The sequence below is a fragment of the Lepus europaeus genome, chromosome 8 (assembly GCF_033115175.1).
Source record: "Lepus europaeus isolate LE1 chromosome 8, mLepTim1.pri, whole genome shotgun sequence".
NCBI lineage: Eukaryota > Metazoa > Chordata > Mammalia > Lagomorpha > Leporidae > Lepus > Lepus europaeus.
The window spans coordinates 90,231,626-90,298,608 of record NC_084834.1 but is presented as its reverse complement, the minus strand read 5'-3'; the positions used below and the strand labels follow the sequence as shown (position 1 = coordinate 90,298,608).

At 42.2% G+C, this 66,983-nt stretch overlaps 1 protein-coding gene across 2 annotated transcripts; it reads left to right on the top strand.

The window, feature by feature from the left end:
• Nucleotides 1–29,850: 29,850 nt before the first annotated feature.
• NUDT9 (nudix hydrolase 9) lies at nucleotides 29,851–64,924 on the top strand. 2 transcript variants are annotated; one of them, XM_062199890.1, is made up of 8 exons: nucleotides 29,851–29,937; nucleotides 32,144–32,383; nucleotides 35,382–35,477; nucleotides 39,063–39,149; nucleotides 45,240–45,351; nucleotides 48,155–48,301; nucleotides 50,561–50,645; nucleotides 64,580–64,924. In XM_062199890.1, exons 2-8 carry the CDS (start codon nucleotides 32,187–32,189, stop codon nucleotides 64,756–64,758), a joined length of 903 nt encoding a protein of 300 aa, XP_062055874.1. In that variant the 5' UTR covers nucleotides 29,851–29,937; nucleotides 32,144–32,186; the 3' UTR covers nucleotides 64,759–64,924. The 2 variants fall into 2 exon arrangements, with proteins under 2 accessions (XP_062055874.1, XP_062055873.1); XM_062199889.1 differs by lacking the exon at nucleotides 29,851–29,937 and adding an exon at nucleotides 29,962–30,263.
• Nucleotides 64,925–66,983: the final 2,059 nt, after the last annotated feature.

The following is a 66,983-nucleotide window of genomic DNA, read 5'->3' as shown; positions in this document are numbered from 1 at the left end:
TTTTTCCGTTGGCTCACCCCACAATGGCTGCTGCAGCCGGTGTGCTGCTGCCGGCGCACTGTGTACATCCGAAGCCAGGTGCTTCCTCCTGGTCTCCCATGCTGGTGCAGGGCCCAAGGACCTGGGCCATCCTCCACTGCACTCCTGGGCCACAGCAGCAAGCTGGACTGGAAGAGGAGCAACTGGGACAGAATCTGGCGCCACAACCAGGACTAGAACCCGGGGTGCCCGCGCCGCAGGTGGAGGATTAGCCTAGTGAGCCGTGGCGCCAGCCAGCTCAACTCTTAACTCATTTAGCTGCCTCCTGCAGAGTGGACTCCCTGACTCTGGAGAACATTTACAGAGTTAATTCCTGGTTAGTTGTAGACATTATGAACTGATTTTCCTCCTATCACATTTGAGAATATAGCTCACTTATTTCTGTTCTAGCTCCCTTCTCCATATCTCTCAATGTAGATATGCCAGGATCTTTAGTATTTCTTTCTCATTTTATTTTTAAACTTAGGAAACATGTGTACACCTTTTATGCCTACTTCCAGCAACTGTAGGCTGCAACTTTTGGCTTCCTATTTTGTAAGAAGAGGTGATGTCCTATTCTTTGCTCAGATGGACATTTCTACCTCCCAACATAAATTATGTGTTTAACCTTGGATTAACACATAATTCTTGAAGGAGAGGTATTCAAAAAGTTCATGCAAAATGTGTGCTATGGAAAAACTAGTCATGGATTTTTGTACCAAAATAAATTTATCTTTTAATTCCATTTTCCCATGAACATTTTGAAGCAACCTCAGAATATTTTACTGTGTGCATTTTTATGGGGTACAATGTGATATTTCAGCCCAAGTATACGATGGGAGCCGGCCAGATCAGATGACCAGCATTTCCAGTTCCTCATGATTGCTTAATGTTGGAGTCTTTGAGCTTCTCACTTTGAGTTCTTCATAAAATATATTGTATGACATTGTGAACTATCGTCACTGAACAGTAATGTGGAACAATAGAACTCACTCCTCTCTGTGTTTTGAGACTTTTACCTCCCAATTTCTATTATTTGTATGATTACTTTCATGTTGTAAGCATTTATTTGCTATTCTGTAGCTACCTCATTATCTGTGCTTTTCTGTTAGCTGATCCTGAAAGCTAAAGGCAATGATCAATGTTTACTTTATTGTGTGTAAATAGTGGCCTTCCTCAGCATGAGCCTGCATATTGGACTGACCTGGCAATCATGGCCAACTGGGGAATAAAAAAGCAGATGAAGAGCTCCCTCTCCCTGTCTCTCCCTCCCTCCCTCTCTGTGGCTCTGCCTTCCAAATAAATAGATTTTTTTAAAAAGATATTAATACTCATCCTACAGAGTTGTCCAAAGTATTGAGAGTATTTACAGGGGCAGACATTTAGTCCAGCAGTTAAGATGCTGGTTAAGAGGCCGGTGTTCCATGTCAGAGTGTTTAGGTTTGATTCCTCACTCTGGATCCTGATTCCAACTTTCTGCTAAGGCGGACCAGGGGAGGAAGCAGTGATGACTCAAGTGATTGGGTCCCTGCCACCCACGAGACAGAGCCAGGTTGAGTTCTGGGCTCCTGGCTTTAGCCTGGCCCAGCCTAGAGTACTGTGGGCATTGGGGAGTGAGCTGGCAAATGGAAACTTTCTGTTTTAGTCTATCTCTCTCTCTCTCTCTCTTTCAGTCTATCTTTCTCTGTGCCTCTCAAATAAATAAATTTGGGGGAAAATTTAAAATTTATGAAGAGTTTTAAATAATGTCTGGTAAATTCATTGTAAATGCTATATTAAATTTGAAAATAAAAGTTCCTTGGGAAAAATGAAGAAATATGAGAAAAAATTTTAGAAGCACTATTATACTCATTTTGTCCTCTATGGGACTGTTTCATTATTCTAGGTAACAAAAGTTTTGGTTTCTCTCTTGGTAATAGAAAAACTCACCTTTAGCAAATACTATGGCTTTGGCCTAAGTAATCCTCAATTTCAACCTTCCTTGAAGAGTTGCATAGATGTGCTAAAATCCTAGGGCATATTTTTTTCTCTTTCAAGATTTATTTATTGATTTTGAAAGAGTTACAGAAGGAGCAAGCGAGAGAGAGAGAGAATATGTTCTATCCACTGGTTCACTCCCAGATGGCTCTAATGGCCAGCACTGGGCCAGGCTGAAGCCGAGCCAGGAGCTTCATTTGGGTCTTCCTCATGGGTGCAGAGTCCAAACACTTGGGCCATATTCCGCTGCTTTTCTCAGGCCTTTAGCAGAGAGCTAGATCAGAAGTGGAGTAGCCAAGACTTGAACCAGCACCCAAGTGGTGGCTTCATCCGCTACTCCACAATGCTGGCCCTGAGGTAATATTTATAAAATGCTCAGAAAGTGCTTGCTACCTGGTAAGTTATGCATATGTGACCAAGGATTTCAAGCAAAAAATGTTCTAATCATTGTTCTAGTCATATCTGAATTTATCTCCAATGCTTCAGAATTTAAAGGAAGGATTTGATAATTTATTAATAATAATTTTCAGTCAAAGGAATAGTCTGTGATATATGTTTGACTTTTTAGTACCTCTTTGAGAAGTGTCAAATGAAGAGTCTTCAAAAAGTCTATGAAAAAATGGGTAGGAAGGCTCCAAGATGGCGGAATATGACAGTGTACACTGATAGTCCAGGAAAAGATAGTTTAATAAAAGTGGAGATACTGTAGTTTCAGGGAAAAAACTGCAGAGGAAACTCTTCCAGAACTAGTGGGACATGGTGGACCAACGTGCAGGGCAGTGGCGCCCACAGCGTGGGACCCCAGTCATGGAGTCTACACACCAGTGCTGGAAAGGGAGGTGAGGTGAAACCTCAATAGCTTGAGACATCGGCAGGGAAATGGTAGGAAGAGCCTAGAGGGAATGAGGCTTAAAGCCCCATGGGGGAAAGTTCACCAGGCTAACTAGAAGAGAGAAAAAAATAAATAAATAAAAGGGACCAGCACAGACATGGGTCTCTCTCTCCGCTCACCTTATGAAGGCAAGCAAGACAAAGAACAGTCGCCATTTTGGACATATGTAAAAGCTGCGCCCGCCGTCAGCCAAACAGAAAAACCTGACTCTGGTGGGGAGAAATAACAGGAAGTTAGGACCTAGTAAATGTGTGGAGCTAATGAACTGAGACTGTGAAAATCTGAGGGTTGTGGGAGAGAACTCACGGAGTACCCAAGATGTGAGTACCCGAGATGTGAGTACTCTCAGGAGAATACACAAACCTTGGAAACCCGGTAGGAGACTGCAGAGGAATTTGAGCTTACACTGAGTTCTGCACAGATCTTTTGTGTGGTCCTTGGGACAGAGCAGATGAATATTATACCCACAGTGGCCAGATTTCAGACATTGACTACCTTCAATTCTGCTCAGCTGTGCGGAATTACTTCTCTTCTGAATCAAAAAAAAAAAAAAAAGAGAGAGAGAGAGAGAGAGAGAGAGAGAGAGAGAAGATTTACCACTCCTAACCTGGGTGTGTCACCTTTAGCACACCCTTAACCCTGAAGAACCAAACAGAGCTCTCTGGCCATACTCATCACAAGCCTCTAAGGATCCGTCAAAAGCAGACACTCCACTTAATCTGGAGTCACAGTATAACGAGAAAAACCACTACAGTGAAGAAACTAAAGAATATCGCCACAATGCCAAGCAACAAACGCAGAAACCAAGGAAACAAGAACAAGGAAGACATTATGATGCCCCCAAATGAACAAGACACCCCAATTCAAGATTATGAAGATGATGAGATAGAAGAAATGCAAGATACAGATCTCAAAAAATTTATAAGAACATTAAGAAGTTCTCAAAAACAAAATTCGTGAAAAACAGAAATCCTTACTGGACAGGATAGAAAATCTCTCGTGCGAAAATGAAATCTTAAGGAGGAATCAAAATGAAATGAAGCAACTAGTAGAACAAGAAACTGTGATGCTGATGAGAAATCATAATGAAATGAAGAATTCAATAGATCAAATGACAAACACATTAGAGAGTCTTAAAAACAGAATGTGTGAAGCAGAAGAGAGAATATCGGACTTAGAAGACACAGCACAGGAAAGTATACAATCAAACCAAAGAAAAGGTGAGGAAATTAGAAATCTAAAAAATATTGTCAGGAATCTACAGGATACTATTAAAAAACCCAACATTTGGGTTCTAGGAGTTCCTGAAGGCATGGAGAGAAAGAAAGGATTAGAAGGCCTTTTTAGTGAGATACTTACAGAAAACTTCCCAGGTTTGGAGGACAGAGACATCCTAGTACAAGAAGCTCATAGAACCCCTAATAAACATGACCAAAAGAGATCCTCACCACAACATGTTGTAATCAAACTCACCACAGTGAAACATAAAGAAAAGATCCTAAAATGTGCAAGAGAGAAACGTCTGATTACTCTCAGAGGATCTCCAATTAGACTCACAACAGAATTCTCATTAGAAACCCTACAGGCTAGAAGGGAATGGCAAGATATAGCCGAGGTACTAAGAGAGAAAAACTGCCAGCCCAGAATATTATATCCTGCAAAGCTCTCATTTGTGAATGAAGGTGAAATAAAGACCATTCATAGCAAACAGAAAATAAAAGAATTTGTCACCACTTGTCCAGCCCTGCAAAAGATGCTTAAAGATGTGTTACACACAGAAACACAGAAACACGGTCATCAATATGAAAGAAGGTAAAGGAAGAAAAGCTCCCAGTAAAAGATTACAGGAAGTTCAAAGCATATATTAGAAAATATTTTTGGGAAAATGGCAGGGCAAAGTCACTACTTCTCAATAGTCACATTGAACATTAACGGCCTCAACTCTCCAGTTAAAAGGCACAGATTGGCTGATTGGGTTAAGGAACAAAACCCATCTATTTGCTGCCTAGAAGAAACACATCTTTCCAACAAAGATGCTTGCAGACAGAAAGTGAAAGGCTGGAAAAATATATTCCATGCCAACAGAACCAAAAAAAAGCAGGTGTAGCCATCTTAATATCAGACAAAATAAACTTTAACACAAAAATTGTTAAGTGAGACAAAGAGGGACACTATATAATGATTAAGGGTTCAATTCAACAGGAAAATGTAACTATTATAAATGTATATGCACCTAATTACAGGGCACTGGTTTATTTAAAAGATATGTTAAGGGACTTAAAGAGAGACTTAGATTCCAATACAATAGTACTGGGGGACTTCAATACTCCACTCTCAGAAATGGACAGATCAACCAGACAGAAGATCAACAAGGAAAAAGCAGATTTAATGGACACTATAGCCCAAGTGGATCTAAAAGATATCTACAGAACTTTCAATCCTACATTTAAAGAATTTACATTATTCTCAACAGTGCATGGAACCTACTGTAGGATTGACCACATACTAGGTCATAAAGCAAGTCTCAGCAAATTCAAAAGAATTAGAATCATGGCCGGCGCCGTGGCTCAACAGGATAATCCTCCGCCTAGTGGTGCCGGCACACCAGATTCTAGTCCTGGTCGGGGTGCCGGATTCTGTCCCGATTGCCCCTCTTCCAGGCAAGCTCTCTGCTATGGCCCAGGAGTGCAGTGGAGGATGGCCCAGGTCCTTGGGCCCTGCACCCGCATGGGAGACCAGGAAGAAGCACCTGGCTCCTGCCTTCGGAACCATACGGTGCGCCGGCTGTGGCGGCCATTGGAGGGTGAACCAACGGCAAAGGAAGACTTTTCTCTCTGTCTCTCTCTCTCACTGTCCACTCTGCCTGTCAAAAAAAAAGAAAAAAAAGAAAGAAAGAAAGAAAGAAAGAATTAGAATCATACCATGCCGCTTCTCAGACCACAGTGGAATGAAGGTGGAAATTAGCAACTCATGAATCCCTAGAGAGTATGCAAGCACATGGAGACTGAACAACATGTTCCTCAATGAACATTGGGTCATAGAAGAAATCAAAAGAGAAATCAAAAAATTTCTGGAAGTAAATGAAGATAACAACACAACATTATCAAAACTTAGGGGATACGGCAAAAGCAGTGTTGAGAGGAAAGTTTATAGCAATAGGTGCCTACATCAAGAAATTGGAAAGGCACCAAATAAATGAGCTTTTAATGCATATCAAGGATCTAGAAAAACTGCAGCAAACCAGACCCAAATCTAGTAAGAGAAGAGAAATAATTAAAATCAGAGAAGAAATCAAAAGGATTGAATAAAAAAAAATTACAAAAAATCAGCCAAACGAAGAGCTGCTTTTTGACAAAATAAATAAAATTGACACACCATTGGCACAACTAACTAAAAAAAGAAAAAACCCAAATCAAATAAATCAGAGATGAAAAGGAAATGTAACAACAGACACCACAGAAATAAAAAGAATCATCAGAAATTACTATGAAGAGATGTATGCCAGCAGGGAAATCTATCAGAAATGGACAGATTCCTGGAAACATGCAATCTACCTAATTGAACCATGAAGACATAGAAAACCTAAATAGACCCATAACTGAGACAGAAATGAAGGCCCTCCCAACAAAGAAAAGTCCAGGACCAGACAGATTCACTGATGAATTCTACCAGACATTTAAAGAAGAACTAACTCCAATTCTTCTCAAACTGTTCTGAACAATTGAAAAAGAGGGAATCCTCCCAAATTCTTTCTATGGAGCCAGCATCACCTTAATCCCTAAGCCGGAGAAAGATGCAGCATTGAAAGAAAACTACAGACCAATATCCTTGATGAACATAGACGCAAAAATCCTCGATAAAATTCTCACCAATAGAATACAACAACACGTCAGAAAAATCATCCACCCAGACCAGGTGGGATTTATCCCTGGTATGCAGGGATGGTTCAGTGTTTGCAAATCAATCAATGTGATACACCACATTAACAGACTGCAGAAGAAAAACCATATGATTATCTCAATAGATGCAGAGAAAGCATTCGATAAAATTCAACGCCCTTTCATGATGAAAACTCTAAGCAAATTGGGTATAGAAGGAATACAATATTATATATAATATATATTGTATAATATATAATACAATATTATATATAATACAATATTATATATAATATATAATCCTCAATACAATCAAAACAATTTATGAAAAACCCATGGCCAGCATCCTATTGAATGGGAAAAGTTAGAAGCATTTCCACTGAGATCTGGTACCAGACAGGGATGCCTGTTCTCACCTCTGCTATTCAATATAGTTCTGGAAGTTTTAGCCAGAGACATCAGGCAAGAAAAAGAAATTAAAGGAATACAAATTGGGAAGGAAGAAGTCCAATTATCCCTCTTTGCAGATGATATGTCTTTATTTAGGGGATCCAAAGAACTCTACTAAGAAACTATTGGAACTCATAGAAGAGTTTGGCAAAGTAGCAGGTTATAAAATCAATGCACAAAAGTCAACAGCCTTTGTATACACAGGCAATGCCACGGCTGAGGAAGAACTGCTAAGATCAAACCCATTCACAATAGCTACAAAAACAAAATACCTTGGAATAAACTTAACCAAGGACGTTAAAGATCTCTATGATGAGAATTACAAAACCTTAAAGAAAGAAATAGAAGAGGATACCAAAAAATGGATAAACCTCCCATGCTCATGGATTGGAAGAATCAACATCATCAAAATGTCCATTCTCCCAAAAGCCATTTATAGATTCAATGTGATACCAATCAAAATACCAAAGACATTCTTCTCAGATCTGGAAAAAATGATGCTGAAATTCATGGAGACACAGGAGACCTCGAATAGCTAAAGCAATCTTGTACAACAAAAACAAAGTTGGAGGCATCACAATACCAGATTTCAGGACATACTACAGGGCAGTTGTAATAAAAAAAGCGTGGTACTGGCACAGAAACAGATAGATAGACCAATGGAACAGAATAGAAACACCAGAAATTAACCCAAACATCTACAGCCAACTTATATTTGATCAAGGATCTAACACCAATTCCTGGAGCAAGGACAGTCTATTCAATAAATGGTGCTGGGAAAACTGGATCTCCACATACAGAAGCATGAAGCTAGACCCCTACCTTACACCTTACACAAAAATCCACTCAACATGGATTAAAGACCTAAATCTATGACCCAAAGGAAATTAAATTGACAAACAAAAAAGCTGTCTGCACCTTAATGTTTATTGCAGTTCAATTCACAATAGCTAAGACCTGGAATCAACCTAAATGCATATTAACAGTAGACCGGATAAAGAAATTATTGGATATGTACTCTATAGAATACTATACAGTGGTTAAAAAATAAAACAACAACAACAATGAAATCCGGTCATTTGCAACAAAATGGAGGAACCTGGAAAACATCATGCTGAGTGAAATAAGCCAGTCCCAAAGGGACAGATATCAGGTGTTCTCTCTGATCGGTGACAACTAACTGAGCACCAAAAAGGAAACCTGTTGAAGTGAAATGAGCACTTTGAGAAACAGTGACTTGATCAGCCCTTGTCCTGACTGTTGATGAACAACAATACTTTATCCCTTTTAGTATTTTTTTTGTTCTACTTAATACTATTGGTTGAACTCTGTAATTAATACACAATTTTTCTTTCTTTCTTTCTTTCTTTGACAGGCATAGTGGACAATGAGAGCGAGAGACAGAGAGAAATGGCTTCCTTTACTGTGGGTTCACCCTCCAATGGCCGCTGCGGCTGGCACGCTGCGGCCAGTGCACCGCGCTGATCCGAAGCCAGGAGCCAGGTGCTTCTCCTGGTCTCCCATGCGGGTGCAGGGCCCAAGGATTTGGGCCATCCTCCACTGCCTTCCTGGGCCTCAGCAGAGAGCTCGACTGGAGGACGAGCAACCGGGACAGAATCCAGCGCCCTGACAGGGACTAGACCCGGGATGCCGGCGCCGCAGGTGGAGGATTAGCCTAGTGAGCCACGGCGCTGGCCACAATTATTCTTAAGTGTTGAAATTTAACTGAAAAGTGATTCCTGTTAAACATAAGAGTGGGAAAAAGAGAGGGAGGAGATGTACAATTTGGGACATGCTCAATCGGACTTGCCCCTAATAGTAGAGTTAGAGATGTGCCAGGGGATTCCAATTCAATCCCATCAAGGTGGCATGTACCAATGCCATCTCACTAGTCCAAGTGATCAATTTCTGTTCACAATTTATCATAATGATAGGACTGGGAGTCAAAGGGATCACGTAAACAAGACTAGTGTCTGCTAATACTAACTGATAAAATAAAAAGGGGAGAGAACAATCCAACATGGGAAGCCGGATGCACAGCAGACTCATAGAGTGGCGGATGTCCTAAACAGTACTCTGGCCTCAGAATTAGCCCTTAAGGCATTCAGATATGGCTGAAGAGCCCATGAGAGTATTTTAGGCATGGAAAGCCAAGACACTCTGGGGAAAAAAAAAAAAAAAAAGAAGAAGACCTAAATGAAAGATCTCTGTGAGTGAGATCCCAGTAGCAAGAATGGGCCATCAAAGAAGGAGCTACCTTTCTCTGAAGGGAGGACAGAACTTCCACTTTGACTATGACCTTGTCTAAATAAGATCAGAGTTGGCGAACTCAAGAGGCCTCCATAGCCTTGGAAACTCATGACTAGAGCCTAGGGAGATTTCTGACACCATAAACAAGAGTGTCAATTTGTTAAGTCAACAACAGGAGTCACTGTGCACTTACTCCTCATGTAGGATCTCTGTCCTAAATGTGCTGTACATTGTGAATTAATGCTTTCACTAGTACTCAAACAGTATTTTACACTTTGTGTTTCTGTGTGGGTGCAAACTGTTGAAAGCTTTACTTAATATGTGCTAAATTGATATTCTGTATATAAAGAGAATTGAAAATGAATCTTGATGTGAATGGAAGGGGAGAGGGAGTGGGATAGGGGAGGGTTGTGGGTGGGAGGGAAGTAATGGGGGGGGGAAGCCATTGTAATCCATAAGCTGTACTTTGGAAATTTATATTCATTAAATAAAAGTTTAAAAAAAAGTCTGTAGGGCTGGCGCCGTGGCTTAACAGGCTAATCCTCAGCCTTGCGGCGCCAGCACACCGGGTTCTAGTCCTGGTTGGGGCACCGGATTCTCCCAGTTGCCCCTCTTCCAGGCCAGCTCTCTTATGGCCCAGGAGTGCAGTGGAGGATGGCCCAAGTCCTTGTGCCCTGCACCCGCATGGGAGACCAGGAGAAGCACCTGGCTCCTGGCTTCGGATCAGCGAGATGCGCCGGCCGCAGCGGCCATTGGAGGGTGAACCAGCGGCAAAAACGAAGACCTTTCTCTCTGTCTCTCACTATCCACTCTGCCTGTTTTTTTATTTATTTATTTATTTATTTATTTTTTTAAAGTCTGTGAAAAAAATGGACTTAAAAGTTTAAGTTTATTTTGGTGTGAAAGTAATATTGAAATCCAGGCATTTTTTTTATAATGTGCATTTTCTTGAACTTTTTGAAGCCCCTCCATATGTATAAATATTACAAAATGACAGAAGAAAGATATCTCTGATGGGAAGGAAATAAGACCCTCAATTTTCAAAGGAGGGGCAGCACAGGGATGTGAAGTAGCCTGGCCCAGGGGATGCAGACAGCAAACAGGATGGCTGGGATTTAGATCCATGACTTCCTATTTCAACAGCTTTACTGTGATAAAGTTCATACTTCATAAAATTGCTTGAGTAAGGAGCACAATTCAATGATTCTTAGACTATTCTCAAAATATACTGTATCCTCAAGCTACATTGAATATGTTCTCTTTATAGTAATCAAAAAGTGAAGGGGCTGGTGCTGTGTGTGGCAGGTGAAGCTTCAGTTGGTGGCACCAGCATCCATGTGGGCCCTGGTTGAGTGTCGACTGCTCCACTTCCCATCCAACAATCTGCTATGGCTTGGGAAAGCAGTGGAAATTGGCCCCAGTCCCTGGGTCCCTGCACCCACGTGGTAGACCTGGAAAAATCTCCTGGCTTTGATCTAGTCCAGCCCTGGCCTTTGCAGCCTGTTGGGGAGAGAACCAGAGGATGGAAGATTTCTTCTCTCTGTCTCTCCCTTCTCTCTCTCTATAACTCTGACTTTCAAACAAATAAATAAATCTTTTAAAAAAGGTGAAAAAAGGAAATATCTCCGAGCTGTTTGACCTTCACCACAAATCAATTTCAGAATGTTTTCGTCATCTTAAAAAGGAATTTCTTATACATTCACAGTCATTCCCCATTCTCTCCCTTAGCCTAAGGCATCCACTAGGTCACTTCTTGTCTCCATAGATTTGCCTGCTGTGGACATTTCATATAAAAGCTATCATACAATATGTGGTCTTTTGTGACTGGCTTCTTTCAGATAGCATAAGTTTTATCTGTGTCATAGTGTGTTTTGTTTTGTTTTATTAAGTCAGAGAGACAGACAAATGGAGATCAATCTCTCTTCTGTTTATTCAGTCCCTAAATGCTCAGAACAGCCAGGTCACAGCCAGACTGAAGCCAGGCACCAGGAACTCAATCCTAGACTCCAATCTGGGTGGCAGGGATCCAACCACCTGAGCCATTACCTGCTGCCTCCCAGTGTGAACAGTAGAAAGATGCTGGAATTACAAGGAAAGCCGGGACTCAAACCCACGTACTCTGTGGTAGACATGTCCCTTGCAACATCTTAACTGCCACACAAAATTCTCACCCCTCAATTTCTTTTGTTACCAGATATTACCAGCTTCAGAGCTGAGACTCCAACTGCACTTACGAGATGCTTGCATCACAAGCAGTGGCTTAATCCATTGTGCAGACGCCAGCCCTTTTTTTATATACAGTGGGGGTAGGATCCAAATGGATTCTTTTGCATGGGGATTCATTCAGTTGTCCCCCAGCACTAAAATACACTTATCTCTCTTTTTTAAAGTTTATTTATTTATTTTGAAGGCAGAGTTACAGAGAGGAAGAGGTAGAAAGAGAGGTCTTCCATCCACTAGTTTACTCCCCAAATGCACTGGTTCACTCCCCAAATGGCGGCAATGGTCGGAATTGGGCTGATCTGAAGCAAGGAGCCAGGAGCTTCTTTCAGTCTCCCATGTGGGTGCTGGGACCCAAGTACTTGGACCATCTACTGCTTTCTCAGGCCATAGCAGAGAGCTGGATCGGAAGAGGAGCAGCCAGGACACAATCCAGCACCCATATCGGATGCCGGCACCACAGGCGGAGGCTTAACTCACTATGCCACAGCAATGGCCCCAATCAACTTATCTTTTAATTTCATTTTCTAAGAGCTTTTGGAAGTACTCTCATATGTCAATATCTCTTCTTCAGATACTTTACCTAAGCCCATAGCTTCAATTTCCACCTCTCTATGAACGAATCACAGGTGCATTGCCCTGGTTTTGCCCTTTCACCTAAACTTGATAACTTTTATCCAACTTCCCATTGCACATTTACACCCTAAGTTTTCTTACAACCACTAACTCAGTATATCTAATCGCTCTCTTTATCTTTTCCCCAAAGCTTGCCCTTTGCCCAAGATATCTCTGTTTCTGTTCTTTGTTCCCATACTAGCTCTTTATTACTATGTGGCTTTGGGCAAATTCCTTGACCACACTGTGACTCAGCTCTTTCAACTCTTGAGACAGGATAATTAATTTATGTATATTATTTAATTCTCAAAGCAATCTTTTGAAGTAGGAAGGTATTACTATTGTTAAATAGAATCTTGGGAGGTTACTGGTTTGGACTGAGCTCCTCACTAAGTCCAATGGATCAAACCAAATGGAATCACTGAAGCTAAAATTCCATACACCACTAAGCCAGATTAAAGTTAATTTGCTTAACTCTGTTCCCCTTTCCTACTACTGAGTATATTTCATCATGAGGTGAAACCTATTCCCCGCCCCCCGCCCTCGTTTTTTTTAGATTTCTTTTTTTTTTTTTTTTATTTTTTTATTTTTTATTTTTTTGACAGGCAGAGTGGACAGTGAGAGAGAGAGACAGAGAGAAAGGTCTTCCCTTTGCCGTTGGTTCACCCTCCAATGGCCGCCGCGGTAGCGCGCTGCGGCCGGCGCACCGCGCTGTTCCGATGGCAGGAGCCAGGTGCTTCTCCTGGTCTCCCATGGGGTGCAGAGCCCAAACACTTGGGCTATCCTCCACTGCACTCCCTGGCCACAGCAGAGAGCTGGCCTGGAAGAGGGGCAACCGGGACAGCATCGGTGCCCCGACCGGGACTAGAACCCGGTGTGCCGGCGCCGCAAGGCGGAGGATTAGCCTGTTGAGCCACGGCGCCGGCCTTTTTTAGATTTCTTTATTTACCTGAGAGGCAGAGTTACAGAGAGAGGGTGAGATGGAAAGACAGGTCTTTCATTGGCTGCTTCACTCCACAAATGGCTGCAATGGCTAGAGCTGGGCAGATCCGAAGCCAGGAGCCAGGAACTTTTTTTGAGTCTCCCATGCAGGTGCAGAGTTCCAAGCACTTGGTGCCTCTTCTGCTTTCCCAGGCCATCAGCAGGAAGTTGGGTTGGAAGTGGAACAGCCATGACTCAAACTGGCGCTCATATGGGATACTGGCGCTGCAGGCAGATGCTTAACCTACTAGGCCACAACACCAGCCTTCCACCTATTCTTTTTTGCTAACTTTATTTTCAGGTTTTCAAGCCATTAAGGGGTTTTAATCCTTGATTTCCCTAGAACTATATGAGGCTGCCAGAACCCTTGGTTTTATGATCTCTCCTTGTGAATTATTGTTCTATGTATTGTGTATTAACTATGTATCTGCCAGTAATAACTTTTGGGAGTCCACTGCTTTTTCATAAATGTCGAAGCTAAGTCCTCTGACAATTGTTCAATTGACTATTGTGCAATGGTAAAAAAGTTACTTGTTGAACACCATTTTGCAGAGAGAGAGATTAGATTGGTTAAGAAATGATAGACCCAGTTCTATCAGTTTTCTCAGTTCTCTTTATCACCTATTTCTGTGGTTGTATCATATGATTTCTCCTGCTGGTACATTGCATCCTAATCTCAGCTTGGAGCCACCCCCTCTCTCACTACCACCCTTGGCTTCTAGTTCACCCACTTGAGTGAGCCTAGAGCATTTGCTTGACTGGTGTTCTCCAATTAACTACTTCTGTGGTAGAGGGCTTTGTCTTTTAATTGAACTTGTTTCTAATATGATTAAAGTTATGATAGAGGCCTTCCCAAGGTCAGAAGAAGAAAAAAGGGAGGAACCTGTGCTGGGAAGGAAATGTAGTTGTTATCTGCTTGCCTGTGAAGTTACTATCTGTTTGGATTTCTGCTTGTTAACCAAGGGATGGTGTTAACCCTTGCTAGACAGTTTACAGCTCGGTATGTGTGTGGAAAAAAAAAAAACACCAGTAACTATGTACGCATGTGCAATATTGTATGAATTCCTATGGTGCCATGTAACATTAGAATATCCAATCAAACATATGCATGTAGCCATATAAGGGAGACAAAGAAGCTAAAGCGATATATAAGGTAATACCCCTCTTTGTTCAGGGCTTGGGCTTTTGAATAAAATCCACCTGGGTCTTATGCCAGCATAAAGATAATAAGACTACTTCCTGTTAAAGTTCTTGGTGTCTTGTCTCTACACAAATGCCTCTGCACTTCCTCTCCTTACCCAGTTTAGATGCCATGGCTCTTCATTACAGTCATTGCCCTGATGCTCACCTGGCAAAGATCCATCCCTAGTTGATCTCCACTGTCTTTTACTTTGTGTTTGCACCAAGAAGCAGAACACTCCTGAATCAAACAACCTCAACCACATGAACCAAATTTACATACACAAAGTTCAAATGGGTACGAAATACTAAACGGGAGGAAATTTCCTCTCTGACTCTTTGAAAGAGGCTTCTATCGCACTTTGCCCTATGTCCTCAATCTGCCTACCACTCCCTTTCCCAGCCATACTCTCAGCTGATGACCTTGGGTCCGCTGGCAAAATAGAAGGAATGTCCTCATTGTCCAAGCAGCAGATGGGTCAAACTCTCTGAATCGGATTCCATCTTTTCTTCCTGTGGATGAGCTCTGCCCACAGGACAACCTCCCCACTGGGCGCATCCTCTCCACCCCTCCAGCCTCCTGCACCTGGAGGAGCTGATTTTTTTTAGGCTGATTTTGATTTATTTATTTGAAAATTAGAGTTGGGGAGGGAGAGAGAGAGAGAGAGAGAGCGAGAGAGAGAAATCTTTTATCTGGTGGTTCACTCCCCTGGTGGTTGCAACAGCCGGGCTAAATCCAGGAGCAAGGAGCTTCTTCCGGGTCTCTCACAGGAGTGGCAGGGGCCCAAGCACTTGGGCCATCTCCCACTGCTTTTCCTAGCCCATTAGCAAGGAGCTGGATTAGAAGTGGAGCTGCCAGCACACGAACCAGCACCCATATGGCTTTACCCTCTATGCCACAACATTGGCCCTGGAGAGCTGATTTTTTTTTTTTTTTTTGACAGGCAGAGTGGACAGTGAGAGAGAGACAGAGAGAAAAGTCTTCCTTTTGCCGTTGGTTCACCCTCCAATGGCCGCCGCGGTAGGCACGCTGAGGCCGGCACACCGTGCTGATCCGATGGCAGGAGCCAGGTGCTTCTCCTGGTCTCCCATGGGGTGCAGGGCCCAAGCACTTGGGCCATCCTCCACTGCACTCCCTGGCCACAGCAGAGAGCTGGCCTGGAAGAGGGGCAACCGGGACAGAATCCGGCGCCCCGACCGGGACTAGAACTGGGTGTGCCGGTGCCGCAAGGCGGAGGATTAGCCTAGTGAGCCGCGGCACTGGCCTGGAGAGCTGATTTTTAAATAGCAGGTAATTCTCTGTAGGAAAGCTAGTCCTCCTTCAGAGCCAAGGTGCCAGTGATCCCTGTACTGTTTGTTGGTTTGTTTTTTCAAAGATTGATTCCTTTATCTGAAAGACAAAGTTACAGAGGAGGGAGAGACAGGAAGGAGAGACACCTGCTGTTCACTTTTCAAATGGCTATAGCAGTCAGGGTTGGGCCTGGAAGAAGCCAGGAGCCTGGAACTCCATCTGGGTCTCCCATGTGGCTGGCAGGAGCCCAAGCACTTGAATCATCTGCTGCTGCTTTCCCAGTCATATTAGCAGGGAGTTGGATTGGAAGTGGAGCAGCTTGACTTGAACCAGCACCCATACTGGATGCTGGGGTCACAGGTAGTAGCTTAACCCAAGGTGTCACAACACTGGCCCCTCTGCACTGCTCTTACTGAACCATTTTTTTTTAGCTGCAGGGAAGTAAACACCTTTTTCTACCCTCTTAAGTCTTGTATTTGGGGGCCTGTGAATTGAAAGGCCTAAAGACAGATTATCTAGAGAAAAGACAGATTTGTATTCACATATGGCTGTGTGTAGGATTTCACAGAAAAATATGACTCAAGGATACAGAATGTGGGACTTTTATACCATTCTCATAAAGGAAGGAAGGGCAGCATTGTGGTTCAGTGGGTTAAGCTGCTGCCTGCAACACGGGCATCCCATCTGAGTGCTAGCTTAAGTTCTGGCTACTTTTCTTCTCCTTCTTTAAAAAAAATTATTTCATTTATTTGAAACGCAGAGTTGGCGCCAGCATTGTGGCATGGCAGGTAAAACCATACCTGTGATACTGGCATCCCATTGGGTTCATGTCCCACCTGTTCCACTTCCAATCCAACTCCCTTCTGTTGGCCTGGGAAAAGCTGCAGAGGATGGCCCAGGTGCTTGGGTGCCTGCTACCCACGTGGGAGACCTGGAAGAAGCTCCTGGCTCATGGCTTTGGCCTGGCTCAGCCCCGGATGTTGCAGCCATCTGCAGAGTGAATCACTGGTTGGAAGATCTTTCTCTCTCTGTCTCTCTTCTCTGTATAACTTTGATTTTCAAATAAATAGATAAATTTTTAAAAAGAGAGAAAGAAAGAATCCGAAAGCAGAGTTAAAAAGAAGAGGAGAGACAGAGAGAGATAGGTCATTCATTTTCTTGGGCCATCCTCCACTGCCCTCCCCTCAAGTGTACTAGTAGGGAGCTAGATCAGAAGTGGAGCAGCCAGAACCCAAATTGGCACCCATATGGAACACTGGCACTGCAGGCAGCAGCTTTACCCGCTATGTCCAGTGCCAACCCCGAGATATGGTTTTGTGACAATATCTGTTTAAGTGTTGCTATGGTTTGAATGTGTCCCCCCAAATTCCCAAATTTATGTCAATTGGACCTGTGGGAGATGATTAGGGTTAGATGAGGGGCCCCCATGGTGGTGTTAGTGGTTTTATAGGAAGAGGGAGAGAGATCTGAGTTAGCATGCTTCCACTTTCTCAACATGTAATGACTTCCACCATATTATGGTTCACTCACTAGTGAGAACAAACTGTCCTTAAAAGCCTGCAGAGCATTTAAGAGAAATACCTCCTGAGACCGGTCTGGGGAGTGTTTCAACAAAGCTGTTAATTCTACCCATCAAGTTAATTTGGGTGACGTACACAGAAGGTCTGTTTCCCCTTAGCCCTCTGGGACAACCTTGCACAATCCTTTGTTCTTTATACATTCTGTATCTATTCCCAGACTGTTCTTTAAATCATCCAGTTTGTAGTCAATCATTTTCTAAAAAGATTGTACTCTCCAACCTGTGAGAAATTTGCCCCACACACCGAAAGCCTACTTTTTGGGCCAAGTCAATGTGTGTTTACTATATAATGATAGATGAACATTTCTGTTTTGGAATAAATTCAAACTCAAATTTGACCCCTTTGGAACTCTTCCCAAGACTAATTGAGCTTTTGTCTCCTTGGTCTAGGTCACTCATATTCTGCCCTGAATAAAGCTTATATTAACCTTCTTACAGAGCCCATTTGTTTCCATTAACCTCAACAAAGCATCCTGACCTTGGATTTCCCAGCCTCCAGAACTGTAAGAAATAAGCTTTTTTTCTTTATAAATTACCCAACCTCCAGTATTCTGATAGAGCAGCAGGATATGGACTGAACCAAGAATGGTGCTGGATTCTCTCCAAGAATCAATTTTCTCCATTTGCAAAACTCCCTGGGACAGGGTTTATGACATTTGAGTTCTTTGGGGGAGCTTCTGCTTTTAGGCAGGTACTATGCCGAAAAAAAAATTATTCTCAAATGCTTTCAGCTCAAAATAATTTTTGTTCCACAATGACTGTTCTCAATTTTTATTGGGTTTCCCCTTGGTGCCCCAAACATAAAAGCCTCCTGTTGTGCTTTCCCAATTACGCTACAGTGATGAATCTGATTATCTATTCCAGGTCTTGCTTTTTAGGACATGGCCATGCGTGTATAGAAATTAAAATCATATTCCTTCAGTCTTTTGTTTAAAAATCACCCCAGGCTTCTCATGACCCTCATGTTACTGGAGACAGCTGGAACAGAGGTCCTTGTCCTCCCATAAGCAAAGAATCTCAGCTGTGAGACAGAGGTTGGCAGTTAGCAAGCTAGCAAGTTTAGTGTCAAGGACATACCTGGCAGGCTAAGCAGGCATCTCAGCAAAGAACCAAGAGCTCAAGCTGCTTCTGTACCGAATAAATATAAATCCCACAGGTATAGCTTTTTGGAATATAGTGTTTTGCCCCCATACCAGCCCTCCCATCCCCCTTCCGTCCCACCTCCTACTCCCTCTCCCATCTCATTCTTCATTAAGATTCATTTTTAATTATCTTTATATACAGAAGATCAACTTTATACCAAGTAAAGATTTCAGCAGTTGGCACTCACACAGACACACAAAGTATAAAATACTATTTGAAGACTAGTTTTACCATTAATTCTCATGCTAGAACACATTAAGGACAGAGGTTCTGCATGGGGAGCAAATGCACAGTGACTCCTGTTGTTCATTTAACAATTGACACTCTTGTTTATGGTGTCAGTAATCACCCGAGGCTCTAGTCATGAGCTGCCAAGGCAGTTCACAAACTCCGACATCATTTAGACAGGGCCATAAGCAAAGTGTAGGTTCTCTCCTCCCTTCAGAGAAAGGTACCTCCTTCTTTCCACTAGGATATCACTCACAGAGATCTTTCATTTAGGTCATTTTTTGCCACAGTGTCTTGGTTTTCCATGCCTGAAATCCTCTCATGGCTTTTAAGCCTGATCTGAATGTCTTAAGGGCTGAGTCTGAGGCCAGAGTGTTGTTTACGGCATTTGTCATTCTATGAGTCTGCTGTGTGGCCTGCTTCCCATGTTGGATCATTCTCTCCTTTTTAATTCTATCTATTGTTATTAGCAGATATTTGGTCTTATTTATGTGCTGCTTTTTAAAATTTTTTTGAAAGAGTGGCAAAGCAGACAGGGGGAAATGAAGTATATGGCTTCCTTCAGTAAAAATTAGTAAGTAAAGATCTTAGGGCAGACCGAGACCAGATGTTGGGCTTACCTACTGAACAGAAGCAATATTCTCTCCCTTTCCAACATTTGAAATGAAGGAGACAGCATAGTGAACACACCGCACAGGTCACAAGCAAGTTAGGGAGGGCCAGGAGGGCCTAGGTAGTAAGTTTATAAGAAAGCGAGTTGGCCTTGATCTCTTGTGAGATATTGCTGATGGGACTGGCTGCAGGGCAGTTGTGTGGTTTCAGAGTGCCTATGGAGAGTGGATATTGTCTTGAGGCTAGTGGGGTGCCTAATGTGACCTTCCTCATTCTACTTTCAGTTTACCCTTCCACAGGTGTCTTGCAGTGAGCACCCTAAAGGCATTTAATGGCTGGACCTGTGCCTATGTGGGTATGGTGAATAGAGCCTGCGGCAGCCATTGAACAAGGTCAACAAAGCAAGAGAAAGGATGGACGTAGGTAGACTCAGAGCACTCCTTATGCCTGTAGGTGATGTTGCTCAGACTTATTACCACTCTTGATCTCTTCTGGCTACCTCACCAAAAGTATGTTTCTAAAGATAGCTCGAACATAGGTCCTTGTTTTCCAATCAAAGAATCTCAGATTTGAGACAGAGATTGGCAGTAAGCATGCTAGCGAAGTTTAAAGAAGAGAACACACTTGGTAACCCAGGCAGGCATCTCAGCAAAGAACTGAGAGCCCAAGTTGCATTCAGGTTGGAGTTTTTATGGGTGTTTCTCATCCCATCTCCCTCTGGGATATTGCTGGACAGAGGGTTTTCTGGGCATAAAACTTAGGGAATTCCTACTGGGACTTTATCATCTCAGAGTTATTGGACCTAATATTTTCCCTGGTGCAGGCTGGGAAGAGTTCCCTGAGGTGTCCCCTGAAAAGAAGGGGATGAAGGAACAAAGACATAAACCTCAGCCATTCTCCCTCATTGCCCAAAAGATAAACATTGAAATGCCCTTGAATTTCAATTGAGTCTCACATCCTATTGCCTTCACACCCCACCCCCCACAGCCCCTGAAAGACCAGTTCCAGGGATTCCCCTAAGTCTGCTGTCCCCTACCCCACCCCTATCCTTAGCCCTCCTAAACTATAAAAGGGCGTGGCTCTGGCTCCTGAGGGTTGGGGCCTTCTGCCATGTGTTCTATCAATGTGCACTCAATTGGTCACCCACCTCTGTGAATTTATTTTCTCTGAATAAATTCAGTCTGGCTGTAAATTCTTACACTGCCTCCTCTCTATTCTGTGCCTCTTTTCCTAACAGGGGCCCCTTCTACAAGATTATGGGACATGGAAAAGACTTCTGACGTGTTAACACTGGGCTGCTTCCAAAGCAAGCTCTACATTTCTTCCCTCGTTTGACTGAACAAATTTTCCATTTTTGTTCTTGTGCCCCTCACACACATAGGCTAATGTCTACCTTCCTACCTAGCACTTTGAATACAATCCAAACTCCTTACCCTTTTTCACAAAATTGTACATGGTATAGTCTCTGCTTGCCTCCTTGCTAGCATTCAATACTGCACTCATCATCACAAGTCCACAGAAAGTGAACACAGAACTCAATTCCTTTTAGATGTATAAACAGTAGACATAAACGATATCTCTTGGACACAAATGCATGAGAAGAAACAAGAAATGAACCCAAGAAGGCTTATTAACCTTACAGAGTTTGGATAGTTTTTTTAAAAAATATTTTTTAAAGATTTATTTATTTATTTGAAAGAGTTACACAGAGAGAGGAGAGGCAGGGGGAGAGAGAGAGAGAGAGAGAGAGAGAGAGAGAGAGAGAGAGAGAGAGAGAGAGAAGGAGAGAAAAAGAGAGAGAGAGGTCTTCCATCCACTGGTTTGCTCCCCAATTGGTTGCAATGGCCGGAGCTGTGCCAATCCAGAGCCAGGAGCCAAGAGCTTCTTCCAGGTCTTCCACGCGGGTACAGGGGCCCAAGGACTGGGCCATCTTCTACTGCTTTCCCAGGCCATAGCAGAGAGTTGGATCGGAAGAGGAGCAGCCAGGACTAGAACCGGTGCCCATATGGGATGCCAGCACTTGCAGGCCAGGGCATTAACCTGCTGCATCACAGCACCGGCCCCTGGATAGTTATTTGAAAGTTCTTCCTTGAGTCTACTGAATGCTATTCTAACTACATGATACAGTTAATGCAGCCTGCTTAGGTCACAGGAACCCTTGACTTCACAGGATCAAGAACTTGATATTTACTTGGGCCAAATAACAGGCAAAGAGCTGGTTTCCTAAATGCAAATAGTTCTCTGCCATGTACAGAGACAAAGGGAAATTTTCCCCTGGCTGAAATAAGCTGACAAAGGTTAAGAGGGAGAAAAGGCATACAATTTCATTCACAGGTAAAAGGGGAGAACCAAGAAAGAGATGAGACAGGAGTGTGATTATCCATCTGTTTAACAATATTCTGAAGTGTTACCCCTCTTTCTACAGGGGAGAGGAAGGATAGGGGCTGTAAATCAATGAGCCAAGGGACAGACATTATCTTGTGATGGAATTCTGTGCAGATGTAGCTACCGTCCTCAGTCTTCCTTCCTGAGATAGACGAGGGGTTTCAGATGGGGATGGAAGGCAGTTGTTCCCTTCTATAGTCTGGTCTAAATGCAGTTAAGAGGAGCTCCACACAGCTTTCTCCCTGCACTTACAAAGAACAGGGATGATACAAGCTTAAAGAGGAGAAAAAAATACTGACTTCACATATGGAAACTATCCTATATTTTGCTTTTCAACTAGCTACTAAGTAAAATAACTTTGTTTCTTTCACATAACATCAGTGAAAACTTTGAAAAACACTCATTTTTAACTGTAGAAGCACATCGTCTACAAGCTCTCACACATCATAACATTTGCAAACATCGTTCTTGCTTAATAAACAGTCTGAGATAAGGTCAACAAGACTTCCTTCTCCTCCTTTTTTTTTAAAAAAAGATTTATTTATTTATTTGAAAGTTGGCATTACACAGAGAGAAGGAGAGGCAGAGGCAGAGGCAGAGAGAGAGAGAGGTCTTCCATCCGCTGGTCCACTCCCCAATTGGCTGCAGGGGCTGGAGCTATGCCCATCTGAAGCCAGGAGCCAGGAGCTTCTTCCGGGTCTCCCAGGTGAGTGCAGGGACCCAAGGGCTTGGGCAATCTTCTATGCTTTCCCAGGACACAGAAGAGAGCTGCATTGGAAGTGGAGCAGCCAGGTCTCAAAACGGTGCCCATGCGAGATGCCAGAGCTCCAGGTGGCGGCTTTACCCGCTACGCCACAGCGCCAGCCCTCTCTTCTTTTTTTTAAAGAGGCAAAGACAGAGAGCTCCTACCTGCTGCTTTGCTCCCCAAAAGCTGGCAACAGCTGGGGAATTGAAGCTGGGAGCTGATCACTCCATCACGGTCTTCCATGTGATTGACAGGAATCCAATTACTTAAGCTGGAAGTTGGAGTCAGAAATAGAGGTAGGACTTGAACCCAGGTACACCAATATGAGATGCAGTGTTCCAAGTGATGTCCTAACCTGTCCCTGTTGGGCTCTTTAAATGTCCTTGATCCCATCTTGGAACACCAGCTGAATTGAGAAAGTGCTTGTCTGTTTCCACACTAGATTAAGTGTTTACTTCTTGGTTCCTTTCTTGGTGGAGCAAGTTTTATTAACAGATTTACAAAAATTTACACTAATAAACTGTTATCTGTGAAGACCGATATTACATGGCCCATGCATAGAGTGTGAGTTAGGAAGACTCTTAGGAAAACCTAAGTAGTTGTACATGGCCCCACTATAGTAGTTCTACATCTGGTGAAAAAACACCACGCTGTATGGTAGATTCCCCAAAGAAGGGAGGGAAGTGAAAATAGGGAACTTGATTTTCTCTCTCTCTCTTTTTTTTTAAGATTTATTTATTTAATTGAAAGTCAGAGTTACACACAGAGAGAAGGAGAGGAAGAGAGAGAGAGAGAGAGAGAGAGAGAGAGAGAGAAAGAGGGAGACAGAGAGAGGTCTTCCATCTGCTGGTTCACTCCCCAACTGGCCTCAATGGACAGAGCTGCGCCAATCTGAAGTCAGGAACCAGGAGCTTCTTCTGGGTCTCCCAGGTGGGTGCAGGGGCCCAAGTACTTGGGCCATTTACTGCTTTCCCAGGCTGTAGCAGAGAGATGGATCAGAAGTGAAGCAGCTGGAACTTGAACCAGAGCCCATATGGGATTTTGGCACTGCAGGCAGGGGTTTTACCCGTCACTCCACAGCGCTGGCCCTGGAACTTGATTTTCTAGATACTTACATGTACTAGACTTCTTACTATCATGACTGTTTTCTTTCTATTTTATGTGTAGTGATTCTTATGCCCCTTGTGTGGATCTTTCTCAGACTTGGCCAAATCTCCCTACTATAAATTTTCAGAGCACTATGAACCTCCCTTAATAATAATGGATTGTAGTTGTGACTTGATATTTATTTGCCAATGTGATTATTTTTATCAATGTTTGTCTCCCCAGCCAACTTTGGAGGTTCATGAGGGCAGCCTCCACTCAAGCAATGGTGGTTGGCTTTACTCACCATTGCATGTAAAATAGTACTTACGCATGGCCGGCATTTGATAAATATTCAGTGAACAGATGCATGGCTAACAATTTGAATTTTATAATCATCCAAACCTATATTTGAAGACTGGTATAGCAAGTAATGACTCCAAAAGATATTAGCCCCCAGTCCCCAGCACCTGTAAATGTGACCTAATATGGAATAAGGCTCTTTGCAGATGTAGTAAGGATTCTGAGATAGTGAGATCACCTTTAAGTGTCCTTAAAAAAAGTGATGCAAAGCAAGATGTGACACAAATGGGAAGGCAATGTGACCACAGAAGCAGAGAATGGAGTGATATGGCCACAAGCCATGGAATGCTGGCAGCACCAAAAGCTGCAAGAGGCAAATAATTGTCTCCTAGAGGCTCCAGGGAGCGCAATCCCACTTACATTTTGATTTTGGCTTACTGAAATTGACTTCAGACGTCTGGTATGAAACTGGGAGAGAATACATGTCTGCTGTTTTAAAGTACTCACTGTGGTAATGCATACAGCAGCCATAGAACACTGACACACCTGGTTCTATGAAGTCTTAGGCTGTGCAAACTTGAGTAAATTAACTTTTCTGAACCTGAGTCCTCCTGTCTAAATTTAAAGACAATTATTTCCATTCTCTTGGGGTTGGCATTAGGAAATGTTGCAAAATGTGTAAAGTACATAGCAAGTAGTGAGTGCCTTATTGGAAATGGTTGAAAAGAATAATTATTATGATTTTGTTACATTTTACAAAAGTTTTCACCTTTAATCTGGCACCTGTATGATGAGTATCTCTTCATTCTACAGGTGAGGAAACAGGCTTGGGGAAGTTATACAATTTGCCCTGATTACATGGTCAAGCTGAAAAATTTTATGAGGATAATGTTTTTATGTTTTCTAAATATTTTAGACTTTTTAAAAAAAATATTCTGAGTTATCTTGTTTCCCTGGGGCATGGCAGCCACTGGGATAAGAGTTTCAGTGTTTCAGTGGGAAGGACAGATATGAAATAGAACAAAGAGGCAACTGTCAAATGGGATTTTTGAGTTTCTACAGAGGAATTGATCTTGAAAGCCAGGCTTTGTTATGTGAGAAATGGCTTCAAGGATTCTTTCAGCATGCATTAACTCATCAGGAAGCAAGAGTAGCTATGAACGCTGCCCTAACTGAAAGAACACAAATGATATGAAGAAAATCCTTGCCATGGGGAAGACAGGGGGAAGAAAGCTCCATCTGATCCAGCTGATCGGTGAGGGAGGAGGGAAATGACAGTACTGAGAGTCAGGAATTAATCATTAGCCACCTGACTTCCCACTCCAACCCCCACTCAGGGGCTGCGGCTTATCCAGTCTCAACCTTTATAATACCCACTTCTCTGTGTTGGGAAGGACACAGTTTGGTGGATGGAGCGTTAGTGGCTTCTCATCACGCTTGTGACAAAATCCTCACCGCTCATCATGATTGGTCCAGAAGGCCTTATCTGTTTGTCTCTTTTTGAAAGATTTTTAATTGCCTTTATTTATTTGAAAGATAAAGAGACAAAGTTAGAGTGAGGGCAAGGTCAAGAGCAGGAGTGGGAGAGAGAGTGCATCTGTCTCCTGTCTGCTGTTAATCCCCAAATGTAAGCAAGTCAGAGCAGGGCCAGGAGGCAGAGACACATCTGGGTCTCCCACGTGTGGGATCCAAGGACGTGAACCATCACCTACTGCCTCTCAGGATGTGCCTTAGCAAGAAGCTGGAATTGGGAGCAGAACAGGGCCTGCCTGAACTTCGGGCTGTGAACCCAGGTACTCTGATATTGGATACAGGAATCCCAAGTGGCATCTTTTCTTTAAAACTTTTATTTAATGAATATAAATTTCCAAAGTACAGCTTATGGATTACAGTGGCTTTTTCCCTCCCATAACTTCCCTCCCACCCACAACCCTCCCCTCTCCCGCTCCCTCTCCTCTTCCATTCACATCAAGATTCATTTTCAATTCTCTTTATATACAGAAGATCAGTTTAGTATACATTAATTAAAGATTTCAACAGTTGGCACCCACACAGAAACACAAAGTGTAAAATACTAGTTATAGTGTTAAATCACAATGTACAGCACATTTAGGACAGAGATCCTACATGGGGAGTAAGTGCACAGTGACTCCTGTTGTTGACTTAACAAATTGACACTCTCGTTTATGGCATCAGTAATCACCCTAGGCTCTTGTCATGAATTGCCAAGGCTATGGAGGCCTTTTGAGTTCACCGTCTCTGATCATATTTAGACAAGGTCATAGTCAAAGTGGAAGTTCTGTCCTCCCTTCAGAGAAAGGTACCTCCTTCTTTGATGACCTGTTCTTTCCACTGGGATCTCACTCGCAGAGATCTTTCATGTAGGTCATTTTTTTTTTTTTTTCTGCCACAGTGTCTTGGCTTTCCATGCCTGAAATACCCAAGTGGCATGTTAAATGTGGTGCCAAATGCCTGTCCATCTGGCTCTTGTGACAAAATTTTTACATAGTGACTTAGCCAAAGAGCAGTTTATTTCCTCAATACTCCAGAAATGCTGTGTCTGCAACTGGTGCAACTTTTTGAAGAAGCCAGAAGACCCAGTCTCCTTCTTGCATCATACCCAGCCATCCACATAATGGCTCTTAGTCATTATGATCTCAAGATAACTGCTCCTGATCTACGAAATGTGCCCTCCTTTCAAGCAGGAATCAAGGAGGGTGGCAAAATGACCAAGGCAAATTATGCCTGTGAAATGAAGCAGTCCTTTTTCATCAAGAAAGCCATGCCCTTCTTAGAAGACCAACACTAGGGGCAGCATTGTGGTGTAGCAGGTAAAGCCGCAGCCTGTGATGTCAGCATCCCATATGAGTGCTGGTTCAGTTTGTGTCCTGGCTGTTCTACTTGTGATCCAGCTCCCTGCTAATGGCCTGCGAAAAGTAGAAGATGGCCCAAGTATTTGGTTCCCTGAAACCCATGTGGGAGACCTGGTTGAAGCTCTTGGCTTCGGGCTGACCCAGTCCGGGCCATTGTGACCATCTGGAAAGTGAACCGGCAGATAGAAGATCTCTCTCTCTCTCTCTCTCTGTGTCTCTCCCTCACTAACTCTTTCAAACAAATCAGTATATCTTAAAAAAAAAGAAGACCCACCCTACTGACTTCCATTTTCATCTCATTGACCAGGAAAAGACCATTTGGCTTCCTTAGCTGTAGGGAGCCAGGGGGGCTGGGGGTGTACATTTTAAAATCAGATATATTCCTATGTGGAAGAAAGAATGAATGTTGGGAAGAAGCCAGCTGTGGCCATAGTTCTGGAGCACCCTCATTGCAGATCACCACTCCCGTGGTTTACTATGCTTCGGTACATTGACCTTTCAGTTCCTTATCATGGTCATGCTCTTTTCTTTTCTTGTAATTTATTTGAGAAGTACAGAAGTACAGTTACAGACAGTGAGGGTGGGGAGAGAGAGGGAGAGAGAGACAAGGAGACAGACAGACAGACAGACACACACACACATACATACACACAGAGAAAGACAGAGAGACAGAGGTCTTCCATCCACTGGTTCACTCCCCAAATGGCCACAATGTCCGGAGCTGGGCCAATCTGAAGCCAGGAGCCAGGAGCTTCTTCCAGGTCTCCCACACGGGTGCAGTGGCTCAAGGGCTTGGGCCATCTTTTTCTGCTTTCCTAGGCCATAGCAGAGAGCTGAATCAGAAGAGGAGCAGCCGGGACTAGAACCAGCGCCCATATGAGATGCCAGCGCTGCAGGCAGAGGATTAACCAACTGCGCCACAGCGCTAGCCCCAGTCAAGCTCTTTTCTATTTCAGAGATGACTATGGCTTGGATATTAGTTTGAGTGTTCCTCAAAGGCCTGTGTGCTAAAGGCTTTGTGGGAGGGTGCTTGGCAAAGCAGTGGAGTGTCTGCTTCAGCAGAAGGTTGGAATTGAAAGCAGAGAAGAAACACAAACCCAGACACGCAGATGTGTGAGGTGGCATCCCAACCAGCATCTTAACTGTTCAGTCAAATGCCCAGTTCCCCATGGGGAATTTTGATGATGGCAAAGTAGGCGTCAGTCAAGTGGGTATTACCTTTGCTCAAGGGCTGGGGTTCCTGAAAAATCCCTCAAAATAAGACCAAACATGAAAATAAACGTCTGTTTCTCCACAGGACATAAATGATTTGTGTCTCACGATCAGGGACCCACTGGGATCAGCTGCACTGCTCCCTCAGTTTCGTGAATTAATTTTAGTAAGAGGTTGATTTGCAGAGAAACTTTAAAGTTTCATTTTTCTTTGACCAAAGGTTTTGCAACTCACTGCCTTACTCCTTTTCTCCCTGTTGAATTAATTTATGTGCAGACTTTGGAAAAGCTTAACTTTGCAAACAGAGCCTACCAAATACATTTAAGCAATGATGAATGGCTGTCAACATTAAGAACAAAATTTATCTGATCAGAGGGAGCCAAGTATATTTAAAATGTACATTTTAACACAGCTCAAGCATCCCTATCCAAAAATATAAAAGCTGAAACTTTCGAGTGCTGATATGACCAGTTTCACAAATGGAAAATTCCATACCTGACTTCATGAGTTAGGTTGCAGTCCAAATGCAGGCACATTAAAATATTATATAAAGTTACCTTCAGGCTACATGCATACACATAAACTTCATATTTAACCCTGGGTCTCATTCCCATGATATCTCATTATGTATTTGAAAATAGTAAAAAAAAAAAAAACAAAAACAAAAACAAAACACCAAAACCCTGAAACATTTCTGGTCTCAAGCATTTCAGACAAAGGATACTCAACTGTGTACTTCCTCACCTAAAAGAGCAGTCAGAAACAAACAAATTTGACATTGACCGACTAAAGACAGATTCTGTCCAGTAATGCTACTGCAATAGGAAGAGTTCTGTATGAACTCAACTCCATTGCCCAGAAACAAAAGGCTGGAGACTTTTTAAAAGCTGTTGTAAGCTAAGGGAGAAGCGGAGAAGGCTCTTAGAGGAGGGGGTTGATGGATGCGGCTAAGCAATCTGGGCTTCGTTACTATCTAGACAGAAGGGAAACAGACTAACTGTATTATAGAACGCAATGGTGCAAGAAGCAGCAAGGCGCCCCGTTTCCACAGGGACTGGAAGCAGAGTTATGTCCCTAAAACGTCTGATTGCACAAAGCTGGCGCTCCTGTCTTGACAGTGTTGGATGGTAGATAATTACCAAACGGTAGGGAAAGCGTTTGTAAGTGCAAGCTTTTTGCAGTATCTGCTCTAAGAGGCTCACAGGCCTATCACCGGGGTTGGGGGTGGGGGGTGGGGCAAACAGAACATTCTCCTGGCAGTGCACTTGTTTTCAGGCAGACATCTTAACGGTGGCTGCTGGAGGCCGTGCCAGCGTACAGCCACGTTTTGTGCTGAGGTTAGTTTCCAGAACGGTTGTTAAACTTTGATTAACCTGGACTTCAAGGTAGTCAACGTGTGAATTAGGTACTTAACAAGTTAAACAGTCGTTCCATGAACAAGATCATGAACATAAAAGATGCGAGATTACAAACTGCATTGGACAACCTGGGTTTCCGGCTCTCTCTGGTGGCTTGGCTAATTTCGAGTTTGTCGTACCGGGGTGTTGCCCTCCGCTTCTGCTCAAGACTGTGCGCCTATTTCACAGCGTCTTCACTCCTCCACGGGTCTCCAGGGGCCCCAGCCAACAAAGCTCTATGCACACTGGCAACTGCGGCGAACTGGGTAAAAAAGGAAGCGATACAGGGGTTTCAATTCCCTCCTCGACGTCTCCTTCCCCGACCCACAGTTCCAGCTATGACCAGGACTCGCGTCGGTCTATAACCTCGCCTGTCGTTAAAACACAGGGCTATAATCTTCTCTGAAATACCTTTCCTTAACTTTGCCCTTTTGCAGTTCCTCTCCCCCTACACGTTCGCTTTTCTGTAGCGCGGGCTCCACACCGCTCTGCCTCGGACCCGACGTGCCGGCGCGGACTGGGAAGTCGGCACGACTTTTGCTTTGCGGCGCTGCCGTAAAGCGCCTTCACGCGCTGAGGCCGTCACGGGACCCGGGCGCTGGTCGCTGAAGCTTCACCTGCTGCTGGTCTGGTTTTCATCATCGCCCTGGGGATGGCGTGGGATTGATAGTTTGGGAGGACTCTTGGTTCTGTGTGTGTTTACAGTTAGACGTAGTCACGAGGGTACGGGAGGGCGGCCCGGTCCTAGTGCCCTCAGGTGTTCGGGGGTCCGGGCTGTGGGGAGGGCGAGAGCTGAGTCCCGATAGAGAGCGACTGGGATCCACGAAGCCGCCTGCGGGGCGCTGATGGCCGGACGCTTCCTGGGAAAGGCTCTAGCCACGGTGTCTCTCTCTGTGGCCTTGGCCTCTGTGGTTGTCAGGTCCGCGGGCTGCCGCCGCATCCCAGCGTACAGGTATTTCCCCGACGCCTGGGGTTGGGCAAAGCGGACTCCGGGGGTTTATAGGCGCCTCGCAGTTTTATTTTATTATAATATACATTTTCCAAATGGCTCCAGAACGTTTGATCTTCCTTTAGAGAAAAGTAGTGGCAGGGTCCGTTCTTCACTTCTGATTTTTAAAATTTGGTGTCATCCATAAGCTCCCAACGTTATCACCAGAGTTTAAATGACATTTGTTTGGGGGTGCTGGTGCCCCGTGTGCGTTCGTTCTGGTTAGTAATTAAAAACATTAAAATATATACGTGCATGCATTTTTAAAAAAACTGAGCAGTATAAATGATGTAAAACAAAAAATAAAATAACCATCCCTGTCTCGCCCGCCTCTCTGTTTTCCAGGGTAGGTAATGTGTTTGTTTTTAATATGATATTCGTCTGCCTTTTTTTAATATTTGCTTACTCTAGATAAGTTGAGGGATTTATGGTGCCTCACACTGCCTCCTGCTTCTCATCTCTCCAGCTCGAGTGTTTGTTCTTTGAGTCAGTAAACAGAGCCCTAGGAACATTAGTGTTTCCTTATTTTATAGGTATAAAAAAGCCTTTTGGATGTACAAAATGATAGAGTGAAACTTACATCGTTTCCAGAACTAATCTGCTTGCTTTCTGTCACTTGTTCTTTTACTTTGGTTCCTTTGTCGTTCTGTTACTTTAAAAAAAAAAATTAACTCTGATGATCTAGTTATTTGTTTTGATTAATGTAACTAATAGGCATTTCTTATTGAATTTTGCCTCTTGGTGCTCCATCACCTTGCCTGGAAGGTTCCAGTTGAGGATTGTGTGAGCAGATACCAGATGGACAAGCCGGGAACCTCCCTTTTGTCCCAGGCCTTGGTGTAGTGGTGGAGCAGCTTCTCCTGTTTGTTTTCCTTAATGTGACTTGTAAAATTACTCAGCGTACGTTTCTGCTTGTGCTCTGACACCAGTGTTCTCAGTAGCTGTCCTGGGCTAACTTCTGGTTTCGTGCTGAGTAGGACGATGGAGTGGTTTCTGTGGTTAGCGTCTACTCAGGGCTTCCCTTGCAAGAAAGGCCTCTCTCTACTTTGTTCTGTTCTGATTGTCAGTCAGTATGATTCCACTGACTTCCCATCTTCCTGAAGTTGATTAAAGTCTGTCATTCACTGGTGGAGTCCTGGTTTCTTGCTATGGAGTTTTGTTTCCGTTTGTTGCATGTGCTCTCTGGAAGTCATTAATGGTATTTTTTTGTTGGCAGCCACCAGAGTAATGTAAAGTTGCTTGGCAGTTATTCTTTATTTTTTAATGCTGGAACCCTAGGTGAAGCAGGTGAATTCAGAACCAGATATTGTGTACTTGGCTTGGAAGAAAAAGCCAAGTTAAAGCAACCAATTTGGGTCGAGTCCCTGGTATCTGTTGCAAAGGCTCCTGAGAGAGACAAAAGGAACAGTATCAAAGAATTTTACCACTGTTTAATAATTTAGCAGATCCAGAAATGAGCTACCAAGCTATGAAGAGACAAGGAGCATACTTAAATGATATGACTAAGTGAAAGAAGCCAATCTCCTTCACATAAAGTTATCTTTTATATTTTTATTACTAAATTTTTATAGTAAACTTCCCCTTCCCTAACAGGTAACACAAATGTAATCTTAAATAAGTTTGCTGAGTTGCCTTCAGTGAATAAAATTGAGCTATATTTAAATATTTTTTGTAGTTGAAAATAATCTCTCTCGAATATTGGACCTTTGTACCAAGTGCATCAAATTTGAATTTTCTGACTTTTAAAAGTTCTTGAAATTGAGAAATATGCTTCTGAGTAAGGTTTTTAAATTAGTATATTCTTGGCATTTATGTAAAACATTTTTTTCCTCTCTACCCCCCAGAAGCTCATTTTCATCCTGTTGGATTCATCTTGATTGCAACATCATGTCTGGTTCTAATGGTATCAAAGGAAATTCCCATAACAAGGCCCGAACATCTCCTTACCCAGGTTCAAAAGTTGAACGAAGCCAGGTTCCCAATGAGAAAGTGGGCTGGCTAGTTGAGTGGCAGGACTATAACCCTGTAGAGTACACTGCACTCTCTGTCCTGGCTGGACCCCGGTGGGCAGATCCTCAGATCAGGTGAGCAGATAAACTGACTTTACCAGTCATAAGCCATTTAGACAAAGTGGTGGATGAATTTACAAATTATCATTTTGACTCCTTAAAGTCATTTTTATTTATACTTGCCTTTGTTATAATTTAGTTTCCACATTTACTCGAATTCTTGTCAAAGCTAAACCAGTCATATTTGTTTATTCTTTTAGAAGTTTTAGGAAGGTCCTTTCAAATGCATAAATTATTTTGATTTGAAATCTATTTTGCCATGAAATAACAGCTGGTGGTTTCTGTTTTCATGAGTCCTGTTTGGGTTACCAATAGAATATCTTTTGTGATTATTTCCCGATATAGCTAGACTTGTATTTGAAGTAGTGAAAATATTTTTCAGAAATTTTTCCAGATTAGGATGATGATGAAATTAGATCAATGTGAAAAAACAGACAAGGGATAGATACAAGGGAGAACATGAGAGTCAGTAGGAAGAGAAACTCAAGCCAAAATGTTTTGACTGAATTCATGGAAATTCTGCATTGAATCACACTTTCTGTACCTTTTATTTTTCTTAGCTTTATTGAAGTATAATTTACAAAAATGTGTATATTCAAGGTATAACTACAATTGCATGTTTTGATATATGTTGTGAAATGATTACCACAATCAAAATCGAGGCAGTTAACATCCATCACCTCACATAGTTTTTTTTGTGTGTTTGGTGAGAACATTTAAGAGATACTCTCAGCAAGTTTCAAGGGCATAATATAGTATTGTTAACTGTAGTCACCTGCTATACATTAGATCCTTAGAACTTATTCTTCCTGTATAAGTGAAACCCACGGGGACTTGGGCTTGAACTAGGTCTGATTTCAGAATTCATTCTCTTAACTACTCTGTTCACCTTAGTTCTGGAACACTTTTATAAGTTTGATTTATAATGGGTATGCCTATTGTAAATGATAGTCCTCTCAAAGCATTATTTAGCCTGTTAAGTAAAAAAAAAAGTTGCTGGTTGGATAGATCCAATATTAGTTTATGAGACTGCTGAACTTCACCATGCACTTGATTTGATTTGACCCATGATTTCCTTATTCTATCCAAAGCTGTGTTTGTAACTTTGTGATAGCATTTGGATTTTTAAATAATCATGATAATAACCTATGGATAAATTATTGATTTTAAAGGAGCTCCATTTCCCCCATTTTAGAATGTACATATTTCTGCATCTATTATACATAAACATTATGCACAGTTAAAATTGATAGTGGTTCCAAATGGTTTAAATAGAAGATTGAATACATTTTCTTATTTTTCTTTATTTTAAATAAAATAAATAAAAATAAAAGATTATTTTTTAAGAATTGAATTTCTTTTACCATGTAAGTCAAGCCTTTTTATTAACATTAATGCATCCTTTTTTTTTTTTTTTTTTGACAGGCAGAGTGGATAGTGAGAGAGAGAGAGAGAAAGGTCTTCCTTTTTGCCATTGGTTCACCCTCCAATGGCCGCTGCGGCCGGCACATCGCGCTGATCCGAAGCTAGGAGCCAGGTGCTTCTCCTGGTCTCCCATGCGGGTGCAGGGCCCAAGGACTTGGGCCATCCTCCACTGCCTTCCTGGGCCATAGCAGAGAGCTGGCCTGGAAGAGGGGCAACCGGGATAGAATCCGGTGCCCCAACTGGGACTAGAACCCGGTGTGCTGGCGCCGCAAGGCGGAGGATTAGCCTGTTAAGCCACAGCACCGGCCATTAATGCATCCTTTACAAAGATCTTGAACATTTCTATTATATATTATGTCTCTTTAATCTACATAATTATTATGCAGTGTTTGAATCCTCTGTTTGGAGTTCACCATGATAAAAATATTAATCAGTGTACATTTGAAGAAACTGAAGTTACTTTGGAACAGTAGAAACATCAAGATAGCAGAAGGAATATTATTTTTGAAATCATATGGAAACCAATAATTTCCCTATTGTGCACGCAGACAGTGTAGACTTTTTTTTTCTCTTTTTTTTTTTTTTTTTTTTTGACATGCAGAGTGGACAGTGAGAGAGAGAGAGAGACAGAGAGAAAGGTCTTCCTTTGCCGTTGGTTCACCCTCTAATGGCCGCCGCGGTAGGCGCGCTGCGGCCGGCGCACCGCGCTGTTCCGATGGCAGGAGCCAGGTGCTTCTCCTGGTCTCCCATGGGGTGCAGAGCCCAAACACTTGGGCCATCCTCCACTGCACTCCCTGGCCACAGCAGAGAGCTGGCCTGGAAGAGGGGCAACCGGGACAGGATCGGTGCCCCGACCGGGACTAGAACCCGGTGTGCCGGCGCCGCAAGGCGGAGGATTAGCCTGTTGAGCCACGGCGCCGGCCAGACTTTTTTTTTGTAGCATATGGGAGGAGTTCCAGTTCTTTTTTTTTTTTTTTTTTTTTGACAGGCAGAGTGGACAGTGAGAGAGAGAGACAGAGAGAAAGGTCTTCCTTTTGCCGTTGGTTCACCCTCCAATGGCTGCCACGGTTGGCGCACTGCGGCCGGCGCACTGTGCTGATCCGATGGCAGGAGCCAGGTGCTTCTCCTGGTCTCCCATGGGGTGCAGGGCCCAAGCACTTGGGCCATCCTCCACTGCACTCCCTGGCCACAGCAGCGAGCTGGCCTGGAAGAGGGGCAACTGGGACAGAATCCGGTGCCCCAACCAGGACTAGAACCCGGTGTGCTGGCGCCGCAAGGCGGAGGATTAGCCTATTGAGCCGCGGCGCCGGCCGAGCTCCAGTTCTTTAGCCAGTAATCTTTCTTAGAGAGATTAATATGGTCAATAATAATACACTTCCTTTTGTTGTAAAGTGTTTTGGTTAAAAAGGTTTTTCTTTGCTTAGAACTGTTTTGAAGGTATAAAATGGATTTGTAAGTGAAAACTAGCCCTAAAATTTTTTACTGTTTCAGGGACACTGTTTATTATCAATAACAAATTGACTCACAATATTAAGCTATTTATAGTGTTGATTCATTTCTTAATTTTGCATTGGTATTCTCATTACAGTGAAACTAACTTTTCTCCCAAGTTTAATGAAAAGGATGGGCATGTTGAGAGAAAGAGCCAGAATGGCCTGTATGAGATTCAGAATGGAAGACCTAGGTAGGTATTGGGAATTGAGTCTTTTGTAATAATGGTCTTCAAAATATAGAGAAGTTCACATTTCTGGAGTGCTTGTATGTGTCAGACATTGTCCAAGAGAATTTAGATCTGACTAGCAAACGCCAATGCCAGCTTGCCTGAGGAAAAAGTGGAGTTTATTTTAAGGCTATAGGATTGTCTCAGGGACTCAAAGCATAAATGCTGGTAACTTTTAGAAAGAGTAGAACTGGACATGCAGGACTCTTTTTCACCTCTGCTTTGCTCTATCTGTTGTCTCATTTCTCTCTCTGTAATCAACTTTCTCCACTTCTCAGGTATATTGGTCAGCTTTTCAGTGCTACAACAGATATCTGTGAGAAGCTGACTTTATAAAGAGAAAAGGTTTCGTTAGCTTGCAGTTTCAGGGGTTCAAGTCCTAGACCAGCAAGGCCCATTGGTTTGGCCTTTGATGAGAGTGGCAGTGGTGGAGTGTGGAGCAAGTGAGGAGGAAGGAACACAAGGCAAGCCGGGAAGCTGAGAGAGCTGCTGAGTCCCACTAAGGCTTTTATAACGAACTCTGTCATGAGAACTGCCTTCCAGGGGCATGCCCCTCATGACTTAAGGACCTTCCTCTGCGTCCAACTACTAACAACAGAATTTTCCACCCTCTTAGTACCATTAACTTACTGCTTTGGGGTTTAAACATCAGCATCAGTTTGGAAGCCGACTCTTGCTAAGCTTTAGACTACAGGATAGTATAAAAGTATGTTCTACAATTTTGAGCTTCTACCTTATAGGCTTGGGGATCTGTAAAAATGAATAGTCTCAATTTTGGCTTTGATAATTTGTGTTTGGGGTTATGCAATTACATGGAATAAAATATGGTTGTTAGCTACCCTTCCTCTCCTGTGAATTTGAAAAGAATTGTCAGCTGGTCCAGGTATTTCTGTCTTTGTTTGCAAGTCTTGTGAATCCATTATAAAGTGATATAAAAAGTTACCCTGTTTTGATAACACTCTCAGGGAAGAACAGTATAAAAAGAGATGGCTAAAAGGGTAATTTTGACAAGTTTTAATTTACTTTCATGATACAGCTTTTTTAAATTTTTTTATTTTTTGACAGGCAGAATGGACAGTGGAGAGAGAGACAGAGACAGGGAGAAAGGTCTTCCTTTTGCCATTGGTTCACCGTCCAATGGCCACCGCGGCCAGTGCACTGCAGCCGGCGCATTGCGCTGATCTGAAGCCAGGAGCCAGATGCTTCTCCTGGTCTCCCATGCGGGTGCAGGGCCCAAGGACTTGGGCCATCCTCCACTGCACTCCCGGGCCACAGCAGAGAGCTGGCCTGGAAGAGGGGCAACCGGGACAGAATCCGGTGCCCCAACTGGGACTAGAACCCGGTATACCGGTGCTGCAGGCAGAGGATTAGCCTATTGAACCACGGCGCCAGCCAAGATACAGCTTTTTTTTTTAAAGATTTTTTTATCCTCTCTCTTTGTCTCTACCTCTCTCTGTAACTCTGTTTTTCAAATAAATAAAAATAAATCTTAAAAAAAAAAGAAATTTATTTATTTATTTGAAAGGCAGAGTTACAGAGGCAGAGGCTGAGGTGGAGAGAGAGGCAGAGAGAGATCTTCCATCCACTGATTCATTCCCCTAATGGCTTCAACAGCTGAAGCTGGGCCTGTCTGAAACCAGGAGCCAGGTGCTTCTTCTGGGTCTCCCACGCCAGCACTTGGCCATCTTCCACTGCTTTCCCAGGCCATAACAGAGAGCTGGATTGGAAGTGGAGCAGCTGGGTCTTGAACTGGCACCCAAATGGGATGTCAGCATTGCAGTGGGTGGTTTTACCTGCTGTGCCACAATGCTGGCATGATGACAGCATTATATAGAGATTAGGCTATAATGTAAAGCTGAACATTTAAAGAATTTTGATTAGAATAAAATTGCTCAGTTATGAGTGCTGACGTTTATCTGATACAATTTTTTTAAGATTTGACTTATTTATTTGAGAGGTAGAGTTACAGGCAGAGAGAGGGAAAGACAGAGAAAGGTCTTCTATCTGCTGGTTCACTCCCCAGATGGTCCCAACTACCAAGCTGGGCCTATCCAAAGCCAGGAGCCAGGAGCTTCCCTTGGATCTCCCACGTGGGTGCTGGGGCCATCCCCAACTACTTTCCCAGGCCATAGTGGAAAGCTAGATCAGAGGAGGAGTAGCTGGGACACAACCGGCACCCATATGGGATGCTGGCACTCCAGGTGGAGGTTTAACCCACTATGCCACAGTGCCGGCCCCCGCTGATACACATTTTTTTTTTTAGTTTTTGACAGGCAGAGTGGACAGTGAGAGAGAGACAGAGAGAAAGGTCTTCCTTTTTGCCGTTGGTTCACCCTCCAATGGCCGCCGCGGTAGGCGCGCTGCGGCCGGCGCACTGCGCTGTTCCGATGGCAGGAGCCAGGTGCTTCTCCTGGTCTCCCGTTGGGTGCAGGGCCCAAGCACTTGGGCCATCCTCCACTGCACTCCCTGGCCACAGCAGAGAGCTGGCCTGGAAGAGGGGCAACCGGGACAGGATCGGTGCCCCGACCGGGACTAGAACCCGGTGTGCTGGCGCCGCAAGGCGGAGGATTAGCCTATTGAGCCGCGGCGCCGGCCTGATACACATTTTAATGCTGGTTGTGGCATAAGTTTAAATAATAAGTTGGTATTTTTATAAAGTGAGATTTTATTATGCTTGAAATCTGTGAAATAGTAATACTAATGCTTTATATGCTATAAAATACATATATTAATTGATAATAAAAATACAAAATCCATTGAGAGAAAATATAACAAAATGTAGCAAAAATTGCCTTAATGAGAAAGTGGAATAGGAGGAGGTGAAAGGGAAGTGAAGTGTGGATATTCTGAAAGATGGAGAGAGAGATGATAGGTACAGAGATAGATGATAAGGTAACAGAGAATTCTAAGTGTCCAGTAAGGTTCTAATTTGAATTGGGGAATATAAGTGAAAATGGAAACAAATTCTTTTATTGTAGAACCATTTTGGAAATGAGATCTTCCTCCTGGATAATGCCCGTAGCTTGAAACATGCACAGAAGAAGAATGGAGTAATAGAGTAATAGTATAATGAACTGGGAGATTTTAGTGCCAGATGTGTGGTAGTGCCACTAGATTTGTGAGGGCGTATTTCCCTCTTAATGTTTGCACTATCTTTTGGGCTGTAGCAAGCTGGATTCAAGAAGATGAATAGGGGCCGGCATTGTGGTGCAGTGGGTTAAGCCTGTGTCGCAGGCGGCTTATGAGCTCTGAATCCTGGCTGCTCTGCTTCTGATCAAGCTCCCTGCTAATGCAACCAAGGAAAGCAGTAGAAGATGGCCCAAGTGGCTGGGCTCCTTCCACCCATGTGGGAGACGAGGATGAAGTTCCAGGCTCCTGGCTTTAGCCAGGCCCATCCCTGGTCATTGCAGCCATTTGGAGAATGAACCAGCTGATGGAAGATCTCTGTCTTTCCCTCTTCTCTATCTCTCAGCCTTTCAAATATAAATAAGATAACTTTTTAAAAAAGAAAGCAAACACATATAATTGATTTTATTATTTTTTTTCTAGAAATCCTGCAGGACGGACAGGATTGGTTGGCCGGGGGCTTTTGGGGCGATGGGGCCCAAATCATGCTGCAGATCCCATCATAACCAGGTAAAACCCAATAAAATATTTCAGTAACACATAGCTGAGTGACTGGAAAAACAGATTGTAGGTCTGTGTGTGTGTGTGTATGCTTATGTGTTTGTATATACACATATTTATATGTGTATTTATGTATGCAGATATATATTAATACACATATATCCTTGTGTATGTATATATGGATATATAAAGTATATTTGGAAAGACTACATAAAATTGCAATAAAGTTACATCAATATAAGACTGTAGTGTTGTTACATTGTTGTGGGGTAGGTTGGACCTAAATTAATTTCCCAGACTCTTGCCTTTTACTTAGAGAATTCTAAGTACAGGCCCAAACATGGTATGCAGTGTTATAAACTTTATTTACAAAATGAGAAAAATACATAGGCTCATTAGAGCTTTATTTAGGGAAAGTGGGCTAAGTAAAGGAAATTACCATACCTTGCTCTGCTCATCCTGAGTCCATGAGGAAGAGAAAGTGAATTTCTGTTTTACCTTACTTTTTATGAGTTTAGAAAAACGAAAGTGTTTATATGGGACCATCATGGATAAGAGGAAATACTTCTTGGGGCGGGGTCTCCTGATTGACAGGTAGCTGAACATGGCAACACAGAGCAAAGGAGGTGCAGCTTCCAGCTCATGAACTTAAAATTATCTATATAAGCTTTCCCACATCGATATGAGTAGGTTAGAAATTATGTAAAGGAAGTTAATTCACCAGATATTTATTTGGCCTCTATTTTTTGTCAGCATTGGGTAGGTCCTTTGGAGGAGATAAAAAGTGTAAGAATCCAATGTTTGAGGTCCCTGTCATTGAAGACCTATGTTTTCATTTGCAAAGTAAAATATATGAAAACTTGAAATAAGAAAACAAATCTAATATGATTAAGTAACAGGAATGATACAGGATGCAGAGGAAAGTTGGATGTGGGTCATGACCATGGTGAACTGGAAAACCCAAGAATGATATTATAAAGGAGGTAGATTTGAGCCCAACTTGAATTTTGTGTGAAAAGAAGAGGCCTAATAAAATCGTTTGTAGTAGTGTGTGTTTGATTCAGGGCAAGAAAAAGACCAATTTGTTTTGAACAGAGACTCTTGTAGGGAATAGGGGATGATAACTTTTGTGTAATTCTGTTGTGGGGAATATTAAATGGTGGAGTTAAGGAGTGGTATCCTCTTCCTGAGGCAGAGCAATCTGGCAATCCAGATCCTATTTGGAAGGTCCTTTTTTGAGCATGAATCAGAATAAAGAAGGTAGCTGAACCTAATGTTTAGATGGATTTTGGCGTCACCAATCTCCAATGCAGTTGGCGTATTCTGTCATATCTATCCTTTTTCCTCTTAATTTTTTACTTCTAGGATTTGTTCACTGACCCAACTGCCTCTCCACATGAAAATAATGCTTTGTTTCTGAAATAGTGCAAAATCCCTCAATATTGCTACTTCTTAAATTTTAATATTTTGGAGGCCTTCCTTTCTACAAGGAGAACCCCCTCCTGCAAATCTGGGATATAATAAAGATTTGATAATTTAACTCTAGGAAGACACCTTATTTTCCTTAAATTTTTTCCCAAGAAACCTTTTATTTAAGGAATACAACCTTCATGCTTTTCATACATACAACTTTAGGAGTATAGTGATTCTTTCCACTGTACCCATCCTCCAACCCAGACTCCCACCCCTTTTCCTCCTCTCTCTCCTATTTCCATTCTTATTTTTTACTAAGATCTGTTTTCAATTAGCTATATACACATATGATTAACTCTACTAAGAGTTCAACAAATTGTATGAAAAAAGAAACTTTCTCAACAGTCAGACAAAGGCTGTTCAAAGTCATTGCATCTTGAAGTGTTAATTTCACTTCTATGGATTATCTTTTAGGTGCTCCATTAGTTATCACAGATCAGGGAGTACATATGGTATTTTTCCTTTTGGGACTTCTTTCTTCCTTCCTTCCTTCCTTCCCTCCTTCCTTCCTTCCTTCCTTCCTTCCTTCCTTCCTTCCTTCCTTCCCTCCTTCCCTCCTTCCCTCCTTCCCTCCCTCCCTCCCTCCCTCCCTCCCTCCCTCCCTCCCTCCCTCCCTCCTTCCTTCCTTCCTTCCTTCCTTCCTTCCTTCCTTCCTTCCTTCCTTCCTTCCTTTTTTTTTGACAGGCAGAGTGGACGGTGAGAGAGAGAGAGACAGAGAGAAGGGTCTTCCTTTGCCGTTGGTTCACCCTCCAATGGCCGCTGTGGCCTGTGTGCTGCACTGATCCGAAGGCAGGAGCCAGGTGCTTCTCCTGGTCTCCCATGCGGGTGCAGGGCCCAAGGACTTGGGCCATCCTCCACTGCACTCCCGGACCATAGCAGAGAGCTGGCCTGGAAGAGGGGCAACCGGGACAGAATCCAGAGCCCTGACTGGGACTAGAACCCGGAGTGCTGGCGCCACAAGGCGGAGGATTAGCCTGATGAGCCATGGCGCCGGCATGGACTAGCTTATTTCACTGAGTATGGTATCTTCCAGTTTCATCCATTTTGTTGCAAATGACAGGATTTAAAAAAAATTTTTTTCCCACTGTGTAGTATTCTATGATGTATATATCCCGTAACTACCTTTATCCAGTCTTCAGTTGATGGGCATTTGGGTTGATTCCATATCTTAGCTATTGAGAATTGAGCTGCAATAAACATGGGGTACACATAAATTTCATATGCTGATTTCATTTCTCTTGGGTAAATTCCCAGGAGTGGGATGGGTGGGTCATATGATAGGTCTATATTCAGATTTCTGAGGTATCTGCATACTGTCTGTCTGTCTTTCTTTCTTTCTTTCTTTCTTTCTTTCTTTTTTTTTTTTTTTTTTTGCCAGGCAGAGTGGACAGTGAGAGAGAGAGAAAGGTCTTCCTTTTTGCCATTGGTTCACCCTCCAATGGCTTCCGCGGCCGGCGCGCTGTGGCCGGTGCATTGCGCTGATCCGAAGCCAGGAGCCAGGTGCTTCTCCTGGTCTCCCATGTGGGTGCAGGGCCCAAGGACTTGGGCCATCCTCCACTGCCTTTCCGGGCCACAGCAGAGAGCTGGCCTGGAAGAGGGGCAACCAGGACAGAATCCGGCGCCCCGACTGGGACTAGAACCCGGGGTGCTGGCACCGCAGGCGGAGGATTAGCCTATTGAGCTGCAGCACTGGCCTTGCATACTGTCTTTCACAGTGGCTGTACCAGTTGACATCCCCACCAACAGTGGATTAGGGTACCTTTCCCCCACATTCTTGGGAGCATTTGTTTTTTGTTGATTTCTGTATAAAAGCTATTCTGACAGAGGTAAGGTGAAACCACATAGTGGTTTTGATTTGCATTTCTCTGATAGCTAGTGATCCTGAGCATTTTTTCAAGTGCTTTTTGGCCATTTGGTTTCCTCTTTTGAAAAATGCCCATTTTGGGGCTGGCTATGGCGCAGCAGGTTAAAACTGGCCTGAAGTGCCGACATGCCATATGGACGCCGGTTCTACTCCCAGCTGCTCTTCTTCTGATCCAGCTATCTGCAGTGGCCTGGGAAAGCAGTAGAAGATGGCCTAAGTCCTTGGGCCCCTGCACCCATGTGGGAGACCTGGAGAAAGCTCCTGGCTCCTGGCTTTGGATCGGCGCAGCTCCAGCTGTTGCGGCCATCTGGGGAGTGAACCAGTGGATGGAAGACCTCTCTCTGTGTCTCTATGCCTCTTTGTAACTCTGTCTTTCAAATAAATAACATAAATCTTAAAAAAGAAGAAAAAAAAGAGAAAAAAAAGAAAAAAGCCCATTTAAGTCCTTTGCCATTTCTTAACTGGGCTGTTTGTTTTGTTGTTGTTGAGTTTCTTGAGCTCTTTATATATTCTGGTTGTTAATCCTTTATCAGTTGCATAATTCACAAATAATGTCTCCCATTCTGTCAGTTGCCTTTTCACTTTGCTGAATGTTTCTTTGTGGTACAGAAGCTTCTCAATTTGATGTAATCCCATTTGTGAAGTTTGGCTTTGATTGCCTGTGCCTATGGGGTCTTTTCCAGAATTCTTTGCGTATGCTAATGTCTTGCAAGGTTTCCCCAATGTTGTCTAATAATTTGATGGTATTGGGTTATAGATTTAGGTCTTTAATCCATGTTGAGTGGATTTTTGTGTAAGGTATAAGGTGGGGTCTTGCTTCATACTTCTTGCATGTGGAGATCCAGTTTTCCTAGCATTATTTGTTGAAGAGATTGTTCTTGTTCCAGGGATTGATTTTAGTTCCTTTGTCAAAGATAAATTAGTTGTAGATATATGGGTTGATTTCTGGCGTTTCTTTTTTTTCCATTGTTCTATCTATCTGTTTTTGTGCCAGTACCAGGCTGTTTTGATTATTGCTGCCCTGTAGTATGTCTTTTTTTTTTTTTATTAAATTTTTATTTAATTGTAGTATGTCTTGAAATCTGTTATGATAATGCCTTCAGCTTTATTTTTGTTGTACAAGATTGCTTTAGCTATTTGGAGTCTCATGCGTTTCCATATGAATTTCAGCATCATTTTTTCTATATCTGAGAAGAATGTCCTTAGTGTTTTGATTAGTATCACATTGAATCTGTCAGTTGCTTATGGTAGTATGGATATTTTGAGGATATTAATTCTTTGGCCCATGAACATGGATGATGTTTCCTCTTTGTGTGTCCTTTTGACTACAATGTGTGGTGATAAAGATCTTCTCTGGTCATGTCTGTTAGGAGTTCTATATGTTTCCTGTATTTACATATCCATTTCTTTCTCCAAATTAGGCAAGTTTTCTGTAAATCTTTCACTAGGAATGTCTTCTAATCCATTCTCTCTTTCCATGCATTTAAGAACTCCTCTAAGACCCGTATGTTGAGTTTGATATTATCTCAAATCTCCGACACTGTTTTTTAGTTTTTTAATTCTTTTGTTTTTATCTGACTATAAAATTTGCAGAGATTTTTCTTCTAACTTGGATATTCTTTCTTCTGCCTCAATGAGGTTGTTGTTAAGGCTTCCCACCACATTTTTTTAATTTGTTCTATTGAATTCTTCATTTCTAATATTTTGTTTTGATTTCTCTTTAAAGTCTTAATTTCATGGGAAAATTTTTCATTCATGTCATGTGTGGATATGTATAGCATTTGTCATGTATCTGACACTGCTCTTGGTGCCTTAATACATTTATCCATTTAATGATTATTGATTTGTGTATTCTGAAGTTAACATTGCCTTGATACTTTTTACAAAACCATGTGCAATTGAATGCAAAATATAAAATTAAAGGGTAGAATGAGATTTTTTTCACTTCTCATTAGAAGTGGAAAGTTTTTGACATCAACAGAAACTGTACCATATGGTTTCTTATACTTTGTTTTTTTTTTTTTTTAATATTTGTTTAGTTATTTGAAAGTTGGAGTTACACAGAGAGAGAAGAAGAGGCAGAGAGAGAGAGAGAGGTCTTCCTGCTGGTTCACTCCTCTAAATGTCTGCAACGGCTGGAGCTGTGTTGATCCTAAGACAGGAGCCAGGAGCTTCCTCTGAGTCTCCCACGGGTGCAGGTGGCCAAGGACTTGGGCCATCTTCTACTACTGTCCCAGGCCACTGCAGAGAGCTAGATAGGAAGTGGAGCAGCCAGGACTTGACCTGGTACCCATATGGGATACCTGCACTGTGGATGGCGGCTTTACCTACTACACCACAGCACCAGCCTCTAGTTTCTTATACTTGATAACACATTGTGAACTGTTAAAAGCAGGTATTACCAGGTCTTTTTCACCACCTGCAGTTTTTAAAGAGGATCCTTGAACTTTTCTTTTTTTAAACTTTTATAATCTTCCTTTAAATTCTGTTATGTTTTTCAACTTCTTTTTTTGATGGTACTTTTAAGTCGTAAAAATTGTTTATGTCTTTAATTTTAAGTATGGAGAGTACAGTAATACAATATCCTTTATGTAAAACAGACATTTGTCCTGATTTGTGATGATGCTAAATATAAATTATTTCTAATAAAAATCTATAGATAACTCTTAAAATGAAAAATATGTTGATAATTGTCACAAGCTTGAGGTAGGACCTTGATCTTTGTTCTAAATAAGTTATGATTTTAACATTACCATTCACAGGTGGAAAAAGGATAGCAGTGGAAATAAAATCACCCATCCTGTTTCTGGGAAACCCATCTTACAGTTTGTTGCAATAAAAAGGAAAGACTGTGGAGAATGGGCAATCCCAGGGGTGAGTATTAAACTTGATGTTTTAAGTTCTTTTTACCTATGTTATTTACTTTATGCTTGGTTATTGTGTGTGGATGTTTTCTCCTCCACTTGTCCTCCTTTCTTCCCTACTATTACAGAATTCTTTTGTTTTTCATTGCTACAGTGAAATGTCATTGTCAATAGGTTTAGGATCATACAAGGCTGTTAGAATCTGGGTCTAATTTTTTTTTTTTGGACAGGCAGAGTTAGTGAGTGAGAGAGTCAGAGAGAAAGGTCTTCCTTCCATTGGTTCACCCCCAAAATGGCCGCTACGGCCGTTGCGCTGTGGCTGGCTTGCCACGCTGTTCCAAAGCCAGGAGCCAGGTGCTTCCTTCTGGTCTCCCACGCAGGTGCAGAGTGCAAGGACTTGGGCCATCCTCCACTGCCTTCCTGGGCCACAGCAGGGAGCTGGACTGGAAGAGGAGTGACCAGGACAGAACCCAGCTCCCCAACCGGGACTAGAACCTAGAGTGCCGGCACCGCAGGCGGAGGATTAGCCTAGTGAGCTGCAGCACTGGCCATCGGTCTAATTTTTATACTTTTTGGAAAAAAGATGGATGTTGGAGTTAGATCAAGGCTTGTGTTCTGGCCCTTCCCCTGGGATGACTCTGAGTTCCAGCCATCCTCTTTCAAATAAGCAAAATCACATCTACCTCACAGGAATCCTAGAGATAGCATGTGAGCACCTTATTTGTGTTAGGTCTTTTTTTTTTTTTTTGGACAGGCAGAGTTAGACAGTGAGAGAGAGAGAGACAGAAAGATCTTCCTTCTGTTGGCTTACCCCCTAAATGGCCGCTACGGCTGGCGCGCTGTGCTGATCTGAAGCCAGGAGCCAGGTGCTTCTTCCTGGTCTCCCATGCAGATACAGGGCCCAAGCACTTGGGCCATCCTCCACTGACTTCCTGGGCCACAGCAGAGAGCTGGACTGGAAGAGGAGTAACCAGGACAGAATCTGGCACCCTGACCAAGACTAGAACCTGGGGTGCCGGCGCCGCAGGCGGAGGATTAGCCAAGTGAGTTGTGGTGCCGGCCTTGTGTTAGGTCTTATCTTAGAATTCAACCCTCATTGCAAGCCCAGAGTAGTATTTTAAGCTTTTTTATTGTTGTTGAATTTTGGTAACTTTAGACATAATAAAATGTCTAAAATTATTGCTCTACAGTTTTGAAATTTTTCATAGTATCATCAAGAAGAATGTACTTCTCTTGATCTGTAGTTTGAATATATGCCAGCATTATATCTGAAGTGTCCTTTTAACATGTGTGTATATGTGGTTGAGATCTGTGTGTATAGATAATTTTTTATTTTAATTTGAGAGGTAGAGACTAGTGAGAGTGCTTCCATCTGCTGGTTGACTTCCAGATTGCTGCTGTAGCTGGGACTGTGCTGGGATCAGAGCCAGGAACAGTCCAAGTCTCTCACGTGGGTAGCAGGAATCCAGTTATTTGAAGCATCATTTGCTGCCTCCCAAGGTCTACATTAGCAGAAGATAGAGTCAGATGCTGGGGATTGAGCCCAGGTACTCTTGATATGGGACAAGAGCATTTTAACCTATGTCTTAACTACTAGGTTAAAATCTTGGAGCTTGAGGATTTTGTATTTTATGCTTTATTATGAAATAGTGATAGTTTGGTGGGAGGATGACTCTTTATAAATACCCTGCTATCTGTAAGATTTTTTTTCCTTGTAAGAAGAAAATGGACTAGAATTAGCTTGGGCTAATTATTATGCACTAAATAATCAAACTTCACTTGTGCTGAATGCATTTCTGAAATAATGATTTCTTTATAGAATATAATATATTTTTTTTTATTTGACAGGTAGAGTTATAGACAGTGAGAGAGAGAGGCAGAGAGAAAGGTCCTCCTTCCGTTGGTTCACTCCCCAAATGGCCGCTATGGCCGGCGCTGCGCCAATCCAAAGCCAGGAGCCAGGTACCCCCTGCTGGTCTCCCACTCAGGTGTATAGAATATAATATTTTTATTGTCATTATAAATTCTGATCAGGCAGAGAGCTGCTTTCTGCACCACTCTTGAGAATTATTAATCTAATCAATATATTTACATATTTCCTTTTTGTCAGTTAATATGATAGATACAGAGTGTACAACAGAACAGCATAAACAAAAATCTGTGTTTTGGTATTCATATTCCAATGGGAGAGACAGATACTTTAAGGTGAATGTATTAAATATGTTGTATGTTTGAAGGGGATAAATATTAAAAATACTAGAGGTAGGTAGGAGACCTATTTAGGAAGTATTTAAAGACTCACAATTTTTAGATAGGATAGTTAAGAGAAGGCCTCCATGAGGAGTTGACATTTGAATAGAAATCTGAAGGAAGTGAATGAATGAACCATGTGGATACCTTCAGAAAAGTATTGTGGACAAAGGTGATAGTAGCTGCAGAGGCCCACAGGTAGGAGTATGGCATGTCCTGGGAATGTTGAAGATGTCCGTGTGGATGGGATGGAATGAACAATGGGAGAAAAATTGATCTACTTTGTTCTTTGTTGCCTCCAGGCCTTCTTTTTCTAGTTTCAACTTGGAAAGTACATGGAAATGAGTTTGATTGGCTCACTTTTCCACCCTAGACCCATCACTGTGGCCAGTTGTATGATGTATTATTATTGGCTGCTTCTACTAGAAATAAGTGATTTGGAGAAGAAAATATCACGGAGAAATAAGGATCACTATTATGGGCAGATAGAATAACTGAAGCACTCAATAAGTATTGGTTTAATGAATCAAAACTTTTTACTTTTTAAAAAATCTGACTCTTAGGGCATGGTGGACCCAGGAGAGAAGATTAGTGCCGCACTGAAAAGAGAATTTGGTGAGGAAGCTCTCAACTCCTTACAGAAATCCAGTGCTGAAAAGAGAGAAATAGAGAAACAGTTGCACAGACTCTTCAGCCAGGATCATCTGGTGGTAAGAAATGGTGGTTCCTAGAAGGAATTCGGTCCTATGGATTATTGAAAATGACTTCCCAGTTCACCAGGAAATCTGATACATCCTTCCCTAAATAAAGTGGAATTCCATATTCACAAAAGCAACTTAAATTATAGATCTTTATTTAAATAGATTTCAATTTGAAATTTTATAGCCCAACTTTAGGTCAATTATATCTTTACTTTTTTCACTTAGTTTTTCTTTAGACTAGATGTGAATTACTGTGATAAACAAGGTACTTCCTGAGTACTAGCCAACAGAAAACCGGTTTTTAGCAGAGAAGTGAGTTCAGCTCTTCTTGAGCAACTATTTACTTCCTCTCCCCTCCCCTCTCTTCCCTTCCACTCCCCCCCCCCCCCCTTTTAAAGATCTGTTTGTTTATTTGAAAGGCGGAGTTACGGAGAGGGAGAGGCAGAGAGAGAGTCGTCCATCCACTGGTTCACTCCTCAGATGGCCTCAATGGCCAGGCCTAGGCCAGGCTGAAGCCAGGAGCTACGAGCTTCCGCTGCTTTCCCAGGCACATTAGTAGAAAGCTGAATCAGAAGTGGAGCAGTCTGTACTCGAACCAGTGCCCATGTGGGATGTTGGTGTTGCAGGTGGTGGTGGCTTTACCTGCTATGCCACAGCACTGGCCCCACGTTTTAAATTATGTGATACAGAACTTTTCTGGTTGATAACCATTTAACTCTGGCAACTTTTTTATCTATACACTCAGTGGTGTTTAAAAAAAAAATTTGTAATGTGCACTAATAATAAGGAAATGAATAGGGGCCGGTGCTGTGGCATAGTGGGTAAAGCTGCTGCCTGTGGTGCCAGCATCTCATATGGATGCCAGTTTGTGTCCCAGCTGTTGCACTTTTTCTTTTTTTTAAAGATTTACTTATTGAGAGGCAGAATTACAGACAGAAAGAGAGGGAGAGACAGAGAAAGGTCTTCCATCTGCTGGTTCACTCCAAAAATGGCTAGATCCAAAGCCAGGAGCCAGGAGCTTCTTCTGGGTCTCCCATGTTGGGTGCAGGGGGCCAAGGACTTGGGCTATCTTTTACTACTCTCCCAGGCCATTGTTGTACCTGAGCAAGTACAAACAGAGGAGCAACACACAATGATAAAATTTGATATTGCCGATGGTAGAGAATGGGCTCATGCCCTAAAGAACTCTCTCTCTCTTTTTTTTTTTTTTTTTGACAGGCAAAGTGGACAGTGAGAGAGAGACAGAGAGAAAGGTCTTCCTTTGCTGTTGGTTCACCCTCCAATGGCCGCTGTGGCCGGCGCGCAGTGCCAGTCCGAAGCCAGGAGACAAGTGCTTCTGGTCTCCCATGCAGGTGCAGGGCCCAAGGACTTGGGCCATCCTCCACTGTCTTCCCTTGCTACAGCAGAGAGCTGGACTGGAAGAGGAGCAGCTGGGACAGAACCAGCGCCCCAACTGGGACTAGAACCTGGTGTGCCGGTGCCACAGGCGGAGGATTAGCCTAGTGAGTCACGGTGCCGGCCCCTAAAGAACTCTTGACCCTGAAGCACCTGGCTTTGAATTGGCGCTGCGCGCCGGCCATAGCGGCCATTTTGGGGGTGAACCAGCAGAAGGAGGACCTTTCTCTCTGTCTTTCTCTCTCACTGTCTAACTCTGCCTGTCAAAAACAAAAACAAAAACAAAAACAAAAACAAAAAAAACCCCACAAGGCTCATATTTACTACTCTGAAAGGTTCTATGATATTTGCATTTAAAATAAAAAAATTGGGATGGGTATTTGGTGCAGTACTTACGATACTGCTTGGGACACCTGCATCCCATATCAGAGTGCCTGGGTTCGAATTCTGGCTCTGCTGCTAATTCCAGATTCCTGCCAGTGTGCACCCTGGGAAGCAGCAGGTGATGGCTCAGCTAGTTGGGTTCCTGCCACCCATTGAGAGACCTGGATTGAGTTCCTGGCTCCTAGCTTTGTCTTGGCCTATCTCTGGCTTTTGTGGAAATTTAGGAGTGAACTAGCAAATGAGAGATCTGCATCTGTGTGTCTTTCTCTCTCTTTCTCGCTGCCTTTCAAATAAACAATTAAAAAAACCTTTTTTTGGGTAAAAAACATTGTTATCTTAAACATTTTTAAGTATACGGTATTATTAAATATGTTTGTATTATTGTATAACAAAGTGTTTACATTTCTGAATCTACTGGACTTGAATCTGCTCATTCCTGTTTTAACCTGAGAATTTTTCTTTTTTAAAAACTGTTTCCTTTAAAAATAGATATATAAGGGATATGTAGATGATCCTCGAAACACTGATAACGCATGGATGGAGACAGAAGCTGTGAACTACCATGATGAAACAGGTAATTTTATCTTGTATTTATTGAAGTGACTGGCATTGGAGGATCAATATCAGCCAAGCGTTCTCTTAGGGCATGCTTACATCTGCACAGTTTTAGCATCTTAAGCCAATGAACTACTGATTGTAGGATTGTATTTATGTAAAAGTTAAATTGTTGATATTCAAAGGATATATAGAGAAAAACCTCAAAGGTATTATCACCATTTCTTTAATCTGTTGGTAGCATATGAATTAAGGTTGTGTTTATGGGCTAAAATTGTATTGTTATTTTTATAGTAATATTTCACTTATTTTTATTTATTTAAATACTTATTTACTTATTTGAAAGAGTTAAAGATAGAGAGGTAGAAAGAGAGAGAGAGATCCTTTATCTGCTGGTTCACTCCCCAGAAGTCTGCAATGGCCAGGCCAGATCCAGAAGCCAGGAACTTCATCCAGGTCTCTCACTTGTGTGGCAGGGACCCAAGTGCTTGGCCTGTCTTCCTCTGCTTTACCCCAGGCCATTAGCAGGGAGCTGGATTGCAAGTCGAGCAGAAGGACGTGACCCAGTGCCCACAAGAGATACCGGTGTTACAGGCAGCAGCTTTACCTGCCAAGCTGCAATGCCAGCTCAGTTTCATTTATTGAAAACATAAACAGAAGTAACTGGGGATGTGAATGGAAAGTATGGCAGTGATAAATTAAATGGGATTTATATCTAGCATACTGTTTGAAATATTTTTTTTAAACTTTTATTTAGTAAATATAATTTTCCAAGGTACAGTTTATGGATTACAATGGCTTTTTCCCCCCCAATAACTTCCCTCCCACCTGTACCCCTCCCATCTCCTGCTCCCTCTCCCATTCCATTCACATCAAGATTCATTTTCAATTATCTTTATATACAAAAGATCAATTTAGTATATATTAAGTAAAGATTTCATCAGTTTGCACCCACACAGAAACACAAAGTGTAAAATACTGTTTGAGTACTAGTTGTAGCATTAAATCACAATGTACAGCACATTTAGGACAGAGATCCTACATGAGGAGTAAGTGCACAGTGACTCCTGTTGTTGACTTAACAAATTGACACTCTTGTTTATGGTGTCAGAAATCTCCCTAGGCTCTAGTCATGAGTTTCCAAGGCTATGGAGGCCTCTTGAGTTCACTGACTTCGATCTTATTTACACAAGGTCATAGTCAAAGTAGAAGTTCTGTCCTCCCTTCAGAGAAAGGTACCTCCTTCTTTGATGGCCCATTCTTGCTACTGGGATCTGACTCGCAGAGACCTTTCATTTAGGCCTTTTTTTTTTTTTTTTTTGCCAGAGTGTCTTGGCTTTCCATGCCTAAAATACTCTCATGGGCTCTTCAGCCAGATCCGAGTACCTTAAGGGCTGATTCTGAGGCCAGAGTGCTGTTTAGGACATCTGCCATTCTATGAGTCTGTTGTATAACCACTTCCCATGATGGATCATTCGCTCCCTTTTTGATTCTATCAGTTAGTATTAGCAGAAACTAGTCTTGTTTGTGTGATCCTTTTGACTCTTAGACCTATCAGTGTGATCAATTGTGAACTGAAATTGATCACTTGGACTAGTGAGATGGCATTGGTACATGCCACCTTGATGGGATTGTATTGGAATCCCCTGGCACATTTCTAACTCTGCCATTTGGGGCAAGTCTGATTGAGCATGTCCCAAACTGTACATCTCCTCCCTCTCTTATTCCCACTCTTATGTTTAACAGGAATCACTTTTCAGTTAAATTTCAACACCTAAGAATAAATGTGTGTTGATTACAGAGTTCAACCAATAGTATTAACTAGAACAAAAAAAAAAATACTAAAGGGGATAAAGTATTAAATTGTACATCAACAGTCAGGACAAGGGCTGATCAAGTCACTTTCTCATAGTGTCCATTTCACTTCAACAGGTTCCCTTTTTGGTGGTTGGTTAGTTGTCACTGATCAGGGAGGACATATGATATTTGTCCCTTTGTGACTGGCTTAAATCACTCAGCATGATGTTTTCCAGATTCCTCCATTTTGTTGCAAATGACCGAGTTTCATTGTTTTTGACTGCTGCATAGTATTCTATAGAGTACATGTCCCATAATTTCTTTATCCAGTCTACTGTTGATGGGCATTTGGGTTGATTCTGGGTCTTAGCTATTGTGAATTGAGCTTCAGTAAACATTAAGGTGCAGACAGCTTTTTTGTTTGCCAAATTAATTTCCTTTGGGTAAATTCCAAGGAGTGGGATGGCTGGGTTGTATGGTAGGGTTACATTCAGGTTTCTGAGAAATCTCCAGACTGACTTCCATAGAGGCTTAACCAGTTTGCATTCCCACCAACAGTGGGTTAGTGTCCCTTTTTCCCCACATCCTCTCCAGCATCTGTTGTTGGTAGATTTCTGAATGTGAGCCATTCTAACTGGGGTGAGGTGAAACCTCATTGTGGTTTTGATTTGCAATTCCCTGATTGCTAGTGATCTTGAACATTTTTTCATGTGCCTGTTGGCCATTTGAATTTCCTCTTTTGAAAAATGTCTATTGTGGTCCTTGGCCCATCTCTTAAGTGGGTTGTTTGTTTTGTTGTTGTGGAGTTTCTTGATTTCTTTGTAGATTCTGGTTATCAACCCTTTATCTGTTGCATAGTTTGCAAATATTTTTCCCCATTCTGTTGGTTGCCTCTTCACTTTCCTGACTGTTTCTTTTGCAGTACAAAAACTTCTCAATTTGATGCAATCCCAAATGTTAATTTTGGCTTTGACTGCCTGTGCCTCTGAGGTCCTTTCCAAGAAGTCTTTGCCGATGCTGATATCTTGCAGGGTTTCTCCAATGTTCTCTAATAATTGATGGTGTCGGGTCATAGATTTAGGTCTTTAATCCATGTTGAGTGGATTATTGTGTAAGATGAAAGGTAGGGGTCTTGCTTCATGCTTCTGTACGTGGAGATCCAGTTTTCCCAGCACCATTTATTGAATAGACTGTCCTTGCTCCAGGAATTGGTGTTAGATCCTTGATCAAATATAAGTTGGCTGTAGATGTTTGGGTTGATTTCTGGTGTTTCTATTGTGTTCCATTGGTCTATCCATCTGTTTCTGTACCAGTACCACGCTGTTTTGATTACAACTGCCCTGTAGTATGTCCTGAAATCAGGTATTGTGATGCCTCTAGCTTTGTTTTTGTTGTACAAGATTGCTTTAGCTATTCGAGGTCTCCTGTGTCTCCATATGAATTTCAGTATCATTTTTTTCAGATCTGAGAAGAATGTCTTTGGTATTTTGATTGGAATCACATTGAATTTATAAATGGCTTTTGGGAGAATGGACATTTTGATGATGTTGATTCTTCCAATCCATGAGCATGGGAGATTTTTCCATTTTTTGGTATCCTCTTCTATTTCTTTCTTTAAGGTTTTGTAATTCTCATCATAGAGATCTTTAACGTCCTTGGTTAAGTTTATTCCAAGGTATCTGATTGTTTTTGTAGCTATTGTGAATGGGTTTGATCTTAGCAGTTCTTTCTCAGCCGTGGCATTGCCTGTGTATACAAAGGCTGTTGATTTTTGTGCATTGATTTTATAACCTGCTACTTTGCCAAACTCTTCTATGAGTTCCAATAGTGTCTTAGTAGAGTTCTTTGGATCCCCTAAATAAAGAATCATATCATCTGCAAAGAGGGATAATTGGACTTCTTCCTTCCCAATTTGTATTCCTTTAATTTCTTTTTCTTGCCTGATGTCTCTGGCTAAGACTTCCAGAACTATACTGAATAGCAGTGGTGAGAGTGGGCATCCCTGTCTGGTACCAGATCTCAGTGGAAATGCTTCTAACTTCTCCCATTCAATAGGGTGCTGGCCGTGGGTTTTTCACAAATTGCTTTGATTGTATTGAGGAATGTTCCTTCTATACCCAATTTGCTTAGAGTTTTCATCATGAAAGGGTGTTGAATTTTATCGGATGCTTTCTCTGCATCTATTGAGATAATCATATGGTTTTTCTTCTGCAGGCTGTTAATATGGTGTATCACATTGATTGTTTTGTAAACATTGAACCATCCCTGCATACGAGGGATAAATCCCACCTGGTCTGGGTGGATGATTTTTCTGATGTGTTGTTGTATTCTATTGGCGAGAATTTTATTGAGGATTTTTGCATCTATATTCATCAGGGATATTGGTCTGTAATTTTCTTTCAATGCTGCATCTTTCTCTAGCTTAGGAATTAAGGTGATGCTGGCTTCATACAAAGAATTTGGGAGGATTCCATCCTTTTTGATTGTTCTGAATAGTTTGAGGAGAATTGGAGTTAGTTCTTCTTTAAATGTCTGGTAGATTTCAGCAGTGAATCCATCTGGTCCTGGACTTTTCTTTGTTGGGAGGGCCTTTATTACTGTTTCAATTTCTGCCTCAGTTATGGGTCTGTTTAGGTTTTCTATGTCTTCCTGGTTCAATTTAGGTAGGTTGCATGTGTCCAGAAATCTATCCCTTTCTGATAGATTTCCCTGTTTCCTGGCATACAAGTCCTTGTAGTAATTTCTGATGATTCTTTTTATTTCTGTGGTGTCTGTTGTTACGTTTCCTTTTTCATCTCTGATTTTATTGATTTGGGTCTTTTCTGTTCTTTTTTTTGGTTAGTTGGGTCAATGGGGTGTCAATTTTGTTCACATTTTTTCAAAAAACCAACTCCTCGTTTGGCTGATTTTTTTTGTAATGTTTTTTTGGATTCAATCCTGTTGATTTCTTCTCTGATTTTAATTATTTCTCTTCTCCTACTAGATTTGGATCTGGTTTGCTGCAGTTTTTCTAGATCCTTGAGATGAATTGAAAGTTCATCTATTTGGTGCCTTTCCAATTTCTTGATGTAGGCACCTATTGCTATAAACTTTCCTCTTAACACTGCTTTTGTTGTATCCCATAAGTTTTGGTATGTTGTGATGTTATCTTCATTAGCTTCCAGAAACTTTTTGATTTCTCTTTTGATTCTTCTATGACCCATTGTTCATTCAGGAGCATGTTTTTCAACCTCTATGTGTTTGCATATGCTCTAGGGATTCCTGAGTTGCTAATTTCCAACTTCATTCCTTTATGGTCTGAGAAGCTGCATGGTATGATTCTAATTCTTTTGAATTTCCTGAGACTTGCTTTATGGCCTAGTATGTGGTCAGTCCTAGAGAAGGTTCCATGTACTGCTGAGAAGAATGTAAATGCTTTATGTGTAGGATGAAAAGTTCTGTAGATATCTGTTAGATCCATTTGGGCTATAGTGTCGTTTAAATCTACTGTCTCCTTGTTGATCTTCTGTCCTGTTGATCTGTCTATTTCTGAGAGTGGAGTATTGAAGTCCCCAGTACTATTGTATTGGAGTCTAAGTCTCTCTTTAAGTCCCTTAACAAATCTTTTAAATAAACCGGTGCCCTGTAATTAGGTGCATATACATCGATAATCGTTATATCTTCCTGTTGAATGGATCCCTTAATCATTATATAGTGCCCATCTTTGTCTCTCTTAACAGTTTTTGTGTTAAAGTTTATTTTGTCTGATATTAAGATGGCTACACCTGCTCTTTTTTTCATTTTTGTTGGCTTGGTATATCTTTTTCCAGCCTTTCACTTTCAGTCTGCATGCATCTTTGTTGGAAAGATGTGTTTCTTGTAAGCAGCAAATAGATGGGTTCTGTTCCTTAACCCAATCAGCCAATCTGTGTCTTTTAACTGGACAGTTCAGGCCATTAACATTCAATGTGACTATTGAGAAGTAGTGACTTTGCCCTGCCATTTCCCAAAGATATTTTCTAATATATGCTCTGAACTTCCTGTGATCTTTTGCTGTGAGGTTTCCTTCCTTTACCTTCTTTCATATTGGTGACCGTGTTTCTGTGTTTCTTGTGTAACACATCTTTAAGCATCTTTTGCAGGGCTGGACAAGTGGTGACAAATTCTTTTATTTTCTGTTTGCTATGAAAGGTCTTTATTTCACCTTCATTCACAAATGAGAGCTTTGCAGGGTATAATATTCTGGGCTGGCAGTTTTTCTCTCTTAGTACGTGGGCTATGTCTTGCCATTCCCTCTAGCCAGTAGGGTTTCTGATGAGAAGTCTGCTATGAGTCTAATTGGAGATCCTCTGAGAGTAATCTGATGTTTCCCTCTTGCACATTTTAGGATCTTTTCTTTATGTTTCACTGTGGTGAGTTTGATTGCAACGTGTCATGGTGAAGATCTCTTTTGGTCATGTTTATTAGGGGTTCTATGAGCTTCCTGTACTAGGATGTCTCTGTCCTGCTCCACACCCGGGAAGTTTTCTGTTAGTATCTCACTAAAAAGGCCTTCTAATCCTTTCTTTCTCTCCATGCCTTCAGGAACTCCTAGAACCCGAATGTTGGTTTTTTTTTTAATAATATCCAGTAGATTCCCAAAAGTATTTTTTAGATTTCTAATTTCCTCTTCTTTTCTTTGGTTTGACTGTATACTTTCCTGTGCTCTGTCTTCTAAGTCCGATATTCTCTCTTCTGTTTCACTGACTCTGTTTTTAAGGCTCTTTAATGTGTTTGTCATTTGATCTATTGAGTTCTTCATTTCATTTTGATTTCTCTTCACTATCACACTTTCCTGTTCTACTAATGTCTGCGTTTTATTTTTACTCCTCTTTAAGATTTCATTTTCACGAGAGAGATTTTATATCCTTTCCAATAAGGATTTACGTAGCTCAAGTATTTGTTTTTGAAAACTACTAAATGTTCTTACAAATTTTTTGAAATCCGTATCTTGCATTTCTTCCATCTCATCATCTTCATAATCTTGGCTTGGGGTGTCTTGTGCATTCGGTGGCATCATAGTGTCTTCCTTGTTCTTGTTACCTTGGTTTCTGTGTCTGTTGTTTGCAATTGTGGAGATATTCTTTGGATTCTTCTTCCCTCGCTGTGGTGGTTTTTTTCCTTGTTATACTTTGACTGAATTAGGTGGACTGTTTGCTTTTGATGGAGCCTTAGAGGCTTGAGATGGGTGTAGTCTGAGAGCTCTGTTTGGTTCCTCAGGGTTAAGGGTGTGCCAAAGGTGACACTCTGAGGTTAGGCGTGGTAAATCTCTTTCTTTCTTTCTTTCTTTCTTTTTTTTTTTTTTTTTTAAATTCAGAAGAGAAGTAATTCTGCACAGCTGAGCGGAATTAAAGGTAGTTAGCAGGCGAATGATATACCCACAGGAGCCAGAGATCGGAAGCTCTTTCCCAAGGACCACACAGGGAATCTGTGCTGCCCTCAGTGTGGGTTCCAATTCTCCTGCAGACTCCCACTGGGTTGCCAAGGTTTCTGAATTGTAGCGTCTCTGGAGAGTACTCACCTGAATTCCGTGAGTTCTCTCTCCCTCTGACTCTTTTTTCACAGTCTCAGTTCATTAGCACCACACATTCACTAGGTCCTAATCTGTTATTTCACACCCCTTCACCCCCCAGTCAGGTTATTCTGCTTGGCTGAGGGCATGTGAAGCCCTGAGGTCGCCCGCTTATGACGTATGTCCAGAATGGCTCCTGCTCTTTGTCTTGTTCGCCTTTGAGAGGTGAGCAGAGAGAGAGAAACTCGTGTCTGTATCGGTCACTTTTTTTTTTTTCCTCTCTCTTCTCGTTAGCCTGTTGAACTTTTCCCCATGGGGTTTCAAGCCTTGTTCCCTCTAGTCTCCTCTTTCTGCTTTCCCGCCGGTGTCTCGGGCTATTGAGGTTTGGCTCACCTTGCATTCCAGTGCTGGTGCGTTGATTCTGCCGCTGGTGCCCTGAGCCGTGGGCTCCCATGCCCTCCACGCAGGTCCACTATGAATCACTAGTTCCGGAAGAGTTTCCTCTGCTGTTTCTTCCCCTACTCTTCTTTGAACCTGCAGTATTTCCACTTTCATTTAACTGTCTCTTCCCGGACTATCAGTGTGCTCCCTTCCTATTCCGTCATCTTGCCCTACATCTGTTTGAAATATTTTTATGATAAACATGCATTATTAAAGCACAAACCAGTACCAAAATATTTGGTGCTAAGAAACATATACTTTTTCAAATTTTAAAACTTTTTTGGGGGGAGTCAATTCCCTTACTACAAAAAGAAAGGGGACACTAGGCTCTCCCCCGCAATCCACTCTCGGGCCACCAAGGCTCGCGCTGGCCCCCGCGCCCCTTGGCGGTGGCGAGCGCCTGGGAGTCGCACGAACAAGCAGGCAGGGGCACACTTCTCCCGCACAATGGGCTCCATGGGAAAGCGTGGGGGTGGGATTGACTTGGGCACCTTCCTCTCTGGCCTTTGGCGCCCAGCATTGCTTTAAGCAGCTTTGCTCCCCGTGGACCAGCGCATGGAAGTCGTGGTTGTAGGAACCTGAGTGGATCTAGGGTGTGGCAGCATCTGTCACTTCTCACGTCTCCGGTTCCACTCCATTCACTGCTGGGCCAGGGAAGCTCGTCTGTGAAAGTACTCCTTGCCGGAGTACATGTCAGCTTGGAGCAAACTCTGATCTCTGGATCATGTGGCAGTTTCCCTTTTACCTATAGATCCCTTTATCCACATTAATTTCTTTCTGCCGCTGCTGCTGCTACTGGTTCACACAGCCCCATCAGCGATGTGGAGGAAACAGGAGACAAGAACCAGTTCCTGCTCCAAACAGAAAGGAAAGGTCTCCATCCGCTTCCCATGTCCCCAGTTTAGTGAAAGAGACAGGGACATACATAAGAACTGAGGGCAGGACTAATTAAAAAAAAAAAAAGAAAGAGAAAATCTAATCTTTAACGATTGGGATCTTTATTTTTATTTATTTTTTTGCCACAATGTTTTTTTTTTTTTAACTTTTATTTAATGCATATAAATTTCCAAAGTACAGGTTATGGATTACAATGCCTTTCCCCCCCATAACTTTCCTCCCACCCGCAACCCTCCCCTTTCCCGCTCCCTCTCCCCTTCTATTCACATCAAGATTCATTTTCAATTATCTTTATATACAGAAGATCAGTTTAGTATACATTAATTAAAGATTTCAACAGTTTGCATCCACACAGAAACACAAAGTGAAAAATACTGTTTGAGTACTAGTTATAGCGTTAAATCACAATGTACAGCACATTTAGGACAGAGATCCTACATGAGGAGTAAGTGCACAGTGACTCCTGTTGTTGACTTAACAAATTAACAAATTGACACTCTCGTTTATGGTGTCAGAAATCTCCCTAGGCTCTTGTTATGAGTTGCCAAAGCTATGGAAGCCTTTTGAGTTTGCCGATTCTTATCATATTTAGACAAGGTCATAGTCAAAGTAGAAGTTCTCTCCTCCCTTCAGAGAAAGGTACCTCCTTCTTTGATGACCTGTTCTTTCCACTGGAATCTCATTCACGGAGATCTTTCATTTAGGTTTGTTTTTTTTTTTTTTTTTTTTTTTTTTTTTTTGCCAGAGTGTCTTGGCTTTCCATGCCTGAAATACTCTCATGGGCTTTTCAGCCGGATCTGAATGCCTTAAGGGCGATTGGGATCTTTAAACATTGAATATAAGTATGTCCCTTGAAATATAACATTTTGTTAATAAATTAGATGACAGTTTAAATATTTGTTTCTGTCTGTAGCATAATGAAGTGAGGGCCTTGTCAGTGAACTGAATGTTGTACTCATGGCTCTTCAGAGCTGTGTGACCTTGTGCAAATCACTTGTCCTCTTGGAGTCAGTTTTTTTCACTTGTAAAATGGACTAAAAGTAGATGATCAATATTCTCTGAATTCTTTTTTTTTTTTTTTTTTTTTTTTTTAATTTATTTGAAAGTCAGAGTTGGAGGGAGAGAAGGTGAGACAAAGAGATCTTCTATGTTTTGGCTCACCTCCAAGATGATTGCAATGGCCGGGATTGAGCCAAACCAAAGCCAGGAGTCAGAAACTTCTGGGTCTCCCATGTGGGTGCAGGGGCCTAAGCACTTGGCCATCTGTTGCTGCTTTTCTCACACCATTAGCAGGGAGCGGGATTGTAAGTGGGGCAGCTGAGGCTTGAACTGCCGCACAAATGGGATGCTTTTGTTGTAGGTTTACCCACTGTGCTACAATCCATCCCCATTCTCTACCTTTTCTTGTTGAGCCTGGGGTAACTCCCAGTGCTATTTCCATTTATTCTATACAACCGTTATAATCAAGAGAGTAAAAGAATTATCCTTGTGGTATTGAGAATTCTGAAGAAATACTCAAGTGCAGCTTAGAAGAAGGTCTGTACAACTTAAGTTCAGATAAATTTATTAACTTTATTTTTGGGGTTAAAAACAATGACTGATTCTTCAGATTGATTATACTTGTATAGGTTATGGGTTCATTATTTTCATTCTCCCTTTTTCTCTTTAAATTTTAAAATAAATATCCTGGCCAGCGCCGTGGCTTAACAGGCTAATCCTCTGCCTTGCGGCGCCGACACACCGGGTTCTAGTCCTGGTTGGGGCGCCGGATTCTATCCTGGTTGCCCCTCTTCCAGGCCAGCTCTCTGCTGTGGCCCGGGAAGGCAGTGGAGGATGGCCCAAGTCCTTGGGCCCTGCACCCGCATGGGAGACCAGGAAGAAGCACCTGGCTCCTGCCTTCGGATCAGCGCGATGAGCCGGCCGCGGCGGCCATTGGAGGGTGAACCAACGGCAAAAAGGAAGACCTTTCTCTCTGTCTCTCTCTCTCTCACTGTCCACTCTGCATAAATAAATAAATAAATAAATAAATAAAAAAGCCTAGAGCGCTTAAAAAAATAATAAATATCCTAATAATTCCCAAATTTCTGTCATATCTAAGTTTGGTTCTAAGGCTTACTTTGTCTCTTTAGGCTATTTTGGACTTTTAGCATGCCTTCTAGTGTTTATTTTTTTTAAGGATTTATTTATCATTTATTTGAAAGTCAGAGTTACACAGAGAGAGAAGGAGAGGCAGAGAGAGAGAGAGAGGTCTTCCATCTGCTGGTTCATTCTCCAATTGGCCACAACGGCTGGAGCTGGGCTTATCTGAAGCCAGGAGCCAGGAGCTTCCTCCGGGTCTCCCACGTGGGTACAGGGGCCCAAGGACTTGGGCCATCTTCTACTGCTTTCCCAGGCCATAGCGGATAGCTGGACTGGAAGTGGAGCAGCCGGGACTCGAACTGGCACCCATATGGGATGCCAGCACTGCAGGCAGTGGCTTTACCTGCTACATTACAATGCTGGCCCCTTCTAGTGTTTTTTGAAAGCTAGGCATGAATTCAGGGGACTCACAGGAAAAGTCTGAGGTTCTCTCAGTCTTTTAGTGAGCCTCTGCTCCTGCGCTCTCACCGTCACAACTGCTTCTCAGCTTCCACTCCTCCTCTTACCATCCTTACGTGACACAGGAAGACAGACAGAGCTGGAATTGGGTATTTTCCTTTCCTTAGTATGGTAGGTCTTGGTAAAGTACTTTTTCCTGAGGGCAGTAGGCTGTGGACATATTTCAAAAATGGTTGCTTTTCCCCTATCCATGGTGGAAGTGAGAGGGAATTTTTCTCCAGTCTTCGCCCAGAAAACCTGGTAACATTCCTGCAAGCAAAAGTCACAGTTATGTTCTTCCACCCCAGCGCTAAGACTGGGCTTCCAGGATATGTTATCTCTCATGTTAGTTCACAGATTAGTTGCCAGCAATTAGTCAGTTATCCTTTAAGTTTTTTCAACAGTTTTGCTGGCTTCAGTGGTGGGCTTCTGTTACCGGTCATTTGTGATTGCCCATTATTTTCCTGTCTCTCCAGTTTTTGGGGTGTCAGAGTACACTGTGACTTCAATTCTTTTATGCATCTAAGAAGAGTTGTTGATTTTCATTTTGTTCAGCTTTTTTTCTTGTGATAATGGGAGTGGTAACATCCAAACTGTTTGCATGTCAGACCATACCTCTTTAAACTATTTAGAAATTTTGTTTTGTATAGTTTATTAGGTAACCAGAACTGGGAGTAAAAACCTTTCAGATATTACTAGTTCTGATAAAGAACATGATGTTAGAGGAAGCTTTTCTTTAGATAATAATGAGAACTTCAATTTAACTTTTGGACCAAAGTATACTTTTTTCAAAAAGATTTATTTGTTTATTTGAAAGTTAGGGTTACAGAGAGAGAGGGAGATACCAAGAGAGAGATCTTCCATTTTCTGGTTCACTTCCCAGATGGCCACAACAGCCAGTGCTGGCCCAGGCCAAAGCCATGATCCAGGAGCTTCATCCGGGTCTCTCTTGTGGGTGGTAGGAGCCCAGACACTTTGGCCATCCTCCGCTGCTTTTCCTGGTCCATTAGCAGGGAGTTGAATTGAACGTGGAGCAGCTGGGACATGAACTAGAGCTCACATGGGATGTGCTGTCACAAAATGCTGGCCCCTAAAGTTAATTCTTTTTCTCTATTGATGGTTGGTGGTTGTAGTTATAATGAGAGTACACAAAGAGGAACCATTTTAGCAGTGACATTTAGAAACTTGTATGCTAAAGGATTAGTTCTTTTTTTTTTTTTTTGACAGATAGAGTTATAGACAGTGAGAGAGACAGAGAGAAAGGTCTTCCTTCGATTTGTTCACTCCCCAAATGGCTGTTACGGCTGGCACAGCGCCAATCCAAAGCCAGGAGCCAGGTGTTTCTTCCTGGTCTCCCATGCAGGTGCAGGCACCCAAGCACTTGGGCCATCCTCCACTACCGTCCCGGGCCACAGCAGAGAGCTGTACTGGAAGAAGAGCAGCCGGGACTAGAACCCAGTGCTCATATGGGATGCCGGCTCTGCAGGCGGAGGATTAACCAAGTGAGCCACAGCGCAGGCCCAAGGATTAGTTTTTTTTTTTTTTTTTTTGACAGGCAGAGTGGACAGTGAGAGAGAGACAGAGAGAAAGGTCTTCCTTTTTGCCGTTGGTTCACGCTCCAATGGCCGCCGCGGCCGGCGTATCATGCTGATCCGAAGGCAGGAGCCAGGTGCTTCTCCTGGTCTCCCATGCAGGTGCAGGGCCCAAGGACTTGGGCCATCCCCCACTGCCTTCCCAGGCCATAGCAGAGAGCTGGCCTGGAAGAGGGGCAACCGGGATAGAATCCGGCGCCCCAACCAGGACTAGAACCCGGTGTGCCTGCACCGCAAGGCGAAGGATTAGCCTGTTAAGCCACAGCGCCGGCCAAACATTGCCAAATTTTCATATAAAAATGTACTGTTTACATCCTGTATTGTGATGGAGAGTACTTATTTTTAATTTTTATAATTATAGCTAGAAATATTTTTTATAAGATTTATTTTATTTATATGAAAGAGTTACAGAGAGAGAGGTAGAGCCAGAGAGAGAGAGGTCTTCCATTCTGTTGGTTTACTCCCCAAGTGACTGCAATGGCCAGAGCTGAGATGATCGGAAGCCAGGAGCCAGGAGCTTCTTCCGCATCTCCCATGTGGGTGCAGGGACCCAAGGACTTGGGCCATCTTCTGTTGCTTTCCCAGGCCATAGCAGAGAGCTGGATCAGAAGAGGAGCAGCCAGGACTCGAACTGGCACCCATACGGGATGCCGGTGCTGCAGGCTGGGGTTTTAACCCACTGTGCCACAGTGCCGGCCCCTAGAAATATTTTACATATAAATATTTTTTGTTGGTTTCTAATTTGGTATCATGCATAGAAAAGTCCACTTACTTTAAAGCTATAAAAGGAGTCACCAGTTATTTCTTCTTTTTTTACATTTAGGTCTGTAACCCTTTTGAGATTTATTTTGGTATAAAATTTCATACTCATAATTTTTTAAAGGATAGTATTCTTTTTAAAAAGAAACTCTTACTGGTATATCTACATAAAATTTAGGAACTTGGTAGAACTTTGGACATTTTGGAATATTTTAGTTTGTAATTCACTTTGTCACCCAATACAGTGATAATTTAAGATTAGTTTTAGTAAAAATACTTGAAGATAACATAATTATGCTGAAAAAAGAAATGAATAAATGAATTCCTTTTTCTTAGTGTTGGTTTTTCTTTGGTAATCAGGTGAGATAATGGACAATATTACCCTAGAAGCTGGAGATGATGCTGGAAAAGTGAAATGGGTGGACATCAGCGATAAACTGGAGCTTTATGCCAGTCACTCTCAATTCATCAAACTTGTGGCAGAGAAACGAGATGCACACTGGAGTGAGGAGTCTGAAGCTGGCTGTCATGGGTCATAGCTGGTGGCCTGTTTGTGTGCCAGAGGCCAACCACGGAGCACACACTAAGACGGAGGCACTGGCACAGAACTCAGACCAGGGAACTGCACAAGGTAGCCTGCTTGGCCTATGCACTTTCACAACTTTATTCTGAATCCTAATCAGAATAAATTCCATTTCAGCCATACCTACTGCTTTCCCTGTGGTTCTTGTTTGCTTGTTCTTTCTCCCACTGATCTGAGGCCTATAATATTCCCATCACATCAAGCTCCTACAGGAGCAGTACCACCACTGAATGTGTAATTTAGTGTCAGTCTGGTTTTTCTTTAAATTATTTGTTTCACATTTTGCTTTGCATGATCTTATACTGAAATTCATTTCAAAAGCAAAAACTTGCTGTATGCTTGCCTGTAGTCATCAGTTTTATGAAAAATTTCAGTTACTCTGAATAAATAAAGGTCAATAAAGGTCAAGATCAACAAACAAGAGCTCATATTCTCATTTTTAGTAAATCTTAATTTAAAAATATGTCTAAGAAATTAATAGTTAATTCTGTTGATTTCATTCTACTCTACTGTATTTATAAATCAATTTAAATATTCAGAAAGGAATTAAAATCTAGCAGGGAGAGATGGAGGTGTTTGTGGGTTAGTGTTTTTTTGTTAGGAAGAAAATGGTAAGGCTTAAAGTTAGTTTTTGAGAGACATGTGGTTACTATAAATCCCAGAGAAAAGGAACAAGATCACTTGGAAGCCAGACGAGGAGAGAAAACTAACCCTTTGTCTTCTTGGTGGACACACATTGTGGCTAAGGGTATTCATTAGGAAGTTCCTTGATACTAATTCTTGTCAGCTTGAAGTAGGGACTGTCATTGTTTCATCTTTATTCCAGTCTGATTACAGATGGGACATATGAAGTAGAGGAAGTTTAGGGAATAGAATCGTGGGAGTCTTCTTCAGATAGTTGAAGCTTGCTACTTTGTAGCTAGAGGACAGAAGTGGGCCTAAGATAAAACAAAAATAGGTTTATTTATTTATTTTAAAATTTAACATAAAAACTTTTTGGTTAATATGCTTGAACTGAAATAAAGGAGGCCTTTTCTACCTTCTTTGTGAATGTAAGTCTTGCTGAGAAACATTGGACTGTGATTTCAGTATGCTTTGAACCTCTCTGGGAGAATTAATAAGGCTTATGTGTGGTATTAATTTTTAAAAAGTCCTTAAAATCTTGGTCTCAAAGGCATAAAATAAGGGACTTACACTTGACAAGCATGGCCTGCTGATTGGGTGTCAGGCCGGATGAACTTCTCCCAGCTTGAGAGTGTCGGCTTCTATGTTTACAGTTTGGCAGGAGAAAATGCTTTTTCCTGACATTGAGTAGAATTCTCCACAACTGAAGCCACTTAGAAAAGCTCTTCAGAAAGATTAAGCAATTCTCTGAAAAAGACATTGAAAGTGTGCCTAAAGCACATGGTCTGTGTAAATTGTTGTAAGATTTATTTGAAAGAGTGACAGAGAAGGAAGGAGCGAGAGATTTTCCATCTACTGTTTACTCCCCCAAAGCCACAACAGTCAGGTCTGGACAAGGCTGAAGCCAAAAGTCAGAACTCCATTCTGGTCTCCCAAATCGGTAGCTGGGGTTCAGGTTCTTGAGCCATCCTCCATTATCTTCCTAGGTGCATTGGCAGGAAACTGGGTTGGAAGTGGAGTGATTAGAACTTGAACCAGCACTCTGATGTGGGATGTTGATGTTGCAAGTGGTTTAACCTGCTGCGCCACAGCACCAGCCCCTCTGAATAAATTCTTTGTGCTGTTTTGGAATTTACACTGGAACATTTAGAAAGTATGAAAAATGATTAAAAGCTACTATCCGCTGTAGATGGAAGCAGATAATCTGATAATTGTAAATATTCAGCACCATCTAGAACAGAGGTAAATCAGATTAAAATGTTAAAGAAATTCCTTAGGGAATATCTGCTCCTATATCACTAGGTAATATTCCTTTCATATCCATCTTAGGTTTTTGGTATAAGGGATATCTTTTTTCTTTTAGATGCATTTAGTAAAATAAGTAGTAATAATAAATTTACTGAATATTTTTTAAAAGATTTGTTTATTTATTTGAAAGTCAGAGTTACACAGAAAGAAAAGAAGAGGCAGAGAGAGAGAGGTCTTCCATCCGCTGGTTCACTCTCCAGTTGGCCGCAATGGCTGGAGCTGCGCCGATCCGAAGCCAAGAGCCAGGAG

Excerpts from the sequence above, each read along its gene's own strand:
- NUDT9 (XM_062199889.1), top strand. The coding sequence starts at position 30,157 with ATGGCCGGACGCTTCCTGGGAAAGGCTCTAGCCACGGTGTCTCTCTCT. Across the intron at positions 48,302-50,560 it reads TCAGCCAGGATCATCTGGTG|ATATATAAGGGATATGTAGA; the intron begins GTAAGAAATGGT and ends CTTTAAAAATAG. Across the intron at positions 50,646-64,579 it reads GAACTACCATGATGAAACAG|GTGAGATAATGGACAATATT; the intron begins GTAATTTTATCT and ends TTTGGTAATCAG.